General features: G+C 33.5%; 5 protein-coding genes, 1 long non-coding RNA gene and 1 pseudogene across 17 annotated transcripts; 2 read left to right on the top strand and 5 right to left on the bottom strand.

Moving 5' to 3' along the window:
* Positions 1-17,621: 17,621 nt before the first annotated feature.
* LOC102620690 (zinc finger CCCH domain-containing protein 19-like) lies at positions 17,622-26,391 on the top strand. Of its 6 annotated transcripts, none has more exons than XM_006470913.4 (14): positions 17,622-17,760; positions 18,333-18,515; positions 20,071-20,150; positions 20,755-20,942; positions 21,816-22,692; positions 22,905-23,005; positions 23,089-23,148; positions 24,079-24,129; positions 24,558-24,628; positions 24,783-25,039; positions 25,448-25,609; positions 25,712-25,799; positions 25,894-26,061; positions 26,168-26,391. In XM_006470913.4, exons 2-13 carry the CDS (start codon positions 18,421-18,423, stop codon positions 26,051-26,053), a joined length of 2,190 nt encoding a protein of 729 aa, XP_006470976.2. In that variant the 5' UTR covers positions 17,622-17,760; positions 18,333-18,420; the 3' UTR covers positions 26,054-26,061; positions 26,168-26,391. The 6 variants fall into 6 exon arrangements, with proteins under 6 accessions (XP_006470976.2, XP_006470978.2, XP_024952083.2 ...); XM_006470915.4 differs by having other exon boundaries at positions 17,656-17,760; positions 18,340-18,515; XM_025096315.2 differs by lacking the exon at positions 17,622-17,760 and adding an exon at positions 17,951-18,082.
* Positions 26,392-26,755: 364 nt separating this feature from the next.
* LOC102622931 (uncharacterized) lies at positions 26,756-29,509 on the bottom strand. Its single transcript, XM_006470923.4, has 4 exons — positions 29,104-29,509; positions 28,933-29,027; positions 27,120-27,224; positions 26,756-27,012 (listed from the first exon to the last, which is right to left on the bottom strand). The coding sequence occupies exons 2-4, from the start codon at positions 28,975-28,977 to the stop codon at positions 26,911-26,913; spliced, it is 252 nt and encodes an 83-aa protein (XP_006470986.1). The 5' UTR covers positions 28,978-29,027; positions 29,104-29,509; the 3' UTR covers positions 26,756-26,910.
* Positions 29,510-31,264: 1,755 nt separating this feature from the next.
* LOC102621634 (protein FAR1-RELATED SEQUENCE 11) lies at positions 31,265-36,210 on the bottom strand. 7 transcript variants are annotated; one of them, XM_025096349.2, is made up of 5 exons: positions 36,059-36,210; positions 35,528-35,766; positions 33,827-34,847; positions 32,941-33,384; positions 31,265-32,199 (listed from the first exon to the last, which is right to left on the bottom strand). In XM_025096349.2, exons 2-5 carry the CDS (start codon positions 35,596-35,598, stop codon positions 31,582-31,584), a joined length of 2,154 nt encoding a protein of 717 aa, XP_024952117.2. In that variant the 5' UTR covers positions 35,599-35,766; positions 36,059-36,210; the 3' UTR covers positions 31,265-31,581. The 7 variants fall into 7 exon arrangements, with proteins under 7 accessions (XP_024952117.2, XP_024952120.2, XP_015383463.2 ...); XM_025096352.2 differs by having other exon boundaries at positions 35,268-35,766; positions 36,059-36,209; XM_015527977.3 differs by lacking the exon at positions 35,528-35,766 and adding an exon at positions 35,268-35,345 and having other exon boundaries at positions 36,059-36,131.
* Positions 36,211-41,012: 4,802 nt separating this feature from the next.
* LOC112497981 (zinc finger BED domain-containing protein RICESLEEPER 1-like) lies at positions 41,013-43,029 on the bottom strand. The gene is made up of 3 exons (XM_052440427.1): positions 42,540-43,029; positions 41,146-42,404; positions 41,013-41,048 (listed from the first exon to the last, which is right to left on the bottom strand). The coding sequence occupies exons 1-3, from the start codon at positions 43,027-43,029 to the stop codon at positions 41,013-41,015; spliced, it is 1,785 nt and encodes a 594-aa protein (XP_052296387.1).
* Positions 43,030-49,416: 6,387 nt separating this feature from the next.
* Positions 49,417-50,291, top strand: LOC102621346 (60S ribosomal protein L15-like; annotated as a pseudogene).
* A 58-nt stretch (positions 50,292-50,349) lies between these two features.
* Positions 50,350-51,525, bottom strand: LOC102623227 (uncharacterized). Its single transcript, XR_369842.4, has 2 exons — positions 50,768-51,525; positions 50,350-50,676 (listed from the first exon to the last, which is right to left on the bottom strand). It is a non-coding gene; the product is annotated as an uncharacterized LOC102623227 (long non-coding RNA).
* A 15,203-nt stretch (positions 51,526-66,728) lies between these two features.
* On the bottom strand, positions 66,729-67,115 carry LOC127902043 (secreted RxLR effector protein 161-like). The gene is made up of 2 exons (XM_052440425.1): positions 67,002-67,115; positions 66,729-66,908 (listed from the first exon to the last, which is right to left on the bottom strand). The coding sequence occupies exons 1-2, from the start codon at positions 67,113-67,115 to the stop codon at positions 66,729-66,731; spliced, it is 294 nt and encodes a 97-aa protein (XP_052296385.1).
* Between the last annotated feature and the right edge of the window lie 4,974 nt (positions 67,116-72,089).

Raw genomic sequence — 72,089 nt, 5'->3', positions numbered from 1 at the left:
GGATTTGATTTACTGTTACTTTATCATTTGAATTGTTTGATTTTTTTTTCCTTTTCCTTATGTCTTGAATGGAGTGCATTGCATTGTTTTAATTGTGTGTTGTTTGACAATTGAGATTTAGCTCACAAAATTTTTATACTTGTCATTAGTACCTCCATGAGAAATTTCCTTTTCGATCATCTTAAAACGTTTTTTCATGTAAAATTTCACCTGAGGAAATTGCTCCGATTTTGTAAATTACATCCCATTTGAGATCTACAACCACCAGAGTTAGTATCTCACGTGAAAGATCTAGAAAGACAACTCAAGGAAATAGAGGATGGTATTCTGCAATTGGAACTAAAAGTAAATTCAATAAAAGGACGAAGGTGAGTTATATTCCTTGTATGTTTTTGTTTTATTTTTTTGTTCTTTTTCACTTTTCATTTGATTTTGCAGATTTGATTCGTTTTGTTTTGATTCACTCTCCCGTTTAAATGGCGGATAATAGTACTCCGTGACTTTTTAAGTCGGTATTCTCAGTTTCCCACAATAATTGAAACCTCAATGTCAAGCATGGAAGAAATACAACGAAAATTGCATCAATGTTTTCATTCTCTTCCTCAAAATGCTCTTAAGAAGATTTACAAAGCTCGTTGTGAACGACTGCGTTTGTTAATGATCAATGGGATTCCTGCTGACATTTGCTGGTTAATTGAAGAAAAGGTCCGATTGGTAGGTGAGTTTTCTGATCCATTCATTTCCTACATGCCTGGTTTTGGTAAAAGTACATTTGCTAAGAAAAGAAGAACTAAGCGACTTGGCTCTGAATGTTCTCACTATGTAAGACTTGCTTGTAAAAAGCCATTTTGTAAAACTTTAGGAATGGTTTCTGTAAATCGTGAAGATAAAATCAAATTTGTTAAGGATGGCATGAGTAAAGAATCGTTGGATGATAGTTTAAGATCTCATGAGACGCATCCGAGCGGATATGTTCAACGTGAAATTCAAAATTTATAGAAAATGTTCCAAAAGGAAAGTGCACAGTTTAGTCTTGGGAATCTGACTCTAAAAGACCTTGTTTGCCAGTTTATAAGAAAACTGAATGGAAAGCCTATCCTCGACCCATAGAGGGCATTCAAGGCATTACTGGACGTAAAACCAGGGGAAGATGTGAGCCACAATCACAACTACCAGTAAATATCCTTTTATTTTATTATTCTTTTATCTTTTGCATTATTATTATTGTGTGTCTTTTTATATCTAATCACTGTTTGTTTTTTCTTTTCACAGTTTTCCTTTAAATTATTAAGCTAAAAGCTTCACGCGTCATTTGACAAACACACCACCCCATTTGTAGATGTATATCATTATGTCCATCACCAAGATCTTTAAATAGGAACTTCTTTTCAAGCACACACAAATTGTTTCTTTTTAGAATTGTTCTAATGGCAGCAACTTCAAGCAGTCAACTTAAAAACATTTGTGTGCTTTCTAGATTTCGCTATGGAAAGTATAAGGAGTTCGTTCAAGTAGCCATAGATCTTGGTTGTGCTATAGCAGAGAGGAAACTAAATCTTGTATATGGAGGAGGTGGCCGATGGTTATTAAAACTTGTCTCTAAGGCTATTTTCGTTTGAGGAAGCCAAGTGTTAGGCATTATTCCAAAAGTCTTAAAGCCTTTAGGATGTCTACCAGACCCACCAACTGGAGAAGAGTTAGTTGTCTCAGGTATGCAAGAAAGAACATCTGAAATGTTAAAACATACTGACACTTTCATTTTCTTGCCAGGAGACCTTACAACTTTAGAGGCGCTAATTACATTTGCTTCTTGGGCCCATTTGACTATTTATAAAAAAACCCATCGGTTTGTTAAATGTTAATAACTTTTATGATAGCTTAATAACATTTCTTAATCATGCAATAAAAAATTACTTCATTCCATCCACAGCGAAAAAACTCTTTATTTATGCTCCTACTACTAATGAGTTACTTGATCTTTTGCAAGCTTACAAACCAGAGCCAAATCTCATGACTTTGGCATTGGATTGGGCAACTGATGATGATAGAAGTAACTGTCGTAAAAAGTGTAAATTAGATTTAATTCTCTGTTTGTAAATATTTCCAGCAGTGGCCAGGTGATATTTTCTAAATTCTACTCTTTTCTTTAGACATTGAGGACAATGTCTCTTTCAGGTTGGGGGGAGGGAATAGTTAATAATTGTGGAATGTTTCAGTCCTAGTGATGTTTTTACTAATTTTTGTTGTAAATACTAACTTTGGATAAAATTTTGAGTCGAAGATGGCAGAATATAAAATGTAGTGTCTCTAGAAACGCATATTCTTAAGTTTAGTGTTTTGTTTAAAAAAAAAATGTCTTTCAATGTTTTGTTTTGTCTTTTTTCTCTTTTTCTCTTAATCATCTCTCTTAAGTTTCTTCAATCAGTCTCAATTTCTTTTAGTGTTTCTTTAAAAAAAAGAGTTTTCTTTTTCAATGTGATATTTTAACATTGGATAACATGACGATTTTTAAATTTTGGTATTTGTATTATCTTTGGCCTTGAGTTGTGTTACACTATGTTTTTCCTTTTGCATGTTGAAACGTAAATTTAGAAATTGGATGAGTGAAATTGATTAAGCCATTTGGAGGAATGTACATGTTATGAAAAGACCAAGCGAGTTTTTGAACCTATTATCCTTAGAGAGTAACATTGTTTGTCTATACAGCTTCACAATTTATTGCACAAGATCTCAATATTTTCAAAAAAAAAAAAGTTTGTGAAGCCGCATGTAAAAGTAGATTAAGTTTGTGTTGCATTTTTCTTTTGTTCTTGGATTTTTTTATCCAAATATTTGTTTAAATACCTTTACAAAAGGAAAAAGAATAATAATGATGATAATAATAAATATAAAAATGTAAAATACTATTGTTTTCCATTTATAACTTTAATTAATTTCTTTATTTATTTCCAAAATAAAATTTTTAAATACAAAAATTAAAATTTAATCAGTTCGAACAAAATTAGACATATAGGTGCAAAATAAAAATATTTAAAAATATTAGGGATGCATATCATAAATATTTAAAATATTTATGTGTGATTTGAAAAATTTAAAAAGATTTGAGCTCATAAAAATTAACCCATATAAAGATTTGACTTTTTTTCTGTCTTTTGACTATTAGAGGAATGTGAAATACAAGTATGCAACCCAAGAGGGGAGGTGAATTGGGATTCTAAAAAATTATTCAATATTAAAGAAAATCTTAATGCAATTATAAATCAAATTCAAAGCAATAACAATTAAGAAGATCACAATATAAAAGATAAGGGAAGAATGATTCAAACACCGAGATTTTTACGTAGTTCAGCCAACCTCGCCTACGTCCACGCCTCCAAGCTTTCCGGGCTTGAGGATTTCACTAAGCAAGCCTCCAAGGCTTCAAATGCTTGCACTTGACTTCCAAGGTGTCAATGGACCATTACAACAAGAGATTATCCCCAATCTCTTAACCCAAGTGTATCCCAACACTTACAATCATTCAAAGTAAAAAGATTACAAACTGTTTTGCCTCTCACAATATATAAGATTACACAATGATGCTTAATATGTGAATAGATGAAGCAAGAATGTGTTCTAAGCTCTATGAAGATTGTATTCTCGAATATTAGCTCAAATGGTCGTGTTGTGATCAACCTTCTTTCAATTTGGATGAGCTTATTTATATTTGGAGCTAAAAATCTAGCCGTTACAAACTGTCGGACAGAAAACGGTTCGCCGTTAACCGTAAGCGGTTAACCGTTTCGGTTGGTCAAAGTTACCGTTGGGCCAGATTTCAAATAAACGATTTGCCGTTTAGGATTGCCCTTTCGCCGTTAACTTCCAGAGACCTGCAAGATGAGCATTTGTTATCCGTTTACGCTAAACGGTTAAGGACTTACATGAAGTAACGTTTCTAGATATTATCGATTAACCGTTTGTAAATAAATGGTTAGCGTTTGTCTCAAGTGACCTACAAAATGAACATCAGTTCATCCGTTTTCATTTAGCGGTTAAGGGATTGCATAAAGTGGCTTCTCTGGGTATTATCGGTTGACCGTTTAAAATAAACGGTTTACCGTTTGCCTCCAGTAACCTGCACAACAATTTAGCCTTATCAATTTTCGTTAATCAATGCCAGAGGAGGACAACCTTCAATTCTGGACGTTATCGGTTAACCGTTTAAAATAAACGGTTCACCGTTAAGTTCCAATAGCCTTTCCATTCTTGGTGATTTCTATTTTTCATAAACGGTTAAAGCCTTAGGCATTATGTCACTCTCTGGTGTTAATCGGTTAACCGTTTAAAAATAAACGGTTCACTGTTACGTTCCAGTAACCTCCCCATCTTTTGTGTTTTTCGTTTTTCATAAACGGTTAAAGGTTTAGGAAATGTGTTGCTCTCTGCTTTTAATCGGTTAACCGTTTTAAATAAACGGTTCACCGTTTATAACCAGAATTGCAATTTTAAACAAGGTTTTGCAGAAAATCTCTTTCTAATTTGAAAAACCATCTTTTATGAAGAAATAAGACAATGATTAAAAGGGCTTTCGATTATTAAGAAATAGCTCCAATATTTTTGTCAAAATACATTTAAAATTTGGTATTATCAAAATCAATATTATTAACATATTTATGTTAACAATCTCCCCCTTTTTTATGATGACAAATTCCATTCAATGTTTAGCTCCCCCTTAATATGTGCTCCCCCTACATGTATGGCCAAAATGATAAATGTGAATAAAAGGATTTTTGCTTTAAAACTCCTCATTTTAAAAACCATAACCATAACCAAAACTCCATTTTTAAAAATCATAACCATAACCATCTATCTCCCCCTTCATCATCAAAAAGAAAAGAGAAAGACGCAAATCCGTTAAAGAAAGTGCCCGGTTTTGGCAAGCGAAAATTTTGGCAAAGTTTTCCCCTAAAAATGAGTAAAACCATTAATACAAAATGAGATAAAACACTTCCAAAATTAGATCAACATCAACTTCTTCTTGCAACAAGCCAACAACTCCATGAACAAAACAAAATAACACTTCAATATCCACAAATAAACCAATTCTATAATATCCAACAAGCAGGCAATCATAAATCATCAATCATCTAATCATCAAGAATATCACACACATATGCATCAAAATCCATATAAGAAGTATGAACATGCTAACAACCAAAATGGAAAATGTATGTGAGAAAAACAAAGCTCAGAAACTACGGAGGCGGAGAAGATGTGCTCCCCAGATCATAGCCGAAATAGCCAAGAATAGTGCGCTATCCAGTGATAAGCTCAAGCTGCTGATCAAGGCTCTGCTGCTGGAAGATCTGAAAGTTAGAATGCAGCTGCTGGTGGTCACGGGAAAGAGTGTCCAACTGATGAAGAATCAGCTGCTGGCACTCCGAAATCCGCTGAACATCAGTGATCAGCTGCTGCACTGCGTCTGAAGCAGGGGGCTGAACTGAAGCTGGAGGCGGCATAGAGGCAGATGGCTGCTCGGGAACAGCAGAAGGCTCAGGAGTAGGAGGTAGCTCGGAAGAGGAGGGAATGTCGGTATCTATCGCATGCTCCTCAGGGTCAGAATCAGCAGGAGGCCGAGGTACAAAATGGCGACGCGGAGGATGAGGAAGAGCTCTTAATCTAAAATCAGGAAGCTGATCGGGAGGATAGATATCATTGAGCATCTGATCGTCCTCTGCAGCAATCAAGGTATCTCGGTTTTTGGAGTTGCTTGTCTTTATCCACACTCCATTCTTCCTAGAGAATCTGATACTGGTCATGGCCTCGGGACCAATCCGTCGAGTCTCCATATGTCCAGTATCAAGGAGTGGCACCTCAAAGCGTCGCAGTATTTTAGTGATGATACTGCCATAAGGAAGCAAGCGGTGGTTGACCGCTGGAGTACTCAACATATGTCGCACAATAATATACCTGAGGTTAATGGGACGGTCTGTAAGGAGGCTATCCAATAGGGCAACGTCCAACCTCGTAACCTCATCCGAGTGACCCTTCCTAAGAGTCACTATGTGCTGTAAAATAGAGTGAAGAATACGAACTTGGAGAGGTAAAAGTTGAGACCGAAACGGAAGCATACAAATCTCATCTGATAAATCTCTACGACGACATATATTACGGACGCCATGAGTATGAGAAAAAGTATCAAAGGAGAGGGCTTTCCTAGAGGTGTAAATGTCAAGCCCCTCACAAGAGATACATAGAAAGTCAGCTAAGTCCGCATCATCAAATTCTATAGGTACACGGCCGACTTGAGTGACTATCCTATTTGGGCGAGTATCGGAGATTTCCATGTTGGAGTAAAAGACTCGCACTAAATTTGGATAGACCCGATCATCAAGGTCAATAGCAGCCTCCCAAGGCTGAAGCATATCCCGAATACTTCTACCACATACAATTAAATTACGGAAATCATCAATGTCGACAAAGAAGGATTCAAGTACCTTTCGACCATCGAAGCATTCTTCGAATCGCTTGGCCAAAGAAGGTGTGGGGAAGTGAATCCTTGAAAATTCAGAGAACTCCCGAGGTGGTATGGGATTCCTTGGAGGCACAGATTTACGCCTGGGATTTCTCCGAGAGGGTTCAGCCATGGAAACACGTAATGAAGAGTAGAGAATGTGAGTAGGATGTTCAATTTGGTTAAAGAATGATGGAAATCAGATTAAGAACGAAGAAATCCGACCCGCGACAGTTAGGGTTTAGATTTGGGATTTTTGAATTTTGGGCTCGATTTGAAGTTTTGAATCGGTAGAAATGTTCTAAAGGTGATAAGAAATGATTTTGAGGGTTTGATTTGGCACGGAAAGCAAGAAAAATGAGGATTTGAGGATAAGGAGACCTTCGGCTGCGCAACAATGGAGGAAACGGTGAGAGGGTAACTGGAGAAGGAGAAGAAAGGCTTTGAACAGTTTTTATACTTCACGAAAACGGTTAACCGTTTATTGAAACAATTAAAGGGTAACTCTCAGGGACTAAGAAAGAAGGTAACGGTGAAGGCTTAAACATATAACGGCTAGGGACTAACTGTTAGAGAACTCTCTGTTGAAAAACGGTTCACCGATTGTGGCAAATAGTGAAAGGGTAACTGGACAGACACATAATCTCTTTTCTGGAATTAAACGGTGATCCGTTTATAGGAAACGGCTAACCGTTTATTTTATCCGTAATTTCGCACATTTGATTTAATTTTTGGCCAGCAAATAATATATTCCAAGATCATTTAATTGATCTGAAAATATTTTATGAACCAATTTAATGCATGATTCATGAACATGTTTTCAACCAATCAATTCATATAATCAAGAGTTATCAATGCAAATTCATCATTTGTCTACCAAGCTCAAGCATTTCATAAATAGTAATCAATCAATTCAGTACACTCAATAGCATGAATAGAGATGTTAATGCAAAAATTTCATCATCCCAAGTTCATGCCGAATTTTTGAAAATTGTTCTTCGCAAAGCGGTTTTGTGAAAATATCGGCAAGTTGTTTTTCCGTGGAAATAAACTCTAATGCAATATCTCCCTTTTGAACATGATCTCTCAAGAAATGATGTCTTATTTCTATATGCTTGGTTCGAGAGTGTTGAATGGGATGCTTTGAAAGGTTTATAGCACTAGTATTGTCACACTTAATAGGAATATGTTCAAGATTAATGCCATAATCTCTAAGTGTTTGTTTCATCCAAAGTGCTTGTGCACAACAACTTCCGGCAGCTATATATTCAGCCTCGGTAGTTGAAAGTGCGACAGAATTTTGTTTCTTGCTAAACCATGAAACAAGAGAGTGTCTTAGAATATAGCAAGTTCCACTAGTGCTCTTCCTATCCACTTTATAACCAGCAAAATCCGCATCCGAGAAACATGTTAAATCTATATGAGTTCCCCTAGGATACCAAAGGCCAATATCTATGGTTCCACTCAAATAACGGAAAATTCTTTTAACAGCGAGCAAATGAGATTCCTTGGGACAAGACTGAAATCTTGCACACAAACATACACTAAACATGATATCGGGTCTACTTACAGTCAAATAAAGTAGGGATCCGATCATACCTCGATACATTTTGATATCCACTTCTTTATCTTTTCATCATTGTCCAGCTTGGTTGTTGTGCTCATTGGTGTATTCTTGGTCTTTGAATCATTAATGCCGAATCGTTTGAGTAGATCCTTTACGTACTTGGCTTGATTTATAAAAATTCCTTCCTCGTTTTGTTTGATTTGAAGTCCAAGGAAGTATTTCAACTCTCCCATCATGCTCATCTTAAATTCCTTGCTCATACATGATGAAAATTCTTTACACAACAACTCATTAGTAGAACCAAAAATGATATCATCAACATAAATTTGAACAATAAGTTTGTCTTGGTTCTTATGCTTAACAAATAGAGTAGTATCCGCTTTACCCATTGAAAAGTCATTTTCCAACAGAAAATTCTTAAGTCTATCATACCATGCTCTAGGTGCTTGTTTTAAACCATACAAAGCTTTAAGCAACTTATAAACATGATTTGGAAATTTTTCATTTTCAAAACCAGGAGGTTGTTTTACATACACTTCTTCCATAATATACCCATTTAGGAAAGCACTTTTCACATCCATTTGAAATAAAATAAAATCTTTATGACATGCATATGCTAACAACATCCTAATGGATTCTAACCTTGCTACAGGAGCAAAGGTTTCATTAAAATCAATTCATTCTTCTTAATTGTAGCCTTGAGCCACTAATCTAGCTTTATTTCTTACAACCACACCGGATTCATCCATCTTATTCCTAAACACCCATTTAGTACCTATTACAGATTGATGTTCAGGTTTAGGAACTAATTTCCACACATTGTTTCTTTCAAATTGATTTAACTCCTCTTACATTGCCATAATCCAAGATTCATCTTTTTCTGCATCCTCAAAGGATTTTGGTTCAATTTGAGAGATGAATGCATTATGCTCACAAGTATTTCTAAGTGATGATCTAGTTGTTATACCTCGTGAGGGATCTCTTAAAATTACATTTTTAGGGTGAGAAGAGATACACCTCCACTCCTTGGGGAGTGTTTGAGAAGTACCTTCATTTTGCTCCACGTTTGGTTCTTCATGATGTTCCTCTTAAATTTCATGTGGTGCATCCTCTTGATTGTCATTTGATGCTTCTTCTTCTTCTTGTTCTTCTTCTCCTGCATCATCATCAACAACGACTTTCTCCGTAGAGGAGGGGTTAGACTCATCAAATGTGACACGCATAGATTCCTCCACAACTAAAGTTCTTTTGTTATAGACTCTATAAGCTTTGCTTGAATTTGAATAACCAAGAAAAATACCAACATCGGATTTTGGATCAAATTTACCAAGATTATCTTTTGTGTTCAAAACAAAACATTTGCATCCAAAAACTTTAAAATAGCCAATGTTGGGTTTTCTATCTTTCCAAAGCTCATATGGAGTTTTATTGAGATTAGGTCTAATCAACACTCGATTTAAAACATAACAAGCGGTGTTGACGGCTTCGGCCCAAAAATATTTTGGTAAAGCATTTTCATTTAACATGGCCCTAGCCATTTCTTGAATAGACCTATTCTTTCTCTCAACAACTCAATTTTGTTGTGGAGTTCTAGGTGATGAAAATTGATGCTCAATGCTTAGATTATTGCAAAAACTCTCAAATGCATGATTTTCAAATTCTCCTCCATGATCACTCCTAATGCATACAATACTATGACCTTTTTCATTTTGTAATTTCTTACAAAGAACTTTAAAAGCATCAAGAGCATCATCCTTATTGGTTAAGAATAATACCCATGTATATCTAGAATAATCATCCACTATCACAAATGCATAATATTTGTCATTTAGACTTGCATATCTAGATGGCCCAAAAAGATTTATGTGAAGAAGTTCAAGTGGTTTTGAAGTAGAAATATGGTTTTTATTCTTGAAAGAAGTTTTAATTTGTTTTCTAAATTGACAAGCTTCACAAATCTTATCCTTTTGAAAACCAATTTTCGGAAGACCTTTAACTAGATCATCTTTTGAAATTTTTGAAATCAAATCCATACTTGCATATCCTAACCTTCTATACCATAACCAACAATCATCATGCAATGTTGAAAAACATTTATCAAGAGTGGATGCACATTCTATGTCAATGATATAAACATTACCACATCTATTTCCAACAAATAAGGTTTTGCCATCGCATGAGTTCTCAATAACACAACTAAGTTTATCAAAAATAACTTTATAACCTTTGTCACATAATTGACTAATGCTAATTAAGTTGTGTTTCAAGTTTTCAACCAAACATACATTCTCAATTAGAGTTGAAGAGACTTTACCAACATTTCTAATTCCAAGAATTTTTCCTTTTGAGTTGTCTCCAAAAGATACGTCTCCACCATTTTCAATTTTGGTGAAGCTTGAGAACCATGCATAGTTTCCAGTCATGTGCCTTGAACAACCGCTGTCCAAGTACCATTTATTTTTCTTCTTCTTCAAGCCCTACAAGAAAAAGTCTCAAGTTTTAGGTACCCAAAGCTTTTGGGTCCTTGAGAGTTAGCAACGGTTCCTTTTGGAACCCAAATGCATTTGACACCATAATATGCATTCCTTTTCACGGGGCATCTAAATTTCATGTGACCATTTTGATTACAATAATGACATACAATCTTATGATCATTTGTGGAGGTAGCTTTAACAAAATAATTCTTATAATACTTTTGCTTCAAGTTAGGCTTATATCCAAGTCCTCCTTTATCAAAGACACATTTTTGTGAGTTAAGCATATTATCCAACATCTTTTGCCCATTTGTAAATTTCACAACAATTTCATTCAATTCACTATTCTTTTTCTTGAGCAATTCGTTCTCATTTTTCAACTCATCTATGTGTGATTTCAAATGCTCATGTAAGATGTTAGGTCTCTCATTTGATAAAGCAATTTCATCATGCAATGTTTTGTTTCCTACTTCTAGGCATACAATTCTTGCATTTAGAGATTCATTTTCATTTTTAAGCTTTGCCATTTCCTTTTTAAGACATACATTCTTTTTACCAAGTTTCATCAACTCATTATGCAAGTCTTGAAAAGCATCATATAATTCATCATAGGTAAGATCACTTACCTCATTGAGATCATCATCCCCTCCTATTGCCATGAGTACTAGGTTTGATACTTCTTGCGATCCTTCTTCATCATTTGATTCTTCCTCACTATCATCCCAAGTTGCAACCATTGCTTTCTTCTTGAGTTTGTTGATAAGTGGGCACTCCGATCTTATATGTCCAGGCTTCTTGCATTCATAGCAAGTGATTGCCTCCTCCTTCTCCCTATAGTTCTTGAAGTTTCTGAAATTTCTTCGCTCTCCGGTTTTCTTGAAGAATTTTTTGAACCTCCTTGCTAGCATGGCTAGCTCTTCATCATCCGGTTCACTCTCCCCATCACTCTCATATTTTGAAGCTTTGATAGCAATGCTTTTCTTCTTCTCTTCATGTCCTTTTTCTGCAGCTAAATCCTCTTCATACGAAATAAGAGAACCAATTAAATCATCAAGAGGTAAAGTATTTAAATCTTTGGCTTCTTCAATGGTGGTTCTTTTAGGTCTCCATTCTTTTGGAAGAGACCTAATGATTTTCTTAACTTTCTCACTATTTGAGAAGGTTTTCCTTAAGGCACCTAGGGTGTTCACTATGTCCGTGAATCTAGTGTACATAAAATACACATTTTCATTTTGTTCCATTTGGAACAACTCATATTGACGAGTGTATCTACTGATTTTAGACTCTTTCACTTGATTTGTCCCTTCATAGACAACTTCAAGTTTGTTCCATATCTCTTGTGCACTTTCACAACTAGATACTCTATGGAATTCTTTCTTATCAAGGGCACAAAACAAAGCATTCATAGCCTTGGAGTTTAGAGACATCTTTCTCTTTTCTAACTCACTCCATTGACTCGATGGTTTAGGAATATCATCTCTTACTTCATCTTTGAACGTAGGCATGAATGGACCATCACAAACAACTTCCCAAATTTCATAATCTAAGGCTTGCAAATAGATTCTCATTCTAGTTTTCCAATAAGCATAGTCATTATCATCGAAAAATGGTGGTCTAGTTGTGGATTGCCCTTCTCTAAAGGTTGAGTCATTTAGGGTTGCCATGGATCTTTTACTCTAGACGATTAAGTCTTAATAAGAGAACGAAGCTCTGATACCAATTGAAATACAAGTATGCAACCCAAGAGGGGGGTAAATTGGGATTCTAAAAAATTATTCAATATTAAAGAAAATCTTAATGCAATTATAAATCAAATTCAAAGCAATAACAATTAAGAAGATCACAATATAAAAGATAAGGAAAGAAGGATTCAAACACCGAGATTTTTACGTGGTTCGGCCAACCTCGCCTACGTCCACGCCTCCAAGCTTTCCGGGCTTGAGGATTTCACTAAGCAAGCCTCCAAGGCTTCAAATGCTTACACTTGACTTCCAAGGTGTCAATGAACCTTTACAACAAGAGATTATCCCCAATCTCTTAACCCAAGTGTATCCCAACACTTACAATCACTCAAAGTAAAAAGATTACAAACTGTTTTGCCTCTCACAATATATAAGATTGCACAATGATGCTTAATATGTGAATAGATGAAGCAAGAATGTGTTCTAAGCTCTATGAAGATTGTATTCTCGAATATTAGCTCAAATGGTCGTGTTGTGATCAACCTTCTTTCAATTTAGATGAGCTTATTTATATTTGGAGCTGAAAATCTAGCCGTTACAAACTGTCGGACAGAAAATGGTTCGCCGTTAACCGTAAGCGGTTAACCGTTTCGGTTGGTTAAAGTTACCGTTGGGCCAGATTTCAAATAAACAGTTTGCCGTTTAGGATTGCCCTTTCGCCGTTAACTTCCAGAGACCTGCAAGATGAGCATTTGTTATCCGTTTACGCTAAACGGTTAAGGACTTGCATGAAGTAACGTTTCTAGATATTATCGGTTAACCGTTTGTAAATAAACGGTTAGCGTTTGTCTCCAGTGACCTGCAAAATGAACATCAGCTAATCCGTTTTCATTTAGCGGTTAAGGGATTGCATAAAGTGGCTTCTCTAGGTATTATCGGTTGACCGTTTAAAATAAACGGTTTACCGTTTGCCTCCAGTAACCTGCACAACAATTTAGCCTTATCAATTTTCGTTAATCAATGCCAGAGGAGGACAACCTTCAATTCTGGACGTTATCAGTTAACTGTTTAAAATAAACGGTTCACCGTTAAGTTCCAGTAGCCTTTCCATTCTTGGTGATTTTCGTTTTTCATAAACGGTTAGAGCCTTAGGCATTATGTCACTCTCTGGTGTTAATCGGTTAACCGTTTAAAAATAAACGGTTCACCGTTACGTTCCAGTAACCTCCCCATCTTTTGTGTTTTCCGTTTTTCATAAACGGTTAAAGGTTTAGGAAATGTGTTGCTCTCTGCTTTTAATCGGTTAACCGTTTTAAATAAACGGTTCACCGTTTATAACCAGAATTGTAATTTTAAACAAGGTTTTGCAGAAAATCTCTTTCTAATTTGAAAAACCATCTTTTATGAAGAAATAAGACAATGATTAAAAGGGCTTTTGATTATTAAGAAATAGCTCCAATATTTTTGTCAAAATACATTTAAAATTTGTTATCATCAAAATCAATATTATTAACATATTTATGTTAACAGAATGCACAAATATTGTTTTACCCTTTCAGCCGTTAAAAATAACAGACAGATAACAATTTTTGAAGGATAATTTGATGTTTTCATTAGTAAGGGGACAATTTGAAGATTGTCACTTCGCGAGAAGAGTAAGCTGAAATTTACCCTATAAATAATTCACTTTGAACCTGTTAAAAAAGGATAATTTTCACTTTCCTCCCCTGAGGTTTGGTGTATCCCCACTTTGGTAGAAAGTATTGATGTATCTCCACTTTCCTCCCCTGTCGTTAGTATACTGTTTCGTATATGGTTAGTCACTAATGGTAATTTTGTAATTGCATACTTTATTGATTATATATTTAGGCAAATTTAAAAGTTTTCACTTTGGGAATAGTGTAGTCATAGAAATTTGTTAATATCTATCGAGTAACAATAGATACAATTTGTTATCCATTGTGTTTTAGCTCACAACAAAAGCTATGTTTCTCTTTCATCTATTGGAATCCAAACCACAAAAAGCTCATAAGTTTTTCTCTTTCATCTACTAGAATTGAAACCACAAAAAGTTCATAACCCATTTCAATTATTCTCAAATCATTTGAAGAAATTAGAAGTTGTTGTTAACAAAATGAAAAAGAAACAATCTCAATCGATAACACCTAGGACGGATTCAATAGATCCAACTAAAAGGACTGCCATTAGCAAATATTGGCGACGACTTAGAAATCATCTACTTGTGTTAGAGCCAAGGGCCAGGTAACTGCAACTTTCCCCTTTTTTTTTTCTTCTTCTTATAATGGTGATGGGATCGATTAAAATGCAGTTAAGATTGTTGTTGTTCATAGTGATGTGGGTTTGTGGGGATGATTTTTATATATTTTTTCATTAAAGTATGAAAATAGATAACACAAATTGGTGTTTTAGTTACCTCAAATTGGTGTTTTAGTTAACTGTCATTGACTTCGTACTGGAATGTCTTTCCTTAACCTTTTCCTCAAATATCCACGATGAGCGAAATCTCTAATGAACATTTATTAATCATTAAAATTTTCTTCATGTGTAAATAAGTACCAAGTTTTGCAGTGAACGAGTTTTGTTTTATGTTTTGGTTGTGATGCAAATGTCAAGCAAACCACTTGTTAATTGTAAATATTGAGATGATGGATATATAGCCAACATCACTGCCAATATAGCCATTTAGATTCAACGGTAATATTGGCAGTGTTCTTTAATATTTTTAAAGTATTTTTTTTGTTAAACTTTGATTTCTAAATCAACAAATATAATTTGAGTTTATATTAGGGATAATATGGTCATTTTGTATTGTCTACACACTTGGCATCAAGTTATTATCCAGTAGATCTTTGTTAGCTTTGATTATAATGGATCAAGGGTATTTTCATCTTTTACTCAGTCAACTAATCGATTTTTAAACAATATACTAACTGTAGGGGAGGAAAGTGGAGCTACAGTAATACTTTCAACTAAAGTGGAGATACACCAAATTTCAGATGACGAAAGTAAAAATTATTCTGTAAAAAATTATCGGCCACTCAATAAATAACATATTATTTAAGATTAAAAGAAAATAGTAGAGATTGAAATTACCGGCCACTCAATAAATTACCTGCAGCTTTGATGACTTTATGCTTGACCATACACTAATTGGCCACTGACAACGAGCTCACATAGAAGTCACCGCCGCCAAACCGCGAACTCTTAATGAGAGGATCGGCATGTTTTGAAGCCCGTTTATCACTCCTGATCCGAACGTCAATGTTTTGCCACGTCATCATACGTTTGACCATCGTTGACCATAGGGTTGACAACATTGACCAAGCTTTCTGGCCATCGGATGTGCTGTTTTTCGACCGAATCCGACAGTTATGGATGCCCAAAGTTGCGAGGTTTTGTTCCCTTGACCCAAAACGGTGGCTGTTTTGGTATTAGTTTTAATGAGCGTTGATCGAATTCCTCTCTAACCAGCCGCTGGATGAAGTTTAGATCAAGGGAACAAAACCTGGCAACGTTGGCCAATCATAACCGTTGGATTTCCACAGCCACTTCAATTCAACTTTCCATTCAATCCAACGGTTGTGGATGCGCATGTTGACCAAGCTTTTTGGCCATCAGACAGCTACTCTACAGAAAGCAAAAAGCAAGCAGCAGAGGTTCCATTTTCCGCAGAGCCCAAGTTTTTACAGATTTGTTATTGGAGGCTCCCATAGTTTATTTTGGGAAATAAGTTAGTGAGTGGGTTTATTATTTTTATCTTCCTAAGATTTACCTTTAAGTTCTAAAATTTTATAGAAATATTTTATTTAAAAGTGAGAGAATAATAACAATAGATTTAGATCTAGTACTAAGATTATTCGTGCTCAATTCTTTAAATTTTGTTATACTCACATGTGTGTGTATAACATTAAACAGTTAAGATTTAATCAGTTTTATATTTTTATCCAATATTTACTACTTGTATATTTTTAAAAGGTTAGCAAAAAAATTAATTCTCCATTGAATTTAAATTTAATAATTAATACCAACTTCAATATTGATCAGAAAAGTTCAAAATAATTGAATGTTAAACCATTAAAAATGAAAACTCCGCATAATGAAATTTATTACAAACAAAACATTGGGTTTATAAATGTAATTATGTAAAGAAAAGTAGCAAATTTAATTTAAATGGCGGGTTAGTTAGGTTTGAGTTAATGGGTAATTTAGATTATCAAAATCAAAACTAAACATTCTAACATGTAAGTTTTAATTTGAATCTTATGGTATTTATTTGTTAGATAATGGTTAAATACTTTTGTAAGTTATTGAAATTTATGAACTAAATGAGACAAATTAACTCATTCTAAATTTCTAATACTTCCTGAAAATATAAAGAATTAAGGTAGCGTTTACTTTTTGGATTGGATTGGGAATCCTGGGGAGTGGGAATCCTAGGATTGAGAGTGTGGAGTGGGAGTGAGAGTAGGTTGTTTACTTACACTGGAATGGAAGCATGGAATGGAGATCAGAATCCAATTTATGTGTTTACTTTGTCTTGGATTGGGAGTAAATAGTTTCAAATTACAATTTTATCCTTATTTAAAGAATTATAGTTTTTAATTACAAAACTAATAAAAAATATATTTAATGAATAATATTTATTTTATTATATTTTTAAATTTATTATAATTATTAATATTCTTAATTATGAACAATAAATTATTAATTGTAATTTTAATATAAAATGAAATGTTATTTTATTTTATTTAATTATATTAAATTTATTATTATATAAAATAATAATATAATATTATTTAGTACAAAATTAATATTTTCTTAGAATAAAGTATTTATTATTATTAATATTAAATAAATATAGTACTATTATTTTTAAAATAACTATAATAATATTATATTTATTAATTCTCTATTAATATAATAATATTATTTTAAAATAATTTTAATTTAGAATCAATGTAAACTATTATTTAGTTAAATATAATATTATTATTTAAATAAATATAATATTATTATTCAAATAAATATAATATTATTTATTTTATTTTATTAATTATAAAACATAAAATAAAATAAAAAAGGGTAGAAATGGGACCTCCCCCAATGGGAGTCCCACTTCCACTCCCCACTCCAAAAATGGATGGGGTCCACGGAATAAGACTCCCAATCCCTCCTCATTTTAAGTAAATAAACATTAGAGTGGGAGGAATCCACACTCCTCACTTCTACTCCAGTAAATAAACACAACAGAAAAATTCTTTTTTGTATTTTATTTTGTTTTACTCGATTATCGAACATCGAGAGTAATTTTTTTTTTTTTTGGGGAAAAAAACAATTTCCAGAAGATTTTTTACTCTGACCAAAATACGTCATTCACTGCTTCAGGAGCATTTACACCAATTTTAAATGGTAAAAAAAGGTCTTTTTAACTCTTAAAATATTCAGTTAAAGTTTCTTGTCTTTGATGGGTCATCTCAAAAGCTCCATTTTCGCATTTTACTTCCTGGTTTCCTGAAGTTCCAGGTATGTTCTTTACTTTTCTTAAAATTGTTAATTTTTTTTAAAGGTTTTCTGTTTACATTATGAAAAATAACTCGAGTTAGGTTAATGTGTCCATTATAGAAGTTATGCTTTTTTTTATAGAAAAAAATTGGTTTTTTGATCTAGATCAAGTGAGTTACTGAGACATTATGAATTAATTTTAAATGCTCAAACTTATGGTTTTTGATTTTTTTAATAAATTTTTCCAAATGGGAAAGTAATAATTAACAAACGAGGCCATGTACAGTGATATGAAGAATTGAACTTCCATTTCTTTTACATGAAACACTTGAACTTTGAGCTTGTAAGTTCAAAGTCTTTTCTTTTTCAGGTTCTTTTTTCTATTTTTAAATGGGTTTTGATAATTTTTCTGGATAGACTATATGCAGTTTATCTTTCTTTCAGTTTCACTAAATTTGTAAGAAACTGTTGATCTGAAATTTAAAGTTTAAAAAATTGTTCCTTTTTGCTTCTTTCTTAAATGGGTTTATGATTGATTGTGGTAAATTTCAAGAAAGAGAGGGACATTTTTATTGATTCCTCTGAATTTTTAGGTTTCAGGAGGAGAGTTTTGGGAGTGAAGCCCTTGGCTTGTTTCTAAATCAGCTGTTTGGGTTTAAAGTTGAGAGCTTTTTGAAGAAGATGGGAAGAAAAAAGAATTTTAACAAGGAAAAAATAGCAGAAGATTGGTGTTTTGTTTGCTATGATGGAGGATCCCTCATACTTTGTGATCACAAGTAAGTAGTATTTATAAAGAAACATTAAAGTTTCTGATAGGCATTTTAACCCTGTACCGAATAAAGTCAAGATTAGCAAATGAAGAATGGTTCTGTCTTTTCATTGGGCCTTTGTCAGCTGGTTATTGGCTCCAAGCTTGCTGATTTTGTCCTGATTTATGTTCAGTTCTGTTCCCATCCGGTTTTGATTTTCATTTTTCATTTTTCTTTTTGGCCCTTGGGGTCCTTTATGTATATTTTTCATGTCCTTTGATTTGTTAATATTTATCAAGACAAAAGAGAAGCTGTTATTGGTGTGTTTCTATTGTAGATTTTGGCTTTTCAATGAATCCATATCAAAATCTGAATGTGAAACAATTTCTTTTTTCTAAAATACTCATACAATTCTTATTACTTTTATTTCATTTTAAAGAATGAGATTTATGTGGCCCTTTTCTCTTTGGATACTCCGAATGATAAAAAAAATATTTATTGGATGTTGGTTTGGTTTGAACTTGATGTTATTGGGAAAAGTTAGTAAAATGTAACATTGTTTAGTTTTGATGTCAAAACAATAATTGAAAATTGCAATATCAAAAGGTAACTTTTTGTTTTATTTGGGAGATTGATTATTGTACTTAGATTACAAATATGTTTAACATTAATTAAAAATTGTACTAATAATAAAATAACCCCGTTATTTGGAGGTTGAATATTGTATTTAGATTAGAAATATACATACAGTGACAATTTTTGCAAAGCAAAGAAGTATCTCTGTAGTAGCTTGCTCCCATATGGTATGACATTGATATTGTTTGCTTTAGGCCTAGGCCCAGAAACTTTTGCTTTTGGATCCACACAAAATGACATGATGTTTGAGATGGAGCTCTACATATGTAGCCCAGTAGCCCTTAGTTTCTAACTTGATGATTTGGGATTTTGACATCTCATCATTGGGTGTTACAATCTACCCAAGACGTGACCTCATGTACGATAGGCCCCAAGGATCTCTTGTTCCGCGTGTGCCTTTAGTGCTAAAGAGGTCCCAATATGATGCCATTTGTAACAGCCTGCTCCCTCACAGTATAATATGGTTTACATTGGTCCTAGTTATAAACAGTTTTGTTTTTGGATCCTCCCAATAAGCTTCATATTGTTAAGGGCTTTTATATATGTTATCCAGTAACCCTTGTAAACTGGCAATGTAGGATTCTGTCACTGCATTTTTGTGCATTACATTTCCAGTATCTTTTTAATTTTTTTATGATTACCCAACCATTATACTATGTAGTTTTAAAATTTTCACATGTTGCTTAAAAAGCTCTCAGTTAGGATCTTCATGGTAGTTCCATTTATTCATGCTGTGCATTCATGAACCTTAGGGTAATACACATATTTAAGACCTATTGTCCTCATTATCAAAATAATTTCAAAAGCAAATAAGTGTAATATATATATTGTCATTTTGTATACTTATGAATCTTACGGTAATATATTCTTTTAGAGTAATGATATCTTCTGTTTCTTGATATAACATATTGTCTATCCTACTAATTTTTATATTCATTGCCTGTAGAGACTGTCTTAAAGCTTATCATCCCAGTTGTGTAAATGAGGATGATTCTCTATTGGAGACTGGAGTAAAGTGGAAGTGTGGTAAGTTGTTCTTATTTGTGATGACACTTTTTCTGTTTATTATTCTGTAATTCTCATTGAACCTTTTATTGTATTTCTTTTTCTAGTGTGTTATATCAGCCTTTCGATATGTAATGTGCATGTGACCTGATAACCCGTCTTCCATCTATGTGATAAGAGAGGAGGGTGAGGGAGAAGAAAAGCATTTCTCAGTCAGTAATGCTGTTCACTTAAAGGCGAGCCTCAACATAAAGCAATAGTCACATTGTTATCATAACGCACGAAACCTAGCAACATGGCACCACATGGTTGGTCAGCGTGAAAGTTATGCACCATGAGGTGGCGCTGCTACCATAACATGCATACTCACTCCCCCACGCTCACTAACTACATCTTTATTTCTATCTTAACTGGTTTAAAAGAAAAATATATATGTATAAGGGGTTTTTTTCTTTCTCCATCCAAAGGAATTTCAATATGTAGTCTAATACCCTATAAACTTTCCATATAAAAATTCACCAGTCACATAATTTGTATGAGATATGGTTATTGTTTACCTTGTCATTCTTGCATTATTTTAAGAATATCGGTGGTAACCCTTGACTGAATAAGTGCTTAATGACAGATTTGCATGCTTGCTACGAATGCGGCAAAGCTCCAAAATTTTATTGCCTATGTTCCCCAAAGGCCATATGTGGACACTGCATCTGTGATGCGGAGTTTGCAATAGTTAAAGGGAATAAAGGCCTCTGCAGTGGGTGTTTAGAGCTTGTGTTGCTTATAGAAGAAAATAAGGATGTTGACTCTCATGGGGTATGCATAGTTTGTAATAAATACTGTAGCTTTCTTAGTGTTGCTAATTTGCTTACCACGCATCATCTGTTTTCACATGTATGTAAGCCTTCTTAGTCGATACAAAATAGTGGTGAGTCTAGGAATGCAAGTTTGAATAATATTCTTTCTTTACTTTAATTTCCTATTGAAAAGTAGAAAAAATAATGAAGACTAAATGCAGTAACAAATTATTTTGGTTGTAGAATGGTGGATTGATGCAGTTGCAATTTTCATTTACATATTTACACGTTCTTTTGCTGCCTTAGAGTTGTTGTGAAAGCAATGCAAGCGTAAAAAATAGACTTTTGGTTCTTTTGTTTTCTTTTTGAAAAGAACAAAAAGATTAATAAAAAGAACTATAATTTAGTAGAGATTATTATTTTGCTGTTTTTTTCTTGAAAACCTGAAGATTTCAGATGAGGGCAGGGTGTGGCTTATAATATATTTGCAGCCTTTACTGATATACTTTTAACTTTTTCTTGACAAAAGAAATAAAAGAAACTAGAAAGGATTTAATCATCATTCGAACTAGAATTCTTGATTTTTTCAAAAAAAATTCCTTTTATTCTCTTTATTATTATTATCATCATTTTTTTTTTTTGGGGGGTAAACAACATGATTAAGGACTTTATTCTTTCTGCCTAAGGTCACATGTGTATTATATCTTTTAGATGATGTAGGCTGTAACCATCATGATTTTATTGATTGTGCGTTTACTTCCCTTTCATCTTTATAAATTGACATTGTTGCCAGGGTAGCTGGTTGAGTCATGTAATCATCCTGGTTTTTGCAATACAGGCAATACATAAACACTAACATTTTTATGCAATGGCTTTCTTTATTGCTCTACAGTGCAAGATAGACTTCAGTGATCCAGAAAATAGTTACTTTTATGAGTATTGGCAGATAATAAAGGATAAGGAACGTTTGACTTCGGAACAAGTTATTTCAGCATACAACCGGCTGAAAAGTGGTGAACTTTATTCTGGTGCTTCTGATTCATTTGAATCTGATGAAGGTAAAGACGATAGTGATGAATCTGAAGACGATAGTCAAATTAGGAAAAGGAAGAGATCCAAAGGAAAGGTATCTGTGGCAAATAGTAAAGTGAAGTCAAGCAGAAAAGAGTTTGTTGGATGGGGATCGAGACCTCTCTTGGAGTTCCTTGCTTCCATTGGCAAAGACACAACCCGAGAATTATCAGATGATGCTATTACAACTATCATTAGTGGATATTGTAAAGAAAACAAACTTTTTCACCCAGAAAGAAAGAGAAAAATCATTTGTGATGCAAGGCTTAAGGCACTTTTTGGTCGGAAGTCGGTGAATAAAAATAGTATACCTAAACTTCTGACCATTCATCTAGCTGAGAACTTGGAACTTCTTGAGGAGGAATTTGGAAGTTGTTCAGAAATTGAGGTTGAAGAAGACTTGGAGGCATGTAAAAGGCAATCAAACTCAGTAAAAAGATCCTATACCAAGGAAGTTGTCGGGGATGCTCAAAAAAATTCTCATACCAAGGAAGTTGTTATGAATGTTCAAGAAAGCTGTTTTGCATCTGTAGTCCCTAAAAATATCAAGCTTGTCTACTTGAGGAAGAGTTTAGTGGAGGAGCTGTCAAAGCAACTGGAGACTTTTGAAGCTAAAGTAATGGGAAGTTTTGTGAGAGTAAGATCAGACCCAAATGATTATCTGCAGAAAAATTCTCACCAGCTTGTGCAAGTTTCAGGTGATTATTTCAATCATGAATACAATAATTCAACTAATGCATCACTGAATAAATAATGCATGGCTTTCTGATTTGACAAAAATCATACACATTTCCTGCTTCGACATTAAATAAGATCATGTTATCATGGAATGCTACTCGTTGCATTAACTGTTTCCTCTGGCTTAGGTAATTCGTGTCCTGCTTCAGAATATAATTTTGTATCATTACAGGCATACATAAAACAAGTGTCAATGCAGAAATTCTCCTCGAACTCTCTGATAGAGTAAAATGGGTACCCATATGCAATCTGTCCAATGATGACTTCTCTGAGGTTGTATGTTTAGTATGTAGGCTTATTTATCTAATTTCTTTACTTAACAAGTAGATACTTATTTTAAGTGCTATTACTTGCAGGAAGAATGTGAGGATTTGCGTCAGAGAGTGAAAAATGGCCTGGCTAGTAGGCCAACTGTTGTAAGTTTTGGATACTTTAGCTGTTTGGTTTTCTTTTTTAGTGTGGCGTGATTTGAGAACCACTGTATTGTATGTATTAGATTATGCTCATTCTCACATTACAGACTTCTATTTTACATGGTAGTTTGTTAAGATTCCTTGTGTATAGCGGTGATTACTCTGGTAGTGAATTGTAGTGGCTGAAAAACTATTTAATTTATAAACAAAAAAGATTTATGGTGTAACATTTTCTGGAAAGGACAAAATAATTATCAAGAAATAATAGTTATCAAGAAATAATTCTTACAGAAATGTTAGTGGATCACAAAACTGCTGATTTCATTATGCATGGGGGAGATCTTTGCAGCAGTCAAAAGTACCTCTAAATTGTAATGTATTGTTTCTGACTGCATACCAGTTTGCTTTAAAAAATTTCTCTTATCATTCTCAATGTTGCTAAAATACTAATGGGACAACGTGGGAAATTATGCTGCATTCCCTGATGTATTGTAATCTTTTACCTTGATATATCAGCCTTCTCGTATCCAAGGGGTTGCCATGTTGTTAACGCCACGTTGTTGTTTTGACCTTGATACGCTGTTCAGTTTGTACATGATTCCTGAAATGTGTTACATTTTAACCATGAAGATTTAAACCAAATGAATTTATTTTGGAAATTTATTTCTTAAACCATAGGAAGGCAGACTATTTCTTTATCATAATCTTAACTATTTTACTTACATTGCTTTCTTGGTCTAGCTCTTTAAATTCTCTTTTTCTTTCGACAAATAATTTGTGGCCTTTAAGAAAGTAGTTTCAAAGAAAATGCATGAGTTTAATACTGTTCAATGATAAGTGTAAAGGACATTGCAGCTTCCTTTTGCATATCAAAACAATTAACGAGAATACTATACAGACCTTACCAGAGTGTGTGACTCTGTTGATTTGCAGGTGGAGCTTAGGCAGAAGGCCGTTTGTCTGCATGAGGATATAACCAAACATGTATGTATTTTCATTTAACATGTGAAGAGTTGGAAACTTTTGGTATTTCCAGAATTATAATTCCATGGCTTTAATTCATGTAGCAATGAGCTTAAATTACACCAGAAGGCGGAATTCGAGCCAGTAATGAGACCCAGATAATTAAAAGATAAAGAAGAAAGAAAAATAAATTAGTATATAAGGGTGGATTTACAATTTTTCTCTAAGTAGTGTTTTATCATAACTTATTTTGTTTCTTGTAATTATTAGACGTGCTTGTTTTGGTCACTTTTCAAAAAGACCTTTTTATAACTTCAGCTGACCCCATGCTCATGTATACTTTTATGATTTGGTGGACCTCTCCTTTTTTAAAAAAAAAACTTTCATAAACTGCTTTCCGTATTCGCATTTTTGTTTCAATTGTTTTTTTCTTTTTTGAATAAAATTAGTGGATCGCAAGAGAGCTGGATATACTGCGAAAGTGTGTTGATAGAGCAAATGAGAAAGGATGGAGGAGACAATATCCTTCATGTAGTGGTCATACAAAGTTGGACTAGTAAGTTTCTCATATGCATGCAATTAGATGTGCATTTAAACAACTCACTAGTATGGAATTTGTGGAATGGCATTTGCAAAAGGAAAATTGGTCGTCCTTAACCTGCCTCTTCGCATACGCTGTATGTGGACATGGATAAACTCCTGAAGCTTCAAACGCCATCAGAACAATCACGTTTATTAAATGAGATTCCGGAAGTAATTGCAGACATAATTGAGCTTCAACCGGATTGTGTGGACTCTACAAGGATCGATGGAAAAGAAAATATTGGTACCTCTCCGGAATCTGGACATCAAAGAACTTATACAAGTCCTGCTCAGAATCTGAAAAGCAATGGAGTCTCTTGCCACTTGAATGACTCAACAGATACTGCAGGTTGTCATTCTTCAGCTTTTTCTTATAAAAAATCAATATTAGTTTATTTGAATGACTGCAAAGTTCTCTAACTATATCAAATGTAATTGTCAAGGAGTACATATGCATGCGGATGTAAATTCTTCTAGAATCTGAGATGACTTTAATTCTGTTTTAGATCAGTGGAATTGATTAATTTAGAATTCAATTCCTTTCTACTTGTACAGTATTTTTCTCCATACACAATTTTATATACCAGTTCTTGGAATGATTCAGTGTGCCATTAAATGTAATATCTTTTAAAATTAAGAACAATGATAGGCTAATGCTTCTCCTAGATGTTGGCTGTTCGGTTGGGTTTGTCCTATCATGTTCATCTCTCTGACAGTACTCAATATCTGTCTGTTTGCCTATATATGTAATTGATAGCCATGGTGACTGAAGACAAGACTCAAATCACTGCTCCTAGTGGCCAGCAATATGGAGTTGGATCTCATAATGAAGCTTATGGATCTGGGCTGTCTTGTGTTCGTGCAATGAAACCAAGTGGCAATGAAGCTCCAAATACTGCTGCAGACTTGGCTGCTGATGGTATTATTTACATAAAAAATTGAAGAATTCCACCTCTTCGTATTTTAGAACTAAATATGCTAAATATCTAAAATATTTTTCTCTTATCCCTTCTTGTTTTAGGCATGACTGAAATGAACAAAAGGTGTGAAGAAAACAGTAATGATGTTGCTCAACAGTGTGGCATGGCAATTGAAATGCACAATAGCAGGTGATGGACATAAGTGGTCTCATGGTTTCTAAATTGTCATTAAAGTTTATGCATTATTTCTATATTTTTCGCTTCAAGTCAAGTATGCATGCAGTTCCTCGGAGCATGATAGTCACAACCCTGTGCTTGTTGACCAAACAAATGAATTCAAGCTAGTTGTAAAGGATATTCAAGAAGTGAAGAAAACTATGAAAGAAGTGCTAGAGGGATTTAAAGATTTGAAGGAGCAAATGCGTTTGAAGCTATCTTCATAACTCATCAGGTGAACTGCCATTTTGGGTATAATTATTTTTAACTTCTCGTTAAGCACAACTAATCATCTATATGCTATTATCAATCTTAATCTTATATCACTCTTGTCTTTTAAGTTTTGTACAGGATGCTGCTTTTGAGTGAAGTAAAAAACAGTGGCATGAAGTTTAACTAAGATATCATTTTGTATTAGTAACAAATACCTGAGGGGCACTCCTTTAGAATTCAGTTTCAGGGAAACTTGTTTAAGCTACTTATTTCATATGGTACTTGTATAGTTGTCATTTAGATTCTGGAAAAATGAAGCAACAAAGTTTACTAATGAGGAGATTCATGTCATTTATTCATGTCTTTTCTTTCGTCTACAGTAATCATTGACACTAAAGTGGCTGTAAGTTTTTAGCACCATGTTTTTTGTTAAATTTTTCGAGCTTCTTGTATATAGGCAGACCCGTTAAAACAATGATATGCAGAGGATACATGATATCTCGTCTCCTTACCAATGAATAAAATGCGGAATTCTTTAATTAGTCTCCCATAAACCGACTTTTACGTATTTACCGAAGTTTTTACACAAAAGTTTAAAGCAATCTTGAAATCAAAATAAAAGCTGCTATTTATGTTGGAGCACGCACCAATAATTTTCCTTAAGGAAACAGAACACAGAAACCACAAGCATTTTTATAATGGCAACAAATTTGACGGATTCGAAATATATTTCTTATAGGGAGAAAAAGAGTAACAGAATTTTAAGAATTGCGTGACCGCAGCATAAGACCTTTTAGTTTTTACAGGTTCACTATACCAATCATATTATGCTGCGTTGAAATCTCATCTAATTGAGAGTTCAAAATCAAATTCAAAATTTTGCTTCAGCCTCAGCAGTTTCTTTCCTCAATGACTCGAGCCTTTCTTTCAATTTCTTGCTCTGCTCGAAGTTTGCCTTCCGCTTCACAGCTTTCTGCAGAATGTAAACACAATAATTTTATCAAAATCTCAGGTACAGATATGCATGTCAGGTAGCAAAATGCATACACAAAGTGTAGTTGCACAGAAATTTAAACTCACTTCCTGACGGAAACATCGATCAAGCTTTATTTTGAGCTCTGTACAATCACCAAAGAATTTCCCGATAGGATGATCCAAGTGGCACTTTTGAAACTCCTCAATAATCTGATCGACAATGTCTTCAGTCACTTGATTTAAGCCAAAAAATACAAAATTACCATCAAGACTAAGTTTAAAACTTGATGGTTAATTTTTTCTCGTCTTCACTGTAGAAATTGATTAGACCTTCTGTTCCAACATCCCCCAATTATCTAATGGGCAAATGTATAGTTCAACGATTTCAAAGAGACTGATGCTAAGTTAAGTTTCACCCTAGAGATATAAGATAGAAGGATGTTTTTGGTCTGAAAAAGCAAGAGGTGCACTTTTAAATAAGCACAGGATACATGCTTTTTTAGAACAAAATGCTTCTTAGGTCAAAATGAACTTTTAAGTGCATTTTGAAGAAACATTTCAAGGCGCTTTTATAAAACAGAAAGTGGTTTTATTTAAAAGCACTCCTTGCAAAAGCATGCCCAAATGCACCTACATATCAACTGCACTTTTGTGAGTGCTGCTGGTATTCTACCCGATACTCAAAAGCTCTATAGTTACGTAAACTGATTAGTATTTGACCATAAAAATATAACTGAAGAAGGTTTATATTCAAAGTTGTTTCAACTAAAAAAAAAGGCTTTTAAAGAAACATATATCTGGAAAGTACTCCTAAATTACATTTTTTTTAAAAAAAATTACAATTAAACACTATAAAATAGACACAAAAACAGGTCAAGTATTTAAAAATCGTAGAGCCAACCTCCCACAGTACCTTACATTCACCAAAGATTTTTCCCAATTCGATGATCAAACTGACACTCAAACAACTCCTCAATTATCTGTTCCACAACATCCTACCCATCCTAACACATTATTTACACAATGACGAAAACAATCATTGATACAGTTTGATTATGCTATCTTATCTATATATCAGTAACTTGATTTAGTGGAACAAATTAAAATTATCATCAAGACTTTAAAATCAGAACTCAATCGTAAAGAAAGTTATATTCACTTCTCTTCCCCAGAATTAAAAGGGATAAGACCTGCTCTTCCCTCATTATTCACTCAGAATTTCAAAAACATTAGTGTTTGTATTAACTTCTCTTCCTCAGAATTAAGAGGGATAAGACCTGCTCTTCCCCTATTATTCACTCAGAATCTCAAAGCCACTAGTGTCACATTAGCATCTCTCATTGTGTTCTGCTAGGTTATTGTCACTACCAAAACAATCCTAAAACTAAAAGACCAAAAGTATATTGTATCTATTTTATAGTGCTTGGCTGAAATAGAAAAAACAACTTTTTTTATCCCAAAAATCATTTCAACTACTTTTTTTAAAAGCAACTGAGGTCTAAAAGTACTTTAACTGCATTTTGAAGAACATTTCATAAGTGTTTTTTATAAAACAGTTGCAAGTATTTTTACAGAAAACGCTCTTACTTGAAAGCACATATCCTAAAACATTTCAAAATATGCGTGCTCTTCATACTCACCTATATAATCTCACATTAGCATTTTACCATAAGGTATCTGACATGAAGTGCTTTCAAATAAAAGCGCTTTCTGTAAAAACACCTAAACCTGCTTTATAAAAAATCACATACATAAAAAGACACTACAAATATGCATAATCTATTCCAGCAAACAACACGACAAAAATTCTCTAAGCATAATATTCACTCAAAAAAGGAACCCATTAGAGAAGAACTTTCTACAGAACCACTTCTATTAACAATTAAATATAGCAAAATGGAAGGAAAATGAAACTTACCTCAGCACACATCGGATGCCTATGTAACGTCAACGGAGGGTGCATTTTTATGTTTTCTTTGAAAAGTAAATTGAAAATTCAAGTTTTTTATTTCCCTGCAATAACAAATACAAATCATGCAGTAAAGTAATAATAGGAAAGAAATTTGGATTATTTATAACAAAAACGCACTGTTTTTAGAAGCTATCTGTAGGGTTTAAGTTTGTTTGTGCTTCTTCTTCTCCTTCGTAGTCAGTGGTGTAAACCAATTCAAAACTGTTTACCCTAAGTCTTATGCAAATTCACAACAAACCCATATGAAGAATTCAGCTCAATTTCACAATAAAAAAAAAAAAATTTCACGCAAAACAGACCGAATCACCAACTGGGTATTGGCGAAAATTTGAAAAGAAGCAAAAAGAGCTCAGCTGTTGAGAAAGGAAAGAGCCGTTTGAGCTGTTGAGAGAGAAAAGAGCGACCGAGCGGTGAACGGCGGACTAATCAGCGTCGACAGGTAGGGATGGCAATGGGGAGGGGAGGGGAGGGGACCGATCTCCCCGTACCCATCCCCGATATTTTACGTATATCCCCATCCCCTCCCCGTCCCCGTCAGAATTACTTGAGAGAATCCCATCCCCTCCCCGAATAATAACAGGGGATCCCCGAGGGTCCCCGATCCCCGAATAACTAATACATTTTTTTTCGATTTTGAGTTAATCATATTAAAATAAAAAATTCAAATAAAAGTAAAGTTCGAAATATATCTTACATTAATATCTATTACAAAAGTCACATACATTAAATTAGTAAGTAACGCAACATACAAGAGATACAAACTTATTTTACAAACTATCATGAACAAATTAATAGTCTAATACAAAATTGTTACAAATAAAATCAAATTTAGATTTAAAATTAACTTTTTCAATGGTGGCGTGGGCACTTTATAAATGTGGACTATTCCCTTTACAACACAATAGTTAAATCGGATCAAATCAAAAGTAAATATTAGATTAGATTAGATTAGATATTAAAATTGTGATTCGCTGTGGGCAATTATAACATCTAAAATTAAATAAAAAATAGATTTAAGTTTAAAATATTTAAAGAATATCAAAATTAAAAAAAAATTTGGCTAATAGAATCTACTCAGTCTTTTTAATGTCCTAAATAAAAATTTAGAACTTTAATTAGCTAATTAGGCCTAAAAGTTTAATAATATAAATATTTTGATATTTTTTATTTTTACCAATATTTATAATTTTATAATTTATTTACTAGTAATTTTAAAAAATTAAAATTAAATTAAAAATTAAAATGGGGAAATGGGTAGGGGATGGGGATTCCACCTCATCCCCGTCCCCTCCCCGAATAAGAAATTGGGTAAAAAAATTTCCCCGTCCCCTCCCCGAATAAGAAATTGGGTATAAAATTATCCCCATACCCTCCCCGAATGGGGAAAATCCCCGAGGGTACCCGTCCCCGTGGGGATTTTTGCCATCCCTATCGACAGGGTCGTCTGGTCTGGTTTGATTTGGTCGATGCCATCCCTCTGAATGTGGATTATAGAAAATAGAAATGCTGGTGGGTGGGATGCTCAGCATTTATGTGTGGTGTTCTCAGATATTATTTTTATTTTTAATTTTATTTTTAGTTTCCCTTTTATGTCTACATGAGAATTAGGTTGTTGGGAAAATTACAAATTATATAAGTGAGCATTAGTGTATGTTACATGCTGAGCATATGTATAGATAATAGAATTTTAGGACTCTTTGTGAATAGTATTTAAACTATAAATTAATCATATAGCATCGTGTGCGCAAACACTATCGTCATTAAATTATCACTTCATAAATTATAATTATATATTAATTGATCTCACTATTTGATCTAATTTTGTTTAGACACTAATAAAAATATGGCTATATTTCATTAGAATTCTAAAAAATAAGTATAATTTAGAAAAGTGTTTTCATCAATATTTTCGAATAATTTAGAGAGATAAATTATTCTTTCCATTTTAGATTCATTGATAACTGTATTATTTATATTCTTTTAATAAAATTAATTAAAAAGAAAGGTTAAAATTGTTTGCAAAGGTCTCTGTAGCTATTGTGCTAACGGAAGTACCAAGACATATAGATTAATTAGTTGCTAGAAGGGTCATCATCATAAAATAGCGTTCAGCTTTATTAGTCTAGGAAGCACTTCCACAACGTGCTTTCCGAGTGTACTCCATTCGGACACATCCTATTGTAAACTTGCGTACTGGGATTTTGATAAAACAGATTTTATTCTGTCTTCAACTTGCTTCAAAGCACAGCACACAACAGAATATGTAGCTTGTACCTGATTGATAAAGTGAACAACTATTGCTATAACATAACCACATGGATAAACTCATGTACATGCCAAAAACAGTTTGATCTGTGTATATTTGTACATATCGAATCCTTGCAAAATGCTGTCTGCATAGGAACAGGCAGAATCATCAATGCCGGGGAAATAAAAGAGCGAGTATAATTTCATTGTTGATTGCATGCAACAAAAACTACAAAATTGACCTGCAAATGCTTTCGATCATGAATCTTAATTTTTCCCTCTTTCCCTTTTTCTTTCCACAAGAATCCAGATGATACTAAAGCTAACTATTTTAAGGTATTTGTTGACTTATAGATTCCTATGAAGTGGGGAAATGTCTCTCAAACCTTGAGTCGAAACTGGTTGCTGTCTAACGCGAGATAAAAGGTAAGAGACTTGTTCGGTTGCAAGATCTAACCTCTCCTTAGACTTGACAGATTCGGCAATTAGAGATGATACCATGCTCTGCAAAAACTGAATCCTTTCTGCATGATCGCTTGGAGAACTTTGAAGAAGCTTTACAGAATGTGTGCTGATCTTGCGCCAACGTAGGGGGAGGTACCTTTCTGGGATCTGAAAGCAGTTTCCGGTTGAGAGAACACGAAGGGTATGCCGACAGAGAATTCCAGAAAACTCAAACTGATGGCAGCTGCAGCTTATGATGCCTTCCTGTGGAGCCCAATACACTTTCCGGCCCCCTTCAAGTTTTGTGTGGTGTCTTACAAGGAAGCCATCTTCAAAGGGGAAAGACGCATAATGAGCAGCCAAAACGAGTTGCTCTTGAAGCTTAGAGAAAGCAAAAGGAGTGAGGACTGAAGCGGCATGAGATTCCATAGGAGCGCCAGTCTTCAGGCAAATGTTTTGGAGATTCTGTTGCATTGTCTGTTGTTCGGCAGCTTGATCTTTAAAATCCACAGCCACAGCCACCTGCTTATGCCAAGCTGAGTCAGCAAAATGAAGATCTTTGACATTAAAAAAATAAGACAGCAGATGGAAAGAAAATACAGACAACCACAGCAATGACCTAAATCAGAAAGCAGAATTTCTGAAGGCCCCAGTGATCAAGACTCCAATTAGAACTTCAGTACATGCAAAAACTAGTATTCCCATAAAGAAAGAAAGGAGAAGAATGTAGTTAGGTGCAACTTTCTCAAGTGAGAACAAAACTCGAATTATGATAACAAAGATACAAAAGTTTTTCAAAATTGGGGGTTGGTCAAAGAGATAAGGCTTAAATCCATTTTCTAAACCAAGTACTTCAAGTACTCTTCTCAAGATAAAAGGCAGCAGTCCACAAAGGTTGTGACCCCATACTAACATGAGTGCTTGATTCAATAAACTTGACTTGAAGTTCTGCTCAGCCAAAATTCCAATCCCATACAACAATTCAATTAGGCATGGGTAAAGATGTCAAGCAATCCTATGCCACACCAGCTTAATCAAGTACATTTTTAGATATTATACACAATAACGTCCAATTTATATCAAGCTGTAACCGATAAAGGAACTAGAATCCTTCAAAGAAACACAACACCAAGCGTATCCTCTTTTTGCCCATTGGTTTTGTCATCTTCAAAAACGTATTTCAAAAAGAATTTTCAATTTTAGAAAACTAACCTCCATCCCATAGAATAAATAGAACCAACAGAAATTAAAAGAGCAACTTACTTGTTCCACAAAGTGTGCAAGCCGGGTTTGTGCACCCAAAAACCTTTGAATGAAAGCATTAATAGCTTTTGAGTGGCCAGTTGTAGTCATTCCTGCAAAGAAATTGCTTCTTAAGTATGGTAATGCCCACTGCATGCGTAAGGCAAACAAGTTGGCTATGTGCCTGTTAGTATGAAGCCCAAATGAATTGACCATGTCCCTCCAACCCATTTCAAAGTCCTCAATTGATTCTAGATTATAAAGCCGATAAAACTCAGCCTTCCACTCATTGTAACGCTCCCCAAGAACAGCATTAAACCAGGACGGAAACTTCACCACAATCATCCATATGCAGAGTGCATGTTTAGTCACTGGCATTTCCATGGCTATGGCTTCTTTGAGACACATATTTTGGTCAGTTAATATTGTCTGTGGAGCCTTCCCATCCATAAATGCTAGGAATGCCTGCACAAACAATACAAAACAGAGCACTAAAGTAAATTAGAGAACTATTGAGCTTTTCAAGAGGTTATATGCACACATATGTACATCTGAGTGCAATTGCAATTGTACGAATCAAATGCCCCATGACCATTTAGACTACCCATTCTAACAGCAAAGATAATAAACACTAACTACAATGTTATAAATGTAAAAAGATGTTACACGGTCATCCCATTTAAAACTCAATAATGAAGCCAACATACGTTTTGTGCACCACCCTTGCCTGTCTACCAGTCTATTCATTTTTTTTCAATTTCAAAAGCTACATCCCATTCAGTCCTACTATCAGTAGAACAGAAAAGGAATAGATCAGTTACAGTATCTTACTGAAATTTCAGATGTGGCCAGTGAGGAATAAAATGTGATACTGTTTGAAAAAAGTCACATTGTTTGACTCTATTACCTTGAGCGCCCATGAGAATGACCTTAAATTTTCCTCTCGTAAAAGTGTGCAGCCAAAGAAGCAAGGCACACCATAATTGTTCACTCCGACCCATATCCCAAGTGGCATGTCTAATGCAGTTAAGCGATGTGTTGTATCGAAAACCACTGCATCACCAAAGATCTCATATGCCTGGATTGATGATGCATACGACCAAGCAATGTTTTCTAACCTGTTGTTAGAATCAAGTGTATACTCATATCTAAAGTTAGGGTCTTTTTCCTTGATGTTTCTACACATTCTTAATAAATCTACACTTTCATCTTCTGGATCTAATTTCCTAATTGACTGAAGTAAATTTCTCACATCCTTCTCAGTAAATGGTAAATATCCTGGCTCCACACATTTCTCAAGTTCCATGAGTCGCATCATTTGCTGAACTGAAATTCCTGTTTTGGCAAACATAAGTATTCGGCTTTTGTCTGTTTCTGATATAGTACGATATGCAGGAAGAAAACGAACTTGATTTGGCTCTAAAAGTTCATGATTATGGTTATTAGCAAAGCCTGTAACACGCCACTCTGGTGCTCCTAATTCAGTAACTTTGCTTATCCGCATGTATGCTTGACATCCACATCTTGAGGATTTTCTATTTCTTTGAGGTTTATTTTCATTTGAGGTTTTGATAGGGGTATTACCAGCACGGTGGCACACAAAGTAGCGTCTTGTTAGTCCTTTACCTACACCATCTTTTCCTTCGGTGCGATGACGTCGGATAGAGAAACCACAACTTTTTGCAAATTCACTATAGTATTCATACGCTGCATCATGAGTTGGAAATCTTTGTCCAATGTATGGAACCACATCATTGGTGGATTCTAGAGAGAGTCTTGTTTCATCAGGTGATTCCTCTGTGCTGCTAGTATCATCTAAAGATAATGATCGTTGGTCTGAAGGATCATCATAAACCATCAGCATTTGTCCGGCATCATCAGACATCATATTTCTCTCATTAACACCCTTGAGGTAGACCTTAGAGCCTCTGTCCGTTACATAACAAAAATGCATCAATCAATATCCAAATGTATTCCAACGAATAAGGGCAATGGTAATATGTGTGTGAATGTAAGGTGCTCTCATTTCATATTTATTCAAAGACACAAAAACACATGTTAAAATGATAAGCAGTCAGTCTAAACGTTGGTGAGAAGCACAAAGGAAAAACAATAAAAGTACATATAAACACAAATGGTGATGTACAAAAAAGACCTAAATGCTTTACCATTTTGGCATCTTTATGCTTCCATAGAAGGAACCATATTGTATCACGACTTAGCCTTCACTTGACTAATTACGTTCATTGGATAGGTATGATGACATTTCAGGTTTTTGAATTCTCATGTAAACAGCCAAAAAAAAAAAAAAAAGAGAGAGAAGCAAGTCAAATCGTTGAGGGGCTTACCTATACGCTAATAAGCATCCTCCTAGACCTTATGGTCTTAAAAGAAAAATATGTTGTAATATTTCCCTTATTTTGTACCTGTGCAAGTGAAAGAAAGAAATGCATAAACTAAAAAATCATCTGGCATGCTCTTGACTTGACAACCGAGTCAAATCCGTCTTGTTCTTGTTAAAATAAACTAATCATCAAAGTTCTAGAAGAGAGCAAACAGAAGAATGATTTATAAACTTAGCAGATATAACTGGTTGCTCCTGCTCGGCCTTTTCTCAACATATGTCAATAAAAAAATCCAATCAACAGGACAAGTCATTCCCTCCATGAGAACTCCCATTGCAAATTCTCCTCAAAAGTGAAAAAAACACCAAATTCTTTCACAAACCCATCTCAAAAATCCACATTCTCACAGCACAACCTCGAATTTCACCATGATAATCAAACCATCCAATACCCAGTTCACTCATTTGCACATTACCTCAAACCCACCAATCGAAATTGCATTCTGCAAACAAAACCTCTCTCAATCAATAAAACAATCACACATATACACACTGACAAAGCTAAATTCCACCATTTCGTAACACATTATGCAGATTCAACCACTGCCCTATCTTCAAAAACAGGAAAACACAACTGGGATTTTACTTTCAGCAACAAATAATCACACAACCAACACTATTAATTTCTGATCATCTAACATTTTTAATCTGTATATAACAGTAAAAGCAAAATTCACAAGCATACGAGTGATAATATCGAGCTATAAGAGTTTATAAAGAGAGTAAAGAACGAACCAACCAGTGATGTCGCATTTGATTGAAACTCAGATATTGTTGAAGGAGCAGCCCTAATTTGCGCAGGGAGGTGACGGGGACCCTTTTATGTAACCTGCGCACATTTCCTATCGTACGCTGTCCCTGTAATTCGTGGAAATATTAATTGGGGTAATAACATTGCCACCCAAGTTGTTTCATTATTTCTTAATCGAGGACAAAGTATATCCAAATGTATCAAATAAGTAACTAACCATGCTCAATTGACTATAGTACCCTTTAATCTAAAGCTTAATCTATTATATCTCTTACATTTTGAATGTCATCCATATTCATGAGTTATCCACGGCTATTCAATTACATTCTGTGAGGAATACGAATATCAATAATTAACATTTGATACTAAAAATAGTTCCCTCAAGATTTGTGAGCAGCGGTGCTGCAAATGGGCTATGAGCCTATTGGCACTAACATTTGATACTAAAAAGTAAAAATATTGACATGTGGTATGAAGGCGCAATCTGATGAGTTAATTTTTCCCGGTACAGCTTCCTTATTTTCTCTCCCTCTCTCGTTATCCAAATTGACTTGATTGTCAATGTACTTGTGCAGGAACATCCACTCGCCTCCCATGAAGGTCAATTTCAAGTCAACTAACTGCTTGGATCGAGGGAAAATTTGACATTCTATAGCACTTTATTGCTGTGAGCACCTTCAATAACAACCCCCTAATGATATTCGTCCATAAGGGACTCGTAATGACAATAGAAAAAGTAATAATTCTTATCACTTAAAATCGATTTCTTTTTTAATTTAAAAATTTTTACATCATAGTGCCGTATTTCTGTTGCCCCTTATATACATGGGCAAATATCATTACTAATGTTCAATATCAATGCCTTTATTATACACCATTTTATTGTTAACATATTAATAAACATATTTCCGAAAACAGTTAATGCTACAATAAGTTCGTATTTATCTTTCTTTTTCTTTTTATTTTCTTACTATTATATAACTACGATGTCGATTAGTATCTAAATATTGAACGAATACTAAGCTGTAATGATGCCCAAAAAATGGTAGCAATATCGATATTTTTAATGTGCATTGCTTCAAGAAACGATGGAGTCCACGTAGCAAATCTCTCAGGAAAGCAACATATGAGGGGGGAAAAAAGGGAATTGCAAAAAACTCTCAATAAGCCTCTTGCCAAAAAAATTCAGGTATGAAATTGTTCATTCTTAGGGTCGGTTTGGTATACACCAAAAGAAAACTGACAATAAATAACAGATATTTTGTGACGGATTCTAAGAAAAAGGGTATAAGTCAAAAAAATACGATAGAGTTGTGATAGATTTTGTGTCTATCATGCATTCATGACGGACTCGTGATAGAAATAAATTATGTCAAGGATATATGATGACTTTGTGATGGAAATTGTTACATCAGTAATGCATGATAGAATTTTCATGTTGACTTGATTTTGACGCGTTTTTGATCGAGATTTTGACGCGTTTTTGATCGAAATTTTATATTATTTGAATGACGATGTTTTTATCATAAATTAAAAATATTAAATTTATAAATTTTTTAATTTAAAAATAAGAAAAACATTGTTTTGGCGCTTTCTAATCCTTAATTTTTTTTTCTAAGTATCGAACACAACACAAACAGAGAGAAGGCAAAGGGTACTAACTTAAAACCCTTGGTACTAACTTCTCTTAATCTCTCGAAATTGACTTCCTTTTCGCCATCATCTTGCCGGAATCTCGAACATCGTCTGCCTCGCGCACTAGCTGCCGATTGCATTGTGAAATTGACTAAGTGAAGGTGCATTTCGTGGTGTCACCATCATCTTCCTCGCTATCGTCCTCCTTGACATCGTGATCCTTGCCATCATTTTCTGTCCTCATCTTGTCATCTTCTACACTGTCATCTTTTTAAAACTCTTGGTATGATTTTTGTTCTGTCCTCATTTTGCATGTTGTTTATTTCACACAAATCTAAGTTAAATTAATTAATTATATAAATAATATGGTGAAAAGCCTAATTAAAAAAATTGATTAATTAATTTGTTGAAAGAGAGCAAAGGATGTTGGTTTGTTAGGGTTAGCAATAGGAGTAGTAGTAGCAGTTGTGATGTAGTTTTAGGAGATGAAGGATTAGAGAAAATGGATAATTATTTAGCAACAATAATAGTACTAGTAGCAGGATCGGGAGCTAGATAATTTGCAAATTTAGGAATAATTTTGCATTAAATCTTGGGGTTTTGGGAATTGATGAAGTGGTAGTACTGGTTTTGCAACATATGTATACCATCTAATACTTTTTCATACTTAGAACCTAATTCAACTTTTGATGCAAAAATTTATTTTAATTTGTTAAAAGATGGTATCTTTCCTTATGTAATAGTTGATCTTGTTTTTTTTGTTGGAATAGCTTGCTGCCATCTCTTTTCTTGCACAATTTGTTGCCATTTCTTTTGTTGGAATAATTTGCTGTAAAGAAATTAATTTGATATGGTAAGTAAATTGTACCTTATTCATTTTTTTTAGAGTTTAGAGTTGCATGAAAGCAATCTAATATTCTAGTCCTTTATTTTTAAAGTTTTGAGGGTATCCTTCCCAATGTAACAGTGAATCTTAGGACTTGGACCATGTTTGCATTGGCAAAGCATATTAGTAGAACACTTTTTTGTTTCTTTTAATATTATAGTGCTCTAGATGTCAAATACTCTAGACGTTTTTTGCTGCACCAAACATGTGATCATGCAATTTTTTTGGACTTAATTTTGATTCATATCAGAACTAGGGGTGGGCAAAATCGGGTTTGGATCGGGTTCGGATCAACCCGATCGGGTTTCGGGTTGGTCGGGTTGGGTAAAAATCGATCCGAACTTCACCCGAACTTAAAACCCGATCCGATCCGATCCGAATTAATTCGGATCGGATCGGATCGGGTTAAAAAGTCGGGTGGAGTTCGGATCGGATCGGATGCGGGTTAAGTCGGGTTCGGATTAAATTCGGGTTATTCGGATGAAATCGGGTTAATTCGGGTCGGGTTAATTCGGATCGGATTCGGGTTAATTCGGGTTCGGATTAAATTCGGGTTATTCGGATCAATTTGGGTTAAAATTAATTAATTTGGCAATTTGACAATTGGGGATCAAACGTAACTTTAATTGAATTACTCCATTAATTATCTTTAATTAGAGGGAAGAGAGTGAAAGGGAGGAAAAAGAAATTGTATGACTTTTAATAAAATAACTTATAAATTTAGAAATTATGTACATATGTTAAAATATTATTTGTTAATGGTTTCATATTAGATTATAAAGACCTAAAACATCACGCTAGAATTTCTCCTGTCCAAAATTTTTTCACAATCAAAAAATAAATTATTTTTTACAAATTTTAATCTTATCCTATGGTCATGTTTGTTCAAAATTCAAAGAAAACCTTAACAAGTTGCTATGTGGCACAATAATAAGTCTTAAACTCTTAATGTCTTATAGTAAAAGATAAAACCCATTAAATCTAATATTAAAATATAATAAATCACAAAAAAAGAAAACCCTCTACCAAATGGCATAACTCAATCAGTGACATTAATTTTGTCCTGGGGCCACACGTTGATACTTGATAAGGAAATATTTTTTTTTCTATTTTTTTTTCTTTTTGGCTTTTTGCCATGGGGACCTCTGGAGAAGTGGAGATACAGCCGTTTAAAAGAAAACTTAGATACACTTTGCAATTTGCATACACTTTATCTAATCCAAAAGACAAACACAACAAACGCAAGGGATTGATTCATTTTCATTCTGGCAATAACAACATGAACATGCATGTCCTTTATAAAACAAGGACATTTCTCTTTCACTATTGTCACCTTGCTAACTAAGATATTTCTTTCCCACCTTCCTTGTCCTCCCTCATTCATTCATCCATTCATTTCAACCAACAAAAAAAGAAAACTACTATAGAATTAAATTCAAATGATTCAAAATTAAAAATTAACACAAAGCATAAAATTAAAATTAACACAAAATTTAAATTTAATAGTCTCCATCCAAAGCGCAATGTCCAATTCTAAAATCTAAACATTAATCTTTAGAACACAAAATTAAACATAATTAAATAGTTTCCATTTTCCAAAACACAAATGACAAAGTTCCAAAATCCAAAACACAACAAAATTTAAATGTAAATGTAGATCAACTTCCTCTACGACTCCACCGTTCCTCGCAAGCACTTTGACAACTTTTAACTTCAATTTCTTCTACTCCAAGTCGAAGAATTGAAGCATATATCCCCTAGGAAAAAATTGAAAAAATAATAGATAATCATTTAACTACTTTCTTTAAGCCACATGACAAATAAAGGGACATTAAACACAAACACATATGCCCAATTCATGTGTGTACTTGATTAAATATAAGAAAAAAAATTAAGTCAATTGTGGCTTATTTCATGGCATTCATCATCAAGTAAATTTAATAATAATCTTAATTCCTAGGTAATACCATTCCAACAATTTCAATGTGTCTAAAATAAATGAAACAATTATAAATTAAAACTATAACAACTATTATCTATTATTATAGTGTAAATTACAACCTAAACATATAATATGAAATTATAAATAATAATATATATTAAGAATTACCTTTCAAATATCCATAACACCCATATCAGCACTCACTGTTTCCACCGTTGAAGCTTGTGATCTTACAAACTCTTTAAAATGTTAAAAAAAAATGAAATTAGTAAGTAACTTAAGTACATGTAAATGCTATTTATAAAGTTATAATACATCTTAAATTTATAAAATATGAGAAAAATATTACCTTCTTGTAGCTCCATATGGAATATCTGCTCTTTAATATCTTCCTGAAGGTTATAGACAGGATTAGCAAAAAGTTTAGCTTGTAACCAATTTTCGGTACACATCAATGCCTCAACCATACAAGGGGTCAAAGAACTCCGATATTCGTCAATGACGCGACGCCCTGTGCTAAAGGCAGATTCAGATGCCACTATGGAAACAGGAACAGCGAGGACATCCCTTGCAATTTTCTTTAATATTGGATACTTCGATCCATTAACCTTCCACCAAAGCAAAACATTGAGCTTAAGATTGCTTGGATCTTCAACTGGGTCACTCAAATATCGTTCCACCTCAGATACTACTCTCTTGCCCTCATTCTGAACAAACACTTTCTGAGCATACCCAAAGAAAGGGCGAGAAACTCGGAAAATGTCATCACCATCACCACTAGGACCCTCTGACAAACCAACCTCATTTGTAAAATAAGGAGAATAACTTGTACCACCATAACTGCCACTAGGAGCACTCTCACTACACATCGATGGTGTGGAACTGGAGCACATTGCACTATATGCATCATAAAGCTCATTCAACAAATCTTTCACTGCTTTGGTCATTTCTTCAACTTTCCAACCATCATTGGCAAAAATGATCTCAAAAATATGTTTGGCAAAGTCCATTTTAGCTCGTGGATCAAGAATAGAGGCAACAATCAACATTTTATTTATCTTCCCTGAAGACTCCCAATATTTATCAAATTTTTCCCTCATTTGATAAGCCATAGCCACCACCCAAGGATCTCTACTTCCTTCTAATGCAGTCAATGAGCTCTCAATTAAGCCAATGGTATCATAACAAAGATTAGAAGTCACACTCAAAGAAGTAAAAAATAACAATGTGGCATCATAAAATACCTTCAAAAACTTCACAATTCGCCCTGCACTCTCCCAATCCTCAGGTCCAGGCGGGCCCACCCTCTTAACGTTATTTTCTTTCTCAAGAAAATATGCCTCATATGGTTTATCCACCTCTGCCATTCTATCAAATGCTGCCTGAAACTTCAACGCAGTCATCAACATTAAATAGGTGGAATTCCACCTAGTAGGACAATCTAAAACAACCGTTCCATTTGGACATTTCACTTGTTGAGCACACTGTTTAAATGCCTGTAGCCTCGTTGTGGAGGATCTCACATACTTCACAGCATTCCGGATGGCGGCAACACTAGCATGCAATTCATTCAACCCCGAAACAACAATCAAGTTCAAAATATGTGCACAACAACGCACATGCATATACTGACCCGCCAATACAATTGCATCATCATTCCTCCAACCAAGTAATTGCATAGTCACATAATTAACAGCAACATCATTTGTACTGGCATTATCAACAGTTATTGCAAACAACCTCTCTATCCCCCAATCTTGTAAACAAGCTACAATCTTTTTACCGATTGTTTTCCCTCTATGATCTTCAATCACACTGAAACTAATAATCCTTCTGTTCAAACACCAGTCACTATCAATAAAATGAGCTGTGATCACCATGTAGCTCATGTTTTGAACAGAAGTCCATAAATCAGTGGTAAGAGACACTCGCTGTTTGTTGTTGCAAATCAAACTCTTCAACATTATCTTTTCTTCCAAAAATAAATCCATAACATCCCTACCAACAGTTCTCCGAGATGGCATAACAAACTGTGGAATGGCTACACTACAGAAATGCCTGAACCCTTTGTTATCCACAAAACTAAGTGGCAACTCACCCATAATGATCATTTTGGTGATTGCCCTTCTACAAGCGTCTTGACTCCACCCTTTAGCCAAAACCATATTACTTGCATTTCCTTCCCCACCCTCAGTTGTCAAGTTTTGTTGACTTCCCTCTTGTTGTTCCCGGAATGTCTTGTATGCAAGGCAAGCCAGTATATGATTTCTCATATTTGTAATCCCATCACGCCTTGAATGACATTGATATTGTCTACCACAATAGTTGCACTTGCATTTGTTTGGATTGTCCTCGAGCAGAGTAAAATGATTCCACGTCGCAGATCTTTTCTTCATCGCTGGTCTTTTCCGCTTTGCCTTTTGAGTTCCTTCCATTTGAACACTTTGATTGTCATCATCACTCATTGAATTCGATCTTGAGTGTCCAGACATCTAAACATACAAATAAATAATTATTAATCATTAATTCATAAATTAAAACACAAAAAGACTATTAAAAAAAATCTACTTAATAGTTAGTATTACAAATTGATTCAAATAATTGTTAATTTAATTTATGAAACTTTTTGAAATCGATATTTCCAATTTTCCACCATAATGTTTATATATGATCAAGAATTCAAGATGCATATTCCATAAAAGAAAACCAAGAAATTAAAGTAATTATTTAATTTATAAATCTAATTATCCATTGGCCAAAATAAATAATATTAATTACATATCCGTATCTTAAATTCTTAATTCTTATTATGCCCACATTATATGTGCTTAACCACTTAATATTTACTTATTGGTTAATGGTTATCATGCAATTAATTAAATTGATTAATTATTTGTTGAAGTTAAAACTTGAAACTACTGCAATTAAATTGGTTAATTTTTTGTTGAAGTTGAAACTATTCTACAAATACACATATCATATGACATATATAATTATAATTTATATTGTAACATAATATTTAATTTTAATTTTTAATCTAACATTACTATTCATACAAAAAATCAATTATTAATAAGTAACAGAAAATTAATGCCGGATTATTTTCATTTTATTGATAACATTTAACAATATATAATTAACATTTACAATTAACATTTCTCAAATAACATATAAAAAATAACAATTATAATTAATCATTAATGCATATATAACTATATATTATATACGGATATACCATCACTTAAACAAGTTCAAACTTCAAAAGCCGGATTTGCTTATTCGGTTCGGGCTTCAAGAGTTCAGTTCCAAATCCAAACTTTCAACTTCCAAAACAGAGAGTGAAGAGACCTTTTGAGTTTTGAGATTGGAGCCGTGACCCGTGACCGTGAGGCGTGACCGTGAGGGTGTGGTGGCCGGATGTCAACACTCAACAGGCGTGACTCGTGAATGCCAATGGTGGAGACTCGAGCGGATCGGAGGCAGCTTGCCGGGTGGATCTTCAATCGGACTGAGTGATGGTGGAGTGGAGGATTCAAGGCTTGGATCCGGAGCTTGGTTGCAGCAGATCTGTAGATCGGGTCACGATCTTCGCGAATCAGCTTCGGCTTCAGTTCGGGTCGTTCTCGGCAGCGGTTGCTGCGTGTGGTGGCCGATTGAAGGTAGCTCCGTGAACTGTGCGTGTGTGTTTGCTGCGTGTGGTGAGCGACGGAGGTCGTGAGGCGGGAATGGGTGTGGGTTGACTGCTTGTGCTTAACGGCTTGAGTGCTGGTTTCAGACTTTCAGTGATTTGTGTGTGACAGTGAGGGTTTGTGATATCGTGAGGCAGTGACTGGTGAGTGTTTGACTGTTTGAGTGAGTGAGGGTTTGTGAGCCAAAATGAGACTTTGCTTTGCTCGTGTTCTGTTCTTGTTAATTATTGAATTATTTTGTTGCGGTGAGGTGAATACTTTGTGAATTACTGTAAAATGCAAATCCGTGAGTCTGTGTAAGTGTAACACTGTGAAGTCTGTGACTCTGTGATGTGTGATCTGTAGATTCTGTATTCTGTGAGTAAGTGAGTTACTGATTGTCTGATTCAGTGATTGTGTTGTATACTCATGTGAGTGTGTATTTGTATTTTGTATTCTGTTACTAATTTGTATTTGCCAAATTTTTTTTCTCAACCCGATCGGGTTTTCGGATCGGATCGGGTGAAACCCGATCCGAACATGATCCGATCGGGTTGAGACAATTTCACCCGATCGGGTTTTGTTCACCACCCGATCCGATCCGAACCCGAAATTTTTCGGATCGGATCGGGTCGGATCGGGTCGGGTCGGATATTTTGCCCACCCCTAATCAGAACAAAATATAGATAAGTCTATATGGTCATGGCATAGGCCTTCCAACATGCATAAGCATGTGTCAAGAAAAATTCAGCAAATTTCTTCTAAAAAATTATTAGGAGATTTATTAAACTCATTTCTTACATATGCATAAGAAATGAAATGTAATATCAAATTAAAGAAAACTCATACTAGATTCATCATCACAAAACCCCTGCAAATCACACAACAAAAGAGAATGCATACTAATTAATTAATACAAGTCAACATTTCTAGTCCTTCAGTGTAGATAGCCAGTTGATCTAAAACAGAAACAAGCAATTTGCACAAAAAATAAAAGTACAATTACTAAGTGAAAAAAAAGTGTAATAGTAGCACTGTAGCAGCAGCAGCAGCAGCACTAGAACTTAATTAACAGCAAGAGAGATTAAAGATAGAAACACAGAAATTAATGTATATCCAAAGAACCACAAATTTAATTAAATGATGAATCTTTTTACTGATGTAAGCTGCATGATTAATGTGTTCTTATTGAAAACATCTTTTTGGGATTTGATTATGCTGTATTTTTTTATTTGAAACTGGTTCAAATTGTTTATGAAGATAATATTGAGTTTTAAGTTATAGTTGCTTGATTGTAGGGCCTTGAATTTACTCGGACGCTATCCGCAAGTTAATTCTGATGATGACATGCATGATTTACAGGGTGATGGTCTTGAAAATCTTAGAAATACTTGTTTTTCGAATTCAGTGTTGCAGTGTTTGACATATACAAAGCCTCGAGCAACATACTTGCAGAGTGGCAAACATTGAAGTTCTTGTAAATAGCTTTGTTCTACCCGATTGCCTTTCATCTACTACTCTTCTCAATATGCGAAACAAAATTATGCAGGCATGTGATCATTTTTTCATCAAAATTGTATGTATAGGTGCTGTTGAATTTGTTATGTTTGTGGATATGTTACTAATTTTTTAAATCTTTTCTTTTTTTTTTTTTCAATTCTTTGAATGAATTTTTCTCTTTTTTTTCTTTTTGGATGTTGAAAAGATTGCTACTTCAGTTTATGTCTTCTTCCGTATGTTTTCTTTTTGTTTGTTTTTGGATGTTCATCGCATTTGTTTATGCTGCAGTAAGGGTATTTGTGTAATTGTTAATTTGTACTTTGCTTATATGTATTGGTAATATATTTTAATTTTTTATTTATATGTAACCTCCTTAATGTGTCAGATTTAATTGAAACAAAAAATGGATAAGTCTTAGATTCATTGTAGTAAAATGTCAAAAGAGTATGAAGATGAGGTTGAAGAACTTATGAAGTTTGCTATTGATGATGTTGAAGGCAGTAGCGTCATTAAATGTCTGTGATATCTATATATATATATATATATATGGGCATTGTTTTAATCTGGTATTCCCGAATTAAAATAGTGTTCAGGAATCATTTGGGGGCTGTTGGATTGAAATCTAACGGCCCCCAAATCTTTTTTTTTTTGTTGGCTGCACATGATGGAGCCCACCATGTGCAGCCAATGTTGGTCTTTGAATTTACATCTAAGGGTCGGACTGGAACAACACCCTATATATATAAAAGAATTTGATAAATACATACATGTGTGTGTGTCTGTTTATTTATCAAATTCTTTTATTTTAAAAAAATAATACGAGTTACTGATATGAGAAAAACTGAATTCCAAACATGGACAAATTTTTGGTTATTTGAAGACCTTTTTTTTTTTTTAACTGTTATTTTTCTTTTTTTCTTTTGTATATTTAAAGCTTGAGGGAGGTGAAGTTGCTGATTGCATAAACTTTCATAAACAAACGTCGTTGGACAATCCTTTGCTCAAAGATCATAAGATCCAGGCAATTATTTAATTTTTTTTCCCTCTGTGATATCATTTATTAATTCCTCTTCGAAGGGGGCTTAACTACGACACTACAAACTTTAATTTTAATATCATTTTCAAATAGATGCACCGCAGTCACTTGTAGCGAGAAGAATGAAACAACTAGAAGCAATACCTACAAATAAAATTTGCCCTTTTGGAACAGTTCCAATTCTAAGAATCACATAAGGGAGCTATCAAGAAATGGCAAGAGCTATCAATCACTCAAAGGTTTTCCCCTATACTAAGTACTAACGGACGTTCACATGTAAGTTTATTTTTTTAATAGAATTTTATATAATCTTACAGCGATTGACCACTAAATAATGTAATAATGTAAGTTTGAGGAGATCATTTATTATGCCAATGGCTTTTATATGGTATTATAGTAAAAAACTCATGTATAAATGGATTCAAATTACCTTACTGTATGATCATGATTGGTTATAGTTATACATGCATGATAAAGGTGTTAACAAAGGTGTTAACGTAACAGCTCTACCAAAACTCATCTTACTAATAATAAAAGCTAGCTTGGGATAACCATTAATTCTTGAGATTGTTTTTTCAGTATGAGTTTATTTGTGCTTAATTAGATTAAAGTTTAGATCATGAAAAGATTTTATTTATCTTTCTAACTTCTAATTATATATTTGAGGAAAAAGGATACCTACAATCTCAAAATTTTGGAAAATGGTCACAAAAATCTCTAAGTTTTCAAAAAGGGACATAAAGACCCCTTTTGACCATAATATCCTTTGGATATTGTAATTAGAAAATTGAATTTAAAGTCTTTTAACTAATACAAATTTAATTTAAAAATTATAATCTTTGTAGTAGATTGATAATATCAAATTATTTTTAACGTAAAGTAATATTAAAATTTTAAATTATTATATTTATCTTAATAATATATTTGTATTTATTATAAAGATTTTACATTAATCTTTGGTTAAATAAATTTTACAATTAAAAAATATCTCCCTGTTAATCATATTTAAATTATTTTTTTACATAATATTCAAAATAATTTTAATTTTAATTTAGTTATTTTAATATTATTGTTCTATTTATTATTAAAAATTATTTTAATATAATAAATAGGTCCATTTTTTAAATATTAAATTAATTTAAAATATATATTATTATATTTATTTTAATACCATATTTTTTTGGGTTAATTACCCCTCGATGATACATATTTTGACAAATTTCAAACAGGTGACACATTTTTTTTAAAAAACTCGACGGGTGACAATGCGTTAACTTTGCTGTAACTTTAATAGGAACAATAAATTAATTACAAAAATAATATTTTTGCCCCTAGAATTAATTGTAAAATGATGTTTCTACCTTGTAATAGCTACAAAATGACGTTTCTATCCCTACAATTAGTTACAAAATATGTTTTTGCCCCTACTCAATTATTTTTATTTTTAAATAAAAGTACGTAAAAATTACATCTAAGTTCAATTAATGAGCTTTGTTTTTGGTTAAATCAAAAAAAAATCTATTTTAAAAAATTTTCTTGTTGAATCAATCTTTGCCGTTAATAAGAAAATTTTGTTTGATTCAAGAAGAACGAGAGGTATGACCCTTCACTTCGATTAGACTGCTTTGATTGGATCCGATCTAGTAGACAGTCTGAGATAGAAAAAATTATAAATCTAAGATCGTGGTTTTGATCAGATATAGATCGATATATATAAATAATAGATGGAATTGATAGAAAAATTCATAAACCTGTGAAAAGCATTGGCATTCTAAGGTAACCTTAGCCTTCTCCTCGTGAGGGAGCGAAACCCCCAACGAAGACAGTGCTTTTTTTAAAAAGATTTGTTTGATTTAACAAAAAAAGCCCGTTAATTACACTGAGATGTACTTTTTTTATTATATATTTTTCTATTTAAAAAATAAAAAATAATTGAGTAGGGGCGAAAACATATTTTGTAACTAATTGTAGGGATAAAAATGTCATTTTGTAGCTATTATAGGGGTAGAAACATTATTTTATAATTAATTCTAAGGGCAAAAATATTATTTTATAATTAATTAACTGTTTACATTAAAGTTAACTGCAAAGTTAACATATTGTCATCCGCTTGAGTATTTTTATAAAAATGTGTCACCTTTTTTAAATTTGTGAAAACATGTGTCATCCAGGGGTAATTAATCCAATTTTTATTTATTATAAAATTTTGGGGATTATTAGAGTCAAAAGAATTCTTATTGTCCTTTATTAAAAACTTAATGTTCTTTGTAATTATTTCTTCAAACCTTGGGGTGTTCTTTTTCCTATGTTTGATTCAGCAAGTTTACCTTTATGTGCAAGGGATGCAAGATAGATATAGAGGAGCTAGTGGGTTCAATTCTGTTTACAATTTTACAATATCCAACAAGCAGCATAGCAGCGCCTTTATTGACGTCCGAAATGAACCTAATTATATTAATATAGGATGGATGGTAATTTACTCTCTCGATCTCTGTTTTATTTATGCATCCATTAAAATTTGGAACAATGATTTTATACCCCATAAAGAAATTTTAAAATAGCCGAAATACAACAATTAGCTAATTAATTTGTAGAGTTAATTTCACAATAATATTCAGGTAGAAAGAGAGCATAATTGATTAAATTAATATGCATAATATCACATGATTCAATCTTTATGTATTGCTAGTCGCGGCTTCTCAGCCAAAACTCTTATCATCACAGCACAGCTGAGCTCGACGATCGAACAATGGGTGCATACAAGTACGTGTCGGAGCTATGGAGGAAGAAGCAGTCGGATGTGATGAGGTTCTTGCAGAGGGTGAGGTGCTGGGAGTACCGTCAGCACCCTTCCATCGTCCGCGTCACCCGTCCCACTAGCCCCGACAAGGCTCGTCGCTTGGGCTACAAGGCCAAGCAGGGTTATGTCGTTTATCGTGTGCGTGTAAGACGTGGAGGACGAAAGAGACCAGTTCCCAAGGGTATTGTATATGGTAAACCGACAAACAAACCAGGGTGTCACTCAGCTTAAATTCCAGCGCAGCAAGCGTTCAGTTGCTGAGGAACGTGCCGGTCGTAAGCTTGGTGGCCTTAAGGTTCTCAACTCATACTGGATCAATGAGGATTCAACTTATAAGTACTTTGAGGTAATCCTGGTGGATGCTGCCCACAATGCTATCCGCAATGACCCCAGGATCAACTGGATCTGTAAGCCTGTCCACAAGCACAGGGAGCTTCGTGGACTCACTTCTGCTGGGAAGAAGTACAGAGGTCTCCGAGGAAAGGGTCACTTGCACCACAAGGCACGACCTTCAAGAAGGGCAACCTGGAAGAGGAACCAAACTCTCTCTCTCAGGCGTTACCGTTAAACTTCTGTATTGTTTACTTTGTGTTTTTCACATTATCAACCTAGTTTAATTGCTGTTGAGTTTGAACTCCGAAACAAGTGTTTTGGGTTAGTTTTTGCTGCAACATGGTTAATTTTGTTTCATTTGGGCAATTGAATTTTGTAATTCCTATGGATTGTTTTATCCGATGAATACCTTCTATATTTGTGGGATTCATTCCAAAAAAAAAAAAAATCTTTATGTATTGCTGGACTAAGTGAATTAACACATTGATGCACAATAGTTTTATTTATTACGGAAAGTAAATTACACGGACACAAACATAGAAAATCTCTTGTATATCTCAAGAGATTTTAGTAGTACAACCAAACTAAATTGAAACTCATATAATTGACAGGTAATAACTATACCCATCCTTTTATTTAATTAAACATAGTATAAAAGAGTAACACTCTTAGATTTAACCAGTGTGGTCAAGATTTCTCCCATATTGAGGGACAACAAGAAGATCAAGATTATCGTTTGCGGTGTCATCCTCCACAATACTGTGCCAATGTGGAATAGTCCAACCCTCCGACCACTCATTACCTGAAAATTTATATTAGAAAAGTTATTCATAGATACATAAACTAAAATAAGAATTATAAATGATATCAAAAAATGAAGTTGGCTCAAAAACCTGGGTAAGTAGACTCCATATTCTTCAAATGAGATAAGATCAAAACTCGGAAGTAATTAAGTTGCTTTTGCTTCTGGTTTGATATAGTATGTGTATATCTGCCTCTATATATATACACTGAAGATGGATGCAATGCAGATAATAAATAAATAAAAGATTGTGAGTCCGATTCGGGCATAAATCATGTTCCTGTTAGCTGGCCAGATTTTGTTTTTTTTTTTTTTCTCTAAAGGATAAGAATAATAATCTAACCAGATAATATTTTCTATTATAAGAATAAGAACAATTATCTTTTTTTTTTTTTTAAAAGAAAATGACAACGTCTTTTTATTTATTGATGGGACAAAAACGAGGGAGAGAGGAGTTTGTTAAGCAAAAACACACAGAGACATGTAATGTAAGTAACATTGCGAACTCTGTTGTGGCTGTGAGCTCTGCTCTCTGATCATTCACATTCATTACACAAATACATCCAAACAAAGCCGACAACCCCCCGACCCTCATCCCCATGACTTGCCTTCGCTCCATGTGATTCCTCAACTACTTGTCAAAAATAAAATCGTCCATCTTCATCATCCTCCGCGCGTCCTGATCGGGCCGATGCCAATTGGCATTCAAACTGGCCGTTGGATTAAGATGAGGATGATATGTACATGTAGGTAACATCGATCCACCAGAAGAATAGAGTTATGTCCGCGACCAAACACTCCCCCCCTCCCCAACGAACAAATTTTGGATCTCGAGCTGCTCACATTAAATGTTTGCCTCACAGGGCCACACCGCCCGTGCGAACGTAGGCCTAGAATAAGAACAATTATCTATTCGGCCAGATTTTTTTTCATTTCTTGAAATATTGTCATGTCTATAAATTTATTTGGTATGATTTATTACTGAAATTTGATTGACATTTGAGTAGTGAAGAGGATGATTTGTTACTGAAATTTAATTAACATTTGCCTGACGAAGAAATGCAGTTTATCATTAGAGTTTGAGAAGTTGATACATTTAGATACTGAGAAATAAGTTTGAACTTCCGTTCGTTTTCAATCTTGAGCTTAATTCTAAAAACGTTAGGTTTTGACATTTAAATAGCAAAATTGTAGATAAATTAAATATTAGCCTTATAATTTTTTAAATGCAGCGTGTCGAAATTCTCTATTTTCGTTTTTTTTCCAAAAAAAATTAATAAACACATGCTTTGAGAGGCCCGCTTTTTTTTTTTTTTTAAATTCAGATTAAGAAAAATTATATTGCAGAAGGATCCAAATCATTATTAAATACTATAGTATAATTGTACGAATTACGTGGGATCTGAATTCCATGGCTCACAAGTCATGTTCAACTAAAAATGGTAGAAAAAAAGTAGATCACAACGGAAAAAGTTTTTTGACTCGATGAAAAATTCGTCGGCAGTAATTTATGATTATCAAACTAATATGTTCGTGATGACAGACTATTGAGGAAAAATGTTTTATTTTATCAAATAACCTTATAATCTTTACAGGGAATGAGATGAGAAAAGAGAAAAAACAGAAATTACCATTTTTTCATTTATAGATGGCAAAAGGTGAAAAGATATTACAACACTTTGATATCTGTCATTTTTATACTTGAAGTTTCAAGAAATTCCATTTTGCACATTGTCGTTAAATCTGTTATTAAATTTATACGAAAAGACGATTTTTGCCATTCTAATTTAATTTAACATTATGATGCGATTCAACACTTTGAAATCTACCATTTTTATACTTGATATTTCAAGAAATTCCATTTACACATTGCCCTTAAATATATTATTAAATGTATAAGAAAAGACAGATTATGCTGTTGTAATTTAATTTAACACGATGATGCATCACATTCAAGGCAACCTCCATTTTTCCAACATAGTCCCATCTAAATTTAAAATACTTCATCTGATCTTCGGTGCTCAAAGAGTTTCATTACTTTATAAAAACATATTGTTAGAGGATAAATGAGACATTTTGACATACAAATTAATTAACTATCAGAGATTTCTACAAATTTCACTATATTTTTTTTTTCTAAAATATTGAGGTGAGAAAAATCCAAAATTTATTCTTTTTAGGATTCGAATTCAAGTAGATGGCAATAAAGTTGCTTAAAAACTACTCTTCCATGCTCTTGGGTAGGGCTGAGCAAAATCGGGTTAGGGTTGGGTTCGGATCAACCCCATCGGGTTTCGGGTTGGTCGGGTTGAATAAAAATTCATTTGAATTCAACCCAAATTTATAACCCGATCCAATCCAGTCTGAATATATTCGGATCGAATCGGATCGGGATGAAAAATCGGGTTGAGTTCAGATCGGATCGGGTTCGGGTTTGAGATGGGTCAGATTAGGGAAAGGCTTATTAACACTTCACTTCCACGCGTCACTTTCACAAATATCATCACCATCAAGTTTCAAAGCTCAAACTCAAAGCTTCCAAAACTCGATTCGACAGCCAAAATTTGGGTCACTGCTTGCTGGGTTAATGGAGCTTGAATCGGATCGGGTGATGGTGGAGGAATGGAGGCTTGGAGGTGGCGCAACAAATTCGGTACTTTGTAGCAGTAGATCGGTCGATCGGAATCAGATCAAGATCCTCGCGGAGGCTCGGTGGTTGCTGCGTGGTGGTCGGCTGCAGCTTGCTTCGTTAAGACATTAACTTTGTGTGTGTGTGTTTGTGGGTGTGTGTTTTGTTTGTTTGAGGGAGGATGTTGCAGGCGACGGGTTGTGTGGCTTTCGGTGGTGGGTTCCATGTGTGTGTGTGTGTGTTTTGTTTGTTCGAGGGAGGATGTTGCAACCGACGGGTTGTGTGACTGTTGGTGGTGGGTTCCAAGTTGCAGGCGACAGGCTGTGTGGCTATCGGTGGTGGGTTCCAAGTTGCAAGAGAGGGAGGCCGTCGCTTGTGGGTGGATGACGCACCGGTCGACAGTTGGCTGCTCACTGCTGCTTGAGTGCATGTGCAGTTGTGCCATATGCAATGGTTAGGCTTTTGTTTGTAAGGGTTTGTGTGTGTGGATCGTGAGTGTTGAGAGGTGTGTGTGACTGTGAGTGTTTAGGAATTAGGATAAGTTTTGGGGTTATGATTTTGATTTTGTTTTTTTTTTTTTGTAATTTTGTGTCAACCCGATTGGGTTTTCGGATCGGATCGGGTTTCAACCGATCCGAACACGACCCGATCGGGTTGACACAATTGCACTCGATCGGGTTCTATTCACAACCCGACCCAAATTTTTTTGGGTCAAGTCAGGTATTTTGCCCACCCCTACTCTTGGGGGTAAAACCTCTACAACCACAAACTAGCTATTTTGTTTATTAAAAAAAAATTACGGTAACCTATCAACAATATATATTTTCTATTACGGTTTCATCATTAAATAGAAATTCAAGTTTTGAAAATTTATTTGGGTCTAAACATCAAAAGTAAATTCTAAAATAGACCAGATTGTCATTTTCTGAAAAAAATAATGCTTGTATGACTTCTTAAAGGATAAAGCTATTTCTACCCAAGAAGTGACCCTCTAAAATAATGTTTAATAAAAATTTAATTTTAAAATATTCATTAATAAAACTTTTGTATAAGATTCTAATGCGTATTGCTAGGGTGCTTTGGTAATGGAATCCCAATACTACGGATAAAACATACAGGTACAATAATTCCTTTTATAGTAATTAACGCTCTATATTGGAATAATCTCTATATTCTTTTGCGATTATATTTTTTGTGAAAACTTAATTTTTGTCAGAAAATGTCACTTTCTTGGATTATAAGTGATCTTGTCACTGAGGTTGTGTTTGTTTTTTTATTTGAAATTTGAATATGTTTGAATTTAGTTGAAGTCTGAATAGGTCTGAATGAAAATATCTTAATAATATGTTTGTTTTTTCTTTTTCAACATCTGAAGAGAAAAACTTAAAAACTAGTAGTTTGACATAAATATCCTTTTAAGTGGTGCATATATTTATTCTTCACAATTTATAATTTTCACAAGTTAATTAGTCTGGTAGCATTAAAAAAAATACTATCATTGTTTATCTTAATTTAATTTTTTAATAAAAATGTAACGATAGCATCAAATTTTATTATAAAGTCAACACTGTTATTTTATTTTTGATTCATCACAATAGACATAGTTTGATTTGTTCAATATTTCAGTTTAGTTAATGTTATCATGTGAATAAAAATTTAAAGCAATTAAAAAAATAACTTCAAAAATAATAGATTTATACATAATATTAGAAATACATGAATTGTTAAGGATAGTTTTTAGATTTGAAATTGAAAATTTTCATTTAGACTTCAGACTTCAGATAAAAGTGGGCTTTTTCTATTTTTTCTATTAAGATAAAATTGTCTGACAATAAGTGATAAGTTAAAAAAAAAACCACCTAAAATAAATAAATGTCTAAAAAAAAGTTAAATTCAGACTTCAGACTAAAAAACAAACAGCACCTAAATGTCATGTTTTTTGTGAATAAAATTAAATTCTCGCAAAAAGCCAAAGATTTTGGTGAGAAATCTACTATCAAACAAAAGTGTAACGATATTTATAATACTTTTTGCGCAAATCAGTGTTTGGTCTATGAAGATAAACATTTTACGACAATTTCAAATTAGTTGCAAAAAAATGATATATAAAATCTTGTAAATTGTAATTTTATATTTTTTTTTTTGCAACTAATCATAATTTGTCCCAAAATGTATACTTTTAGTAAAACTTTATTTTTTGGCAGAAATTCAACCATCTTATATAATCAAACTCAATTTGAGCAACTTTTTGCAGCCAAATTTAAATATGGTCTGAAGAGACTTATATATATTTCCATTATTCTTTTCTCTTTCTTTTTACCTCTAAGTTCTCTCATTCTTCCAACCCTAATTCTCTTATTTTTCTCTCTATCCTCTTAGCTTATTTTTCTTACAAACTTTATTTATTTATTTATTTTTATCTTTGTTACATATTTTTTTTAATTATTATGTTTAGAAGTTAACTAACCTTTAATATTTGTATTTTTATTTTTGGTAGAAATTAAATATGGGAGATCATATACAAAAAGGTGAAAAAAGTCAAGATACAAGGAGGTGAAAAAAATCAAGAAATCTATGAATACAATGTTCTTTTGAAGATCATTATTTAATTTTTCTGAATGTTATAATTATGTAATTTTTTGAAATAATATTATTTCATTTGCTAAAACTGTTTTTTTATTAGTAATAAATTTTTTAAATTGATTCTTCTACTTTCATAATTTCGGTTATAATTATTGTTATTTTCAAAGAAAAATTCAATAAAAAAATTCAAATTTTTATTTTTTAAAACTATAATTAAAAGATAATATTATATTTAAAAATATATTTTTTCTGACTAGCTTAAATATGGTCACAAATATTGTGAATTTGCATCGAAATAATTGGTAGCAAAAAGATAATCGAGACAAGTGAAACTACATTTGACCATTTTTTTTGGTTGGTACAAGTTATTTTTTGGAACTAAAGTGGTTGTAGATACTTTTCCTTGATAGACCTAATGTGACCAACTTGCAACCATAATTTTTTTTATAGTAAAATTTTTTTATAGTAAATTATTTTTAGTAACGAATTTGATATTTTCTACGATGCATTTATTGTTCGCAGATGACCATAATTTTAGTAGCAATTTATTCTCAATTCAAGCCTGTTATAAATAAGAATAAACTTTATATTATAATAAATTAAACTTTTACAGATCCCATCATAAACAACTTACCTCCACATAGTAATAATTATATGTATATGATGAAAAACATATCTTATGTTCCATTAAAGGTTTAGGATGGAATAAAATATTTTTTTAAAGTTGTTTGGGACAATAAATTATTTTTGTGAACTTTGAAAATGACTTTGCATATTCTTGCTATATAGATATGAGTATTATTTTTCCGAAACTATATATATCTTGTTTGTCATCGCTTATATAATAGATTTGACGTACTCTATTAAATTGTCAATGTAGCATACATATATTTTACCACTATATCACTAAAACTAAGGATAACTAAGTCAAAATAAAAATTTTCTAACTAATAGCTCTATTGAGTTATAACTTCCTCATTGATGTAGGATGGCTGTATGTGACGAGTAGGGTACCTTCTGGAGGGCATAACTTGGGCTATAGTTGGCCGTCCATTTCAAAGCTTACAATGAGGTCAATCTAATTAAGAACCCCTTGCACTATTCTGCCCCATGGTTTAGCAAAAAATTCCGCTTCATTACTGGTCGTTTTCTAATTTTAAAATTTTCCCTATTTTTCCTTTTTCTTTAACGATTTGTATCCTTTTTTTAGATTTTAGATTTGGGTGCCATTTGTTTTGCTTTTCCTATTTAGATTGGGAGAACGTTATTATAAAATAATAGTTCAAGGGCATAACTTGGGCTATAGTTGGCCGTCCATTTCAAAGCTTACAATGAGGTCAATCTAATTAAGAACCCCTTGCACTATTCTGCCCCATGGTTTAGCAAAAAATTCCGCTTTATTACTGGTCATTTTTTAATTTTAAAATTTTCCCTATTTTTCCTTTTTCTTTAATGATTTGTATCCTTTTTTTAGATTTTGGATTTGGGTGCCATTTGTTTTGCTTTTCCTATTTAGATTGGGAGAATGTTATTATAAAATAATAGTTCAAATTTGCCTATTTTGATAAATTCACGATATTTAGGGTTATTATATATAAAGGCCCCAAAACCCTAGTTTGATAATTTAGACTTATTCAATAAAACTTCATTATTTAGAAACTTTTGTTTAATCTATCTTTCAATCTTTAACATTTCTGTTTCATTAGTTGGTATTAGAGCAAGTTTGCTTGTCATATGGTACGGTCACATGAACAAAGGAGCAACTATCTTGAAGACAATAATCAAGGGATGCGGGCACAAACTGTGGAGGCTGTCAGATAGGTTGCTAGAGAAGCAACCTTGCAAGTGACTAAGAATGCTTATAATTTGAGATCAGTGGCGATAGAGTAGGCAATCGAGAGTTTTAGGCCCTCATTGAATGAAAATAGGGAGAGAGAGTGAGAGAGAGACAAGAAAGAGTTCAACAACAAGGAGTTAATCGTGAGGAAGAACTTTAAGTAGTCAATCATAGTGAACAACTAGAAAATTATAACCACATGGAGGTACCTTAGGGGGTCAATCATGAAATAGAACCTCAAAGCATTAATTCTGCCTGATGTATGCCAGTGGGTATGGGTGAAGAATTAGAAAACAATTTAAAAGAAGAAGAATCTGTGGAGGATCATAACAAGTGTAGAAGGAATTCAGACTACAAGATTAATGTTGATATTCCAAATTTTTATGGTGGGATGCATGTCGAAGAATTTTTAGACTGGATATCAATGATGGGTAGTTTTTTTGAGTATATGGAGATTCCTAAAGAGAAACGAGTTTAAGCTTGTGTGTTTAAATTAAAAGGCACAACTTTTGCATGGTATCAACATGTGTAGATTCGAAAAAGAGTTGCGGGAAAACAATTTATCAAATCATGGTCTAGAGTATAGAGGATGGTGTAAGAATATTTCCTGCTAGCAAATTACTGGCAATAGTTGTATTTCAAATATCAGAACTGCAAGCGTACGAGAAATAATTTAGAGAAGCCAGAACTTTGATTGGTGGATTGAAGCAAGAGATACAAGATGAGGGAGTGGATACGATTTGGGACTTAGGTTCTGTTGATGCGTATTGGTATAGGTGTCAATATGCAAGTGTAAACAATAAGTAATATAATGATGAGTATTCATATCATCTCCATAAGGATTGATGTTATAGGACTTGCTACAACAATCTTAACAGTGCAATCTAAGTCTAATTAAAAATAAAATTATTGATGTAATTAACAACCTAACAAAATAAAAAAATGCAATAAACAAAATGCAATAAATGAAATCTCAGGTCAAATACAAAGATATAATCAATGGGAAATGAGTAGTAGAGTACTTAAACTCACTTAATGATATTGACTGTTTTTTTAATTACGGTACTGTTGCTATAGCATCTACTACAGCACTGGGCACAATCCCTCAAGCATCCTCAGCTGTCGCATGTTGGATATCTTATATTTACATGCAACCTAATAGTGACCAGTTGTTATGCTAACATTAGACATTAGATACAACATTATACGTAATAGATTCCAATTGTCCTACGAGGTGAATCCCTATGTCTAGTTCTTCACTAATCTTAGATCAAACATGGCCCCATTCAAATCAAGATTAACTCAACTTGGGAAACTTATTCTAAAACCATGTATTGTATTAATTTGTTCCACTAAGCCAAACCTTTTGAAACTTCTTCTTAGCTAGTATCCACTAAATGAGTGGTCAACTGAAATAGGGATTTGCGATAAGTAAAATCAAGACAAAAATGCTACAGTAGATTCTAAGCAACACATATATAAGTCAAATAATCATTGAGCTTGTTTAACACCCAACTACATTAAAGTTTAGTTCATGATATGCGACAAAACAGTAACCCTACTCGTTTATCAAATATATTCCCACAAAGAGATGAAAACAAGAAAATAAAGATGAAGAATTGAGTTCCACTAGGTCTTTGCAATCTCTCCTTCTTTTTCTCTCAAATCCCTTGCTGGAGCCCTCAACTCTCTTATATTCTCTTTTTTATTTTGTTTTCTCTGTTATTTTTCTTGACTGAGGGCTCTCTCTTGTTTCTTTCCATCTATGCTATTTTTATATCTTGGAATCAATAGTGAAGAAGATGAGTTGTTACTGAAATTTACTTAACATTTGCCTGGCGAAGCAGTGCAGTTTATCATTAGAGTTTGAGAAGTTGATAAATTTAGATACTGAGAAAAAAGTTTGAATTTCCGTTCGTTTTCAGTCTTGAGCTTTATACTAAAAACGTTAGGTTTTGACATTTAAATAGGAAAATCATAGATAAATTAAATGTTAGCCTTATAATTTTTTAAATGCAGTGAGTCGAACTTCTCTACTCTTATTTTTTTTTTTTCAAAAAAATTAATAAACACCGGCTTTGAGGGGCCGCTTTTTTAAAAAAAAATTCAGATCAAGAAAAATTATATTAGAGACGGATCGAAATCCATTATTAGACTATAGTATAATTGTGCGAACTACGTGGGATCACTGAATTCCGTGGCAGACCGGTCATGATCAACTAAGGGTCCGTTTGGAGCAGCTGCTCTCCACCCTATATTCTAGAGAATATTCACCTAGAATAAAACATCCACAGCGCAACTGTCCCAAACGTTCGCTAAAAATAGTAGATAAAAAGTAGATAACAGAGGAAAAATGTTTTTTGACTCGATGAAAAGTTTGTCGGCAGTAATTCATGATTATCAAACTAATATGTTCGTGATGGCAGATTTTTGAGAAAAAAATGTTTTATTTTATCAAATAACCTTATAATCTTTACAGGGAATGAGATCAGAAAAGAAAAAAAACAGAAATTACCTTCTTTTTTTTTGTTTTGACCACGAGGTATTCTGGGGAGGGCCCCATCTGTGGGAGGCACCTTTAAGCCCGTACCACAACCCAGACTAGAAGTCCCCGCTCGAACCGAGAGGCACAGGTTCTCCCAACAAAGGCGACTTCTCTGTGACTCGAACTGGGGAGCAAACCCAGTCAAGCCACTTAAGGGAACTCCATTACCAATGGAGCCAACACTTTGTTGGTAGAAATTACCTTTTTTTTCATTTATAAATGGCAAAAGGTGAAAAGATATTACAACACTTTGAGATATGTCATTTTTATACTTGAAGTTTCAAGAAATTCTATTTTGCACATTGTGCTAAATCTGTCATAAAATTTATACGAGAAGACGATTTTTGCCATTCTAATTTAATTTAACATTATAATGCAATTCAACACTTTGAAATCTACCATTTTTATTCTTGAAGTTTCAAGAAATTCCATTTTACACATTGCCCTTAAATCTATTATTAAATGTATAGGAAAAGACAGATTATGCTGTTGTAATTTAATTTAACACGATGATGCATCACATTCAAGGCAACCACCATTTTCCTACGTAGTCCCATATAAATTTTAAATGCTTCATTTGGTGTTCGGTGCTTTATAACAGATTAATGTAAGATATACTCAAACTTCACTTTTATTTAAATTTTTTATTTTTATATAATTAAATTAAAATTATAAACAAAAAATGTATCAGTTATTTAAAAAAAAAAAAAAGGACCTTAGAGGACCCTTGTTATTATTCGGGAAAGACAAGAGAATTCCCTTAAACAATTCTGATAGGAATGGGGATATAGACATATACAAAATATCAGGATGGATACGAGGAGGTGGGTCCCCTCCCTTCCCCATTGTTATCCCTGGACATGTTCTAATTTTTTATATACAGCTGTCGTTTGTGACCGATGGTAATTAAGATTAAAATAATTTATCTTACATTAGATACGGATCAAATGTAGCCAGAATGCCAAAATGATGATTAATTAATTAACGTTTGATGACACCATCCTACAAATGATGATAAATTATTATCTGTTTTAAAGGAAAGTAATAATTTTTGTTTGGGGAAACTCTGGGTGGTAAAGTGGGCCAATAATTCAGTGACACGAGATGAATAAAGTCAGCTAAGTAAAGTCAATTGGTTTGACCAAATGACAATATAGACCTCAAAGGTTAGAAGATAAGCCCCATCAGGAAAAACAATAGTTCTAGTAAATATAAATAAAAAATTTCTTGAGCAAAGCAATAGGAGGGACCATGTCGGTTGTTTTTTGCTATCCTCTACAAAGTAGCAGGATCATTGCTCGAGCTTCCTCCACATGGCAAAAAGTGAGGACCACAAGAGGGATAAAGAAATTTGTTGCTCGCCAAACTTACTTGGTCAATACCAAGTGAACAAAAGAAAATGACGAAAATAGCCCCACTTAAGAAAGGCAGCACCAATAGAAAATATCCATGTGGCAAAAATGATGAAAATGCGCCTAAGGCACCTGTACTATAAATTCAGCTCAAGACACAAGACAAATGGATTATTTCAGATCTGATTTCTTGCTTGAAAGACTGCTTTATCTTCTTCTTCTTTCTCTATTTTTACACCTCCATAGAAGATTTTGGCCATCTCATCTCTCATGGAAGATTTTTCCTTTTTCTTTTCTTAAAAACTCCCTAATCTCCATAAAATATACATCATCTTCATCTTATTACTCAATATAAACAACATTTAATAAGGTTTTGTTGATATTGCAAAGTAAATCATGTAATACTTCATATACATAGTGGATTGGAGATGATTACTCCTGCAAATGTAGGACAAAGGGTCGAACCAAATAAAAGCTTGTATGTTCTTTATTATTTATACTTATATTTTGCTTATTATGTCCATAGATAAGCTTTCTAGAGCTATCCTAGAATTCACCAAAGCCATCCCCTAAGCTCTTTTAAGGTCTTCATGTTAAATCTCAAAATTAACTCTCACGATCTTTACTAAGTTCTCTATATCAGTTCACCTCCCAAATCACCTTAGTTCACCTTTCAAAATATCTCATAACAAGCCTATAAAGATAAGATCCATGCACACAAAACCAAGCCTAAGAGACGAGCCCGTTCTGGGAACAATTAATTGAGTGCTCACACGCAGAGGAGATCCCCACACGAGAATGTCGTGTATATGCTCATCCTTGGCCACCATTTACGTGTTTTCCCTTTGTTTGAATTTTATTCATTTTTAAAACGAATTATATTGAGAATACAATTCCTGATACAAATTCGAATTTATTTTAAATCATTGTAAAATTATAACTCAAATTTATAGAGGAAAGGAGAATAGAGCGTATGTATTTAAAGAGGTGATTATATCACACTGTGATTATCTAGAAAGCTCTCTATTCTATATTGCTTTCTCTGCCTTCATCTTGTACATTTTGCTATTCCAAACTATCTTGTTGAAGTGCAACATCGCGATAATAGTCATTGTATCCTGGAGATCAAATCACCTTCGCTAGTCGATATTATATCTTAAGGCGCAAAATTTGGTCTTAAGAACAATTGCCTTGACTGCTTTTCTATTTTAGTTGAGTTTTCTGTCTAAACTTCTATTGCTTTCCATATTAATTTTCTAATAAGCTCACCTTCCATATTATCTCAGTTATAACTCTTGCCGCAAATATTAAAAAAAAACACAAATCAACCTTTACTAGCCAATCTCCCCCTAAATATAATTTGTTTTTTTTGGTTTTAATCATATTTGACTTGTATCTAATGAGTATAACCACCTAATGGTTCGAATTCGATCTTAACAAAAATTGAGTTAAAACTCTTTCGTTTCTCACAAAGCGAATACATTCATAATATTTGTAAGAATTTTATCCGTCATACAACCAGATCATTTAGAGCTAGGAATTGGGTAAAATTGAAACCTAATGCCAATACCTTGCAAATTACGCATGCAATTAGTTAATTGTAGATAAGTAGATTAAGGCTGATTAACGACTATAATTCAATTGTGCAAGTTAACTAGGAGCATATATGCAATAATTGAATATTGTTTTTTAATTCAATATATAATTTGTTGGTAATAATCAGCCAATTAAACCAAATACACCGTGATAGTTTGAAAATTATTTCAGTACCCTAAGAACAAATTTGCCAAAATTTTCATCAATACCTTCTAAAAACTCAAATGAAATTACTAAAGTATCCTCATCTTAAAACAATTATGCAGCTCAAACATAACATGGATCAAACAAACATAACTCATACATGCTAAACTGGAGGACTAACACACACGAGCAAACCGAGCCTGGAGAAGAGGAATCTACGCAACTAAGAAAGAGAAGCTTGGTTCGTCGCTGTATAGTCGCCTGCAAGAGTTGATCCTTTGCTGTAAAATTGTCAGAATCTGACTTCTTTTGGCAAGTAATTCCTTGTAATTAATTGATATTTGATATTTAGGGAAAAATAAAAAAATTAGGGTTTTATATTAAAAAATAGATTAAATTAGTTGTAGGTCTCTCATAACATATTCAAAAATAAATTTCTAGCTGTTTTGCTCAATGGAAAATGGTGAAAAATTGATGGGTTGTGCAGATTATAATTCGATCGTGCAAGGTCATGTAACACAGGATTCAAGGTCTTGTATTACACATGAGTTCATATAATGCACGACCCTCAGTCGATTATGACATGATTTTCTGTAATATTACATGACCTTCAGTCGTATATTATAGGACCTTCACGACCTTCAGTTTTGTATTACACGATTTTCATGTATGATAAGATTACACGACCTTCATGTATTACACGATGTTCATTACTTAGAGACAATTTGTCTAGGAATCTTCCAATCTTGAAGAAGTCAAAAATGATTATGAGAAAGAAGTCCTTGATATCACGGCAAAAGATGCTACAGCTTTTGTTATAAAAATTTCTGGTGCTGCTTTACTTTTTCATATCATCTTGGTTTGTCTGGCTACTATTGCTCTCTTCTGTATTGGCAGCATTGTGGTAGCGCATTTGTTTTTTTTTTTTTTTTTTTTTACATTTTGCTACTAGAGTAAGATAATGACTGCATGATAGTTTGAATGAACATTTTTCATTGCACTATCTCAAGGACATGATTAGTTTTTGAATAGCATTTTTTTTCATCTTTGTTGCAATTTCTTTTTGTTGGTGATAAACCATGCCAATTAAAGTCAAATAAATCAAACCGATGGTGATAAATTACTACAACATGGTCACATGTACATGGCCAAATAATGTTGATACTCTAAAATTGATCGATAATGTCATATAAATTAGAATACAAAATTAAATATTTCAATTTATTCTTTGTAAAATAAAATATTATTATATTTTGAGCAAAATTACATTAAAGGAAACCCAAGAATGACATTTTGCTTCACTGTGACATCTAGATCGTAATCAACATGGTCCAAAGTGGCTTGAACGGCTCATGGTAATATCAAGCCATGAGATGTCTTAAGCTTGAACTTTATTGTGATTTCAAATTCTGAAATATCTATATCAATAACTTGAGCTACCTTCTTCAACAATTCCCTATATGTTATTTATTGTGGTATCATTATCCCTTTAGCCTCAGAACCTTTGAACCTCTACCTATCATTTCATTCAATTCATTCACCATTAAAAAGAATAGGTACACATACCAAAACCATATTTACTGATATAATAAAAATAATAATATCAAATTTCATTTAACTGTAGTTGAGTGACAATAATCTAGATGGGTTCTTGAGTGATCATATGAGTTGTTGCATGTTTGCTGTAGCATTTTCCTCTAATAAATTATATAACATTGACACGACTTAAAAGTATTTGATTTACTCCCAAGTATAAGAGTGCCTAGTTATAATATATCTCAGTGAGTCCGAGGTTGATCCACAGAGAAAAGATTTAATTTGTTTATTTAAGTTTATCAAAAAAAATAAAAATAAAATTTAAAAATATGAAATTTAGTTTAAGAAAAACTATAAAATTGAATTAGTTAGGAATATGGATCCACTCCTACTAATAAATACAATTTAACAAATTTTTTATTTTTTATTTTATTTCCCAAAAGATTAATTGTAAAAATTAAAATTATTTTCCCATTTATTTTATTATGGATTAAGAACTTAATGTGCCAAAACTTAATTTGTCTACAATAAATCAAAATATCATTTTACCATACTTTATACTAAGAGTTTAAGAATTCATTGTGCCAAACTCCCGTGTTTGTCTACAATAAATCAAATTTTTAAAATATAAAATATGGATAAAATTAAATAGAAAATAATTTAATTTATAAAATTAAAAATAGAATTTGATTAAACTATATTTTTACTAAGAGTTTCGCCTTCCCCTAACTACTAATATTTAGCTAAACGTATTTAAAATAAAAGGAATTTTCTTTAAAAACAAAAAAGACATAATTAAAAAATGCTTGAAAATTGAAAATAAAACTAATTTTATTTATTGAAAATATATTAGAAAGAGAGATGAGAAGAAGAATTTGGGGGGAAAGAAGAGAAGAGAAGGTGTGAAGAGGTGTGTTCACCCCCCTCTCTATTTATACTAATACTTGGTAAATTCACACCACACAAATAAAAAAAAATCTAATTACATCTTAACCTTACATTTTTCCCACTAATAAAACATAAACATAATTTAATCCATTCAAGCATATCCAACATATTATACTAACAATTACCATACCTAATATGATAAAAACTTATAATTTTATAATTATCACATTTACCGTGGTAAAAACATAAAAATTTACAACAAAAGTCTCGACTCCTCCTCGACAATGACATAATTTCTCAGACTTCCGGAATCCAAATTTGACATCCGTACATTTGTTTGGAGCCTCAAATTGCATGAAATTATTATTTTTACCTAATAAACACAAAAAAATACACAAAATCAAATATTTAGAAAAATAATTAGAAATTCACAATATGTTACACAATTACAAATATAAATTACATTAATAGCACAAAATAACATTTTTATCCCTTAATAAACATACAATTTTTAACACTAATCAAACATTCATTATATCGGTTGACCTCTCATTTAATTATACAAGTTAGGAGAGAGCAACAAAAGGGCCTGACTTAGTGGAACATGTTACAGTAATACTTGGTCTTAAATTGAGTTTCTTGGATTGAGTTTAACTTGAATCCAAAAAGGGTCGTACCAACATGCTCAATAGACAATTGTCCACTATGAACTCTTTCTTTAACAATTAGGAACTTGATGTCTATATACTTCGATTTTGTCGAGCTCTTACTGTTATTGGAATACAACAATGCTGACTTATTAACACAAAATAATCTGGGTGGTCCATCAACACCATCTACTATACGCAACCTCGTGACAAAATTCCATAACCATATTCCATGATTGGATGCCTTATAACATGCTATGAACTCGGCTGCCATCATAGAAGAGGTTATAAGAGACTATTTAGCACTCTTCCAAGAGACAGCACCCCCAGCCAGCAGATAGATGTAACTCGAAGTGGATTTCATACTATCTTGGCATCCAACAAAATCAGAGTTAGTATACCCAATGATCTCAAGCTGATTCGACCTCCGATATGTGAACATGTAGTCTTTTGTTCTCTGTAAGTACTGCACAACCTGTTAGGTTGCTTTCCAATAGTATATTCCTAGATTACTTAAATATCTACCCAATATATCAGTAGCGTACACAATATCTTGTCACGTACAAACCTGAACATACATCAAACTTCCTAATATTGATGCATAAGGAATCTTCTGCATTTCTTTTTCCTCAAAATCATTTTTAGGGCACTGATTGAGACTAAACTTGTCTCCTTTAGCCATAAAGGTATTGCAATCTTGCATGTCATATCTCTTGAGAACCTTTTCGGTATAACTATTTTATGATAATGCAAGAATACCCCGAGAGCGATCTTGGTGTAACTGTATGCCTAATACAAAAGAGGCGTTACCAAGATCTTTCATCTTAAAATTCTTAGCTAGAAATCTCTTGGTGTCATATAATAAGCCTATATCGCTGTCGGCAAGCAAAATGTCATCGACATATAAAATCAGAAAAATATATTTGCTCCCACAGAACTTATGGTATATGCAATCATCGACCAAATTCATCTTAAAACCGAATAAGATAATCATTTGATGAAATTTGAAATACCATTGTCGAAATGCCTATTTGCGCCCATAGATGGATTTCTTAAGTTTGCAGACCATATTTTTTGGGTTTCTAGACATAAAGTTTTCTAGCTTCACTATATAAATTTCTAGCTTCACTATATAAATTGTCTCATTGATGTCGCCATTGAGAAACGCCATTTTTACACCCATCTGATGTAACTCAAGATCGAAATGCACCACTAAGGCCATTATAATCCTGAAAGAGTCTTTTAAAGAAACCAAAGAGAAAGTCTCTTTATAGTTGATGCCTTCTTTCTATGTAAAGCCCTTTGCGACAAGACGCACCTTGTACCTCTCCACATTGCCTTTGGAATCCCTCTTGATCTTAAATATCTACTTACAACCAATAGGTTTTTAACATTCTGGCAATGGGACAAGATCCCAAACATCATTGTCATTCATGGACTTCATTTCCTCATCCATGGCATCAATCTACTTCTAAGAGTTGGAACTTTTCATGGCTTGACGGAAATTGATTGGATCATCTTCCATTACTCCAATGTCTGCCTCATGTTTTTGGAGAAATACAATGTAGTCATCTGGCAATGCATTTCTCCTTTCTTTTGTGGATAAGTTTGTTCTTCTGAAACAACTTCTTGTATGGGGGCTTCTCCAACATTGTCTTGATCTGTTGTATTTTGAACAAAGTTATGAATGAGACCCTGATCAATGTCAATAACACCTATAGGAATATCAACATATTCTTCTTCAAAGACAAAGTCTCAGGCCGTATCTACCCCTGCAAACTCAACATCCTTAAAGAACCGAGCATTTCTTGACTCAAAAATCACCTTAGTCGTGGGATTATTAGACCCCTTGGATCGTTCTGAGTATCCAATAAAATAGTAACTCGCTGTTCTTAAGTCCAGTTTCTTTTCATTAGACTTGTAAGGCCTTGCCTTAAATGGACATCCCCAAACATGCAAGTGATTTAAACTAGGCTTCTTAGTCGTTCAAAGCTCGTAAGGGGTTTTGACAATTGTTTTAGTTGAAACTCTATTAAAAATATTTGTTGCAGTCTTAAGCGCTTCTCCCCAGAGTGATTCTAGTAAGGTAGAATGATAAATCATACTCCTCACCATATCCTTAAGCGTCTTATTTCGTCTTTCAGCAACACCATTCATAGTGGGCGAACCCGGCATAGTGTAATGTGGAACGATACCACATTCCTTTAGGAATGTAGCAAATGGCATGGACGTTGTTCACTTGAAACATCATATCTACCACAGTATTCACCACCACGGTCAAATCAGACACTTTTGATTCTTTTAAGGAGTTGGTTCTTAATTTCAACCTTAAAGATTTTGAACATATCCAATGACTGTAACTTTTCATAGAGGAGATATATGTAGCCATATCTAGAAAAATTGTCTATGAATGTCATAAAATATTGTTGACCATTCCAAGCAACCGCATAAAATAGCCCACAAATGTCTGTATGTATGAGTTCTAAGACATCTGAAGTCCTGTTGGCTTTAAATCTCCTTTTATTGGTTTGTTTCTCTTTAATACAATTAATACAAATATAGAAATCTGCGAAATCTAAAGGGCCGAGAATTTCGTCTGACACAAGTCTCTCTATTCTCCGTCTAGAGATATGATCCAATCTCTTGTGCCATAATGCAGTTGAATTCTCATTAGTTAATTTTCTTTTTACACCTTGTGTACTTAATTGCAGGGATTCATTAAATCAACCAATCGTATCAAGCATATAAAGATTATCATCGCCTGACAAAGAACAGGAACCAACCATTTTTGAATAATGAAACAAACTGAATTTTCTGTTTCCAAATGAACAAGAATAACCATATTTGTCCAAAGTGGAAACATAAATCAAATTCCGTCTAAAAGATGGAACAACAAATGTTTCATCAAGATCCAAATAAAATCTTATCTTTAATAATAATCTAAATTTTCCAATTGCTTCAACTTCAACCTTCTTGCCATTACCCACATAGATGTATCTTTCACCATATCGGGCTTTCGGTAATTCAAGCAACCCCGCATAATCACACTAATGAGAGTGGTTGTACCAGAATCTATCCACCACGTGTGTCTAGGTACCGAAGTTAAATTAACCTCAGAACAAACCAAACAATGTCCTTGAACTCTGTAAAAGAAATAATTAGTGGCTTCTCGATATCCAATTTCTTTTGTTGTTTCTTTAGAAGTGTTGTATTTGCAGGTTCCTTATCCTTCTTTATTTTCTTGCCCTTAGAGGTAGAAGCTAGGTGAGCACTTTCTACCTTATCTTTCTTTAGCCTATCCTCTTTCTAAACACAGTGTGATATAAGCTCATTTAGAGACCAAGTCTCTTTTTGACAATTATAGCTCACCTTAAACTGGTTAAATTGTGTTGGTAATGATATTAAAACAAAAAGCACTAGCAAGTCCTCAGAGAGTTTCAAGTTTAAGTGCTCTTAACTTAGAAGCAAGATGAGACATCTCTATAATGTACTCCCTAATATTGCCTTTACCCGTATACCACATTGAAATTAGGCTTGTCAAAAGTGTGCCAATTTCAACCTTTTCATTCTTGACAAACCTCTGCTTAATCTGTGCAAGGAACTCCTTAGCCGTAGTTGCTTTTTCAGTCATTGTGTCCCTGAATGCTTATGGAATGACCTTCTTCATGATCATGATACACATGTGATTTGATCTCTCCCACTTTTCCATTTCCCTTTTATTATCAGAGTACTTTTATCTGTGAGCGGTGGGGGAAAATCAACCCTTAACGCAAGGTCAAGATCCATGACCGCGAGAACTAGAAAGGTTCTCATGCCATGATTTGAAGTTAGAGCCATTTAGCATAGGAATGGAATTGATGTTGGTAGTAATATTAGTCGTAGACATAACTTAACAAAAAACAACAAATAAACAAATCAAGCTCATATTAGTCTTAAAATAAAATTAAATTCAAATAAAGGAAAACCCCATCTCAAGATATCAGACACTTTATTAATATTTCATCTTTCGACAAAATATTAACTTGTAAGTGATATCATGGTGTAGTAATCAAACACTGATGATAAGAACATGTCAAACAATAAATCTTCCTTTGGGCCGATTTATTACTCACATGTAAAATTGAATAATCATCACGTGTTCATTACCATAGGTGCACATGCAACTCTATCAAACATGGACCTTCCTTTGGGCCGATCGGTATTTACAGAATTACATGTACAAAACTTTTTATATTCCAAAATAAGAGAGGTCACTTTGGCGACATGTTGCTTCATTTAATTTATCTTAAAACACATATAAACCTATCAATATTTGAATTTAAAATTGCAGAAAAATTACCCAAAAATTAAAAAATTCAGGTCAAAGTCAAATTTTGACCGATCAACGGTCAACCATTGACTGGTCAAATTTTGACCTGTTCAAACCATTGACCGGTTCTAAAATAGACTGGTTCGGGTTGAACAGAACTGGACCAGACCGGCCCCAAATAAAAAAAGCCTAATTTTATTATTTAATTCTTTGAGCAGCGGCCTCAACCTCAGTCGCCGCTGCCTCTCCTTCGTCGCGGCGTGAAGGCGCCAGCCAAAACCTTGAAACATTTTTTTTCTTCGGTTTCCTTTCCCTTTTATGTTGCAATTGTGGCTGTTGCTTTTCTTCTCCCTCATGCCGCGACTCTCTTCCTCTTCAGCGCGGCAGTGCGCTGCATCAGCGAAAATCGCGCACCAGCAATGTGAGTCACGTTGCCAACCGCGCAAATTGTGTACAACACGCCATAGCCCAGCCACGCATGGTGCTGTGCTTTGCTGCCATGCAACCCAACAACCGCATGATGGCCATCAAATCTCAGTCGCGTTTGATACCTTAGCCATGAACCTTAACGACAATGGCAACCGTCCACCTCAAAACTTTGAGCCTTTAGGAAACCGAAATTATGAAACCGAATTTCAGAATATTTATTTTTGTTAATTCCAAATTTATTTAATTTTGTTCTCAAATTTAATGATTTAAGGACACCAAAATGTTTAATCCTTAATCAAAATTATAATTGATTCTCAATGATTCAACATGAAGAGGCTCTGATACCACTTGTTGGAATAAGAAAAACATTTGGTGAAAACCATCACCTATACCTAGAAATATTCATGTTGTATCACCAAGAATTAATAGCAAAATTATGCGGAAGTGTACATGAATTCATAACGCTGAATTGCTCTTTAGGGTTGTGTGGTTGGCCTTCCATATCTACACGTTCTCCTAAAGAATCTTTTAAGTTTTCTCAGGGCTCTCTCCAACGATGGGATTTCAGAAAGAATAGAAAGATACGTGTGACCTAGGGACCATAACCACTTATATAGACAACATTTTCCTATTGTCACTGGGTATTCCTAATTTTGTCCATCATAGAATTAGAATATTATCGGGTCTCTACACATTAAGTTCCACACCGTATTAGATATATTAAAGCCCATCATATCAAAAATCTAAATGGATAACTTTTAATTTGGTTTAACCTTATATGATAGTCTGTAACACATAATCATTCACATATAAGCCCACCGTTAGATTAAGGATCTAACAATATTGGATTAAAAATCCAATAATTTTCGATAGGAAGAAATTTTGAGTGTAAGGAATAAGAAGAGAGTAAGAATGATA

The sequence above is a fragment of the Citrus sinensis genome, chromosome 5, assembly GCF_022201045.2.
Source record: "Citrus sinensis cultivar Valencia sweet orange chromosome 5, DVS_A1.0, whole genome shotgun sequence".
NCBI classification, from domain to species: domain Eukaryota; kingdom Viridiplantae; phylum Streptophyta; class Magnoliopsida; order Sapindales; family Rutaceae; genus Citrus; species Citrus sinensis.
Note: the sequence above shows the minus strand (reverse complement) of the source record. Positions and strands in the feature narration are given on the sequence as shown.

Coding starts and splice junctions, on each gene's coding strand:
- LOC127902043 (XM_052440425.1), bottom strand. CDS start 67,115: ATGGCTAAAGGAGACAAGTTTAGTCTCAATCAGTGCCCTAAAAATGAT. Junction 66,909..67,001: donor GAAGTTTGATGTATGTTCAG/GTTTGTACGTGA, acceptor GCAACCTAACAG/GTTGTGCAGTACTTACAGAG.
- LOC102622931 (XM_006470923.4), bottom strand. CDS start 28,977: ATGCACCCTCCGTTGACGTTACATAGGCATCCGATGTGTGCTGAG. Junction 27,225..28,932: donor GGCATCCGATGTGTGCTGAG/GTAAGTTTCATT, acceptor ATTGTCGATCAG/ATTATTGAGGAGTTTCAAAA. Junction 27,013..27,119: donor ATCGATGTTTCCGTCAGGAA/GTGAGTTTAAAT, acceptor TACATTCTGCAG/AAAGCTGTGAAGCGGAAGGC.
- LOC112497981 (XM_052440427.1), bottom strand. CDS start 43,029: ATGTCTGGACACTCAAGATCGAATTCAATGAGTGATGATGACAATCAA. Junction 42,405..42,539: donor GCCATCTCGGAGAACTGTTG/GTAGGGATGTTA, acceptor TGGTGATCACAG/CTCATTTTATTGATAGTGAC. Junction 41,049..41,145: donor ATGTTTTGCTTTGGTGGAAG/GTTAATGGATCG, acceptor CCTTTAGCACAG/GGCGTCGCGTCATTGACGAA.
- LOC102621634 (XM_025096349.2), bottom strand. CDS start 35,598: ATGGGAGTTCTCATGGAGGGAATGACTTGTCCTGTTGATTGGATTTTT. Junction 34,848..35,527: donor TTGACATATGTTGAGAAAAG/GCCGAGCAGGAG, acceptor TGTAACGGACAG/AGGCTCTAAGGTCTACCTCA. Junction 32,200..32,940: donor TTGCACACTTTGTGGAACAA/GTAAGTTGCTCT, acceptor TGGCATAAGCAG/GTGGCTGTGGCTGTGGATTT.
- LOC102620690 (XM_052442376.1), top strand. CDS start 18,059: ATGAAACACTTGAACTTTGAGCTT. Junction 25,610..25,711: donor TGCAGACTTGGCTGCTGATG/GTATTATTTACA, acceptor TTCTTGTTTTAG/GCATGACTGAAATGAACAAA. Junction 25,800..25,893: donor ATTGAAATGCACAATAGCAG/GTGATGGACATA, acceptor GTATGCATGCAG/TTCCTCGGAGCATGATAGTC.